At 42.5% G+C, this 72,089-nt stretch overlaps 1 protein-coding gene across 1 annotated transcript; it reads right to left on the bottom strand.

Annotated features, from left to right (window-relative positions):
• Positions 1 to 19,662: 19,662 nt before the first annotated feature.
• Positions 19,663 to 52,139, bottom strand: MXRA5 (matrix remodeling associated 5). Its single transcript, XM_006112246.5, has 7 exons — positions 51,445 to 52,139; positions 45,567 to 45,782; positions 38,166 to 38,295; positions 37,544 to 37,934; positions 27,205 to 32,265; positions 25,189 to 26,089; positions 19,663 to 22,380 (listed from the first exon to the last, which is right to left on the bottom strand). Exons 2-7 carry the CDS (start codon positions 45,770 to 45,772, stop codon positions 20,472 to 20,474), a joined length of 8,598 nt encoding a protein of 2,865 aa, XP_006112308.3. The 5' UTR covers positions 45,773 to 45,782; positions 51,445 to 52,139; the 3' UTR covers positions 19,663 to 20,471.
• Positions 52,140 to 72,089: the final 19,950 nt, after the last annotated feature.

Raw genomic sequence — 72,089 nt, 5'->3', positions numbered from 1 at the left:
GCGCCAATGGAAGGGAGCTTTGCTGAGTCAGGAAAGGATAGATTCAGGCAAGAGAATCACATCATAGTGAGCTGAAGATGGCAACAGCAGAGGATACAAAAAAATTAAGGCCCCAATCCAGCAAAGCACTTAAGCATGTGCATAAATATGAGCATGTGACTAGTCCTGTCAACTCAGTGGGGCTATTCATGTGCTTAAGTGCTTTGCTGGATCAGGGCCTAATATAATAACCTGGGAAATTCTGGCAGAAGTTCTCAGAAGTAGACTGAAGACAAAAACATAGAATTGTAAAAAGAAAAAAGTTCTATGACTGCTGAACCATGTAAGGGCTTGAGGCAGAGACTTTATTCAGTGGTCAGATTTTAGCCCCAAAAGTATTAAGGTACATTCTGATTTCTAATGGAGAAAAAGACTGTCTGCACAACTATCTGCTCCTTAACAACAACCTTAGAAAGAACGAAAAACTATATTAGAGTATGAAATGATTTGTGTAAATTCCTTTGACATAGCAGGGCAGGAACAGTTTCATAGTGGTAAGTAAAAATACTGGCCATCTAATGATATGCCAGTTTGAGCAGATACAGTAAAAGAAATCAAAACAAGTTTAAAATAAACGCTCCGCAAATTCTTTCAACTGAAAATAAATGGCTGACATGCACAGAGGAGTCCATAGTGTGTAAAATAACAAATACTTCAAAACTGCTGACAGCAGGGCTGGACTGCTAAGATGATGAATACTCAGGAAGCTATACAATATAAACTAAAACATGTTTTAAGTATCCCAGGGAGACTCGATTTGCGAGAAACCTGCTGTCATTCCAACCTCTAGCTGCCAGTGATTAGGAGCATCTCAGTGGTGGATGATGAAAAGTTCATTGGTCATTTACATTCAACCCACCCTAAAAACTGTTACCATCAAAGGATACCACCAAAATAAATAATAAAGATAATAAAAATTGACCTTAACTAAGGAGCCTGGGTCAGCATTAACTGTTTTGTTAGCATTTGGTTTACTGGTAAGATTTTAAACCAATGTCAAAAAGGCATCTATCCATTATAAAGAGAAGTATGGTGTCCGCAGTAGCTAAGATACCAAACTGAAGGTCAACATTATAAATATGACACAAGAAATCACAGCATGCACAATAAAATAAACCCAAGTTTGAAAATATCAGAAGTCATCTGTGTAGCTAGAAACAGAAAGGCTCAAATCAGTGCAATGTGATCACTGAAGATTAGGAAAGACATGTGTTGTACCAGATAAACCAACACATTATTAAACCACTGTAACTTAATAACCTGTACTCACCTTAACAGTATAAAGTGTCACAAAAATATCCCCAAATAAAAAAGATTAAATAATGATCAGAAGATACATGGAAGCTCATGCAAAGGATCTGACTCACAGAAGTGAATTAGAAGACAATCTCAAATCAAGACTCTACCAAGAAGGTGCTGTTAAAATTGTATTGCAGAAGTCTTTTCTACAGACTTTGAAATTACTGAAAGCTAGATGATAAGCAACAACACACTTTAACAAGTATTATGTTTTAAACTGTTACAATCAAATATTAACACATGATCTAAAAAAAGAATGAATTAGACCAATACTTTGGTGAGTGGATGTTACAACAGCTCTTGAAAAACCTTTTTAGTTAGAAGTCCAGAGACTGGATGTTGTAACACAGCCTCTTTATAATATTTCAGTTCCTAAAGCTTTCTATAGAAAAATATTTAGATCTTTATGAACATTATAAAAAAGAACAAAGGGGAGGCAATGAATATCAGCTAAGCATAGATCTTTTGAACTTGACAGAAATGGAATTCAGATGATCTGCTTGGACAAATAAGTTAATCTTTCAGAGAAAGATTTGAAACTGAAACTCATTAAACCTAATTTCCCCAAGAGTGAGTGCTTTCTCAAACGGAAGCCTCTTTAACGTGTCTGAAGTTTGGGCACCAAAAATGGAGGCATCCAAAGTCACCAGTAACTGTTGAAAATCTTTAAAAGTAGCCAATAGTTCTGAACAGGGCAATATGATATTTTGTTCTAGATAAAAATATTACCTTATTCATATATCAAAACTATAAACATAACTTTCCCTGAATTCAAATGGACACTCAGTTTGAGTGGCACACAGCCTGTTCCCACTCGGAATTACTTCCCTTCATTGTTTTCCTTAGAATACTACAGAAAAGAACATGCCAAAAGTAGAATTATTGGATTAGACTCTATGCTGATTTACATTTAGTGCAACCCCAGTGTTGTCAATATAAATCAATATTACAGTTTGTCCAAAGAGATCAGCTTGGAAGAAACAGGCTTTGCATTATGAAAGGAGGTGAGAAAAATTAACAAGAGACACAGACAATACTCCACATAGTCAGAGAGAAAAGAAAAAGTGCTATTCAAAAAATAAATGAGGGAGTCCAGCTCAGGAAAAAGTATATCAGAAATTAATTATAACTAATATACACTAATTCATTTGGGAGCTTTCTTTACACATTGTTTCCATTGTTTGCCACAGGGAACGTTTTATTTTAAGGCTTTGTGTTTTGGCAAATAAGGGGTCGTTAAACAATGTTAAATAATAGTTTATTATGCTTAACATTTTGATGAGGCAACATCTGCACTTATACCATCTTTCCCTGTAACCAGCCACCATTACATAAACCTCCATAATACCTGCAGTCAACAGGGATGTTGTAATCAAATTTTTATTCATTTTATTCCGATCTGTCTACCTAATCTGTCCTACTTATTTAGGTATTTAAGTATGGATTTCAGATCTTAACTGTTATTGAAAATCATCGCCTTAACACATCAGTCAGAATTCCAGCAGGTGATATTCTTTGTTCCTGTTGTTAAAGCCAGGAGAAACAAATCACTAGTGTTATGATCACCAGGCTGAAATGATCCATTATCTAATTATCCTTACCTTGCAAGAAAGATGTCCTTCTTATCCTGCTGTGTTTGCTGGTGTATATAATACTTTGTCTCAGATCAAAAGAAAAGGGACAAGTTTAGGAAAGCTCACTTTTAAAGCATCATTATTTCCTAGCAATATTCTCCTTTTTTCAATGGAAAAAGGTGGTTGGCAGTAGGACCTCAAAGATGGTGGAATTTGGCCACTATGACTATTTTACTTCATTTCCATGGCCTCAGTCTCCAGCAGGAATGTAACTGGGGAGGAAAGAGATCTATGTAATTATATAATTGGCTTCATTTTGCTGCAAGGGGGAAAGAATTTCATCTTACTGTATATGTTACAGCGTTTCTATCAAAATACATTTCTTGGGAACATTATCGTATTTCTAGGCAAATTGCACATGGACAGACATTTACAAAACAGCCAATCAATCAAGCTACCTTCTGGGTGGCTCAGGTCTTCAACTCTCTCCCTAGAGCTGCACCAGGCTTCACGCTCATATTGTTGCCAAATCAAGCTCCCACAATGCTTGTATCTGTGCCCATCTGTGCAGCTGAGGAGAGCAGGGCAGATGGCTTGTGGCCCTCTGACATCTTTTCATCCTTTTTTTAAAACATTTTTCAGCCAATTCTAATGATCAAAGAGACAGATGATGATAATAAATTAACTAATTATTTGCAAGTTTAAACAGCTCCAACAATTTAAAGACTACTTTCAGTTAGAAAAAAATCAAATCCTGCAGTTCCCATTCTGTTTGGCTTGATCTTTACTCAGGCAGTTTTCATTGAAGTTAATAGGCCAAATTAATACTGAGAGCTACCATGCATCTGTATCTTCCAGTGAGGTTAACAAGAGGTGCAGGTGGCTAGCACCTTTCATAGAATCATAGAATACTAGGACTGGAAGGGACCTCGAGAGGTCATCGAGTCCAGTCCTCTGCCCTCATGGCAGGACCAAGTACTGTCTAGACCATCCCTGATAGACATTTATCTAACCTACTCTTAAATATCTCCACAGATGGAGATTCCACAACCTCCCTGCGCAATTTATTCCACTGTTTAACCACCTTGACAGTTAGGAAATTTTTCCTAACATCCAACCTAAACCTCCCTTGCTCAGTTTAAGCCCATTGCTTCTTGTTCTATCCTCAGAGGCCAAGATGAACATGTTTTCTCCCTCCTCCTTATGACACCCTTTTAGATACCTGAAAACTGCTATCATGTCCCCCCTCAATCTTCTCTTTACCAAACTAAACAAACCCAATTCTTTCAGCCTTCCTTCATAGATCATGTTCTCTAGACCTTTAATCATTCTTGTTGCTCTTCTCTGGACCCTCTCCAATTTCTCCACATCTTTCTTGAAATGCGGTGCCCAGAACTGGACATAATACTCCAACTGAGGCCTAACCAGCCAAGAGTAGAGCGGGAGAATGACTTCTCATGTCTTGCTTACAACACATCTGTTAATGCATCCTAGAATCATGTTTGCTTTTTTTGCAACATCACACTGTTGACTCATATTTAGCTTGTGGTCCACTATAACCCCTAAATCCCTTTCTGCCATACTCCTTCCCAGACAGTCGCTTCCCATTCTGTATGCGTGAAACTGATTGTTCCTTCCAAAGTGGAGCACTTTGCATTTGTCTTTATTAAACTTCATCCTGTTTACATCAGACCATTTCTCCAATTTGTCCAGATCATTTTGAATTATGACCCTATCTTCCAAAGCAGTTGCAACCCCTCCCAGGTTTGTATCATCTGCAAACTTAATAAGCGTAATGCCACTATCTAAATCGTTGATGAAGATATTGAACAGATCTGGTCCCAAAACAGACCCCTGTGGAACCCCATTTGTTATATCTTTCCAGCAGGATTGAGAACCATTAATAACTAATCTTTGAGGATGGTTATCCAGCCAGTTATGCACCCACCTTATAGTAGACCCATCTAAGTTGTATTTGCCTAGTTTATTGATAAGAATATCATACGAGACCGTATCAAATACCTTACTAAAGTCTAGGCATACCACATCCACCGCTTCTCCCTTATCCACAAGACTTGTTATCCTAAAGAAAGCTATCAGATTGGTTTGACATGATTTGTTCTTTACAAATCCATGCTGGCTATTCCCTATCACCTTGCCACCTTCCAAGTGTTTGCAGATGATTTCCTTAATTACTTGCTCCATTATCTTCCCTGGCACAGAAGTTAAACTAACTGCTCTGTAGTTTCCTGGGTTGTTCTTATTTCCATTTTTATAGATGGACACTCTATTTGCCCTTTTCCAGTCTTCTGGAATCTCTCCTGTCTCCCATGATTTTCCAAAGATGATAGCTAGAGGCTCAGATACCTCCTCTATCAGCTCCTTGAGTATCCTAGGATGCATTTCATCAGGCCCTGGTGACTTGCAGGCATCTAACTTTTCTAAGTGATTCATACCAAATGGTAAATTTGCTTCAATAGGGATTCAATAAACACTTAGGCAGTGGTGAGTAACCTGCAGCCCACGGGCTGTATGCAGTCCATCAGGGTAACCTGATTGCAGGCCATACGACATTTCACTGACAATAACCATTCACAAGCACTACCCCCCACAGTGGAGTGGGCTAAGAAGTTTCCCCCAATCAACAGGCTGATGGTTAGGCCACTGTATGAGAATGTGGGAAACTCAAGCTCAAGTCTCTTTTTTTGCCTGATTCAGTATAGCAGCAATCAGAGATTTCCCACAACTTAGACTAGTATCCCAACTGCCTAAACATGTACACTCCCTAAACTGAAAAACTCATGGTTTGATCTAAAAATGGATAGTTCAACACAATTCTCTTTAGAGAAACCTTTGAAAGGCTTTGGTTTCATTCCAGTATGGAGTGAAATACAATTTCAAAAACTTCAAAAGTAGCTGTGAAGAAGAATTTGTCATCTGCCAGTCAATTCTGATTAGTATACATAAAAGAAAGGAATTAAATGAACATAAAATTGGATCCATTCATGAACCATTGGTACCTTTAGCAACTGCTGATAAAACAGCAGTAGTTTTGTCCTGAGATTTATAGCTTCTCTTTGCAGATATTCCATCCATACAAAATAAGGGTCCCAGTTCAGGGTAGCAATTAAGCACATGCTTAATCCATCTGTATTCAGTACATCATTGAAGCACAGGCTTAATTCCTATTGATTTCAATGTACATGCTAAGGTCTGACCTAAACAGGAATGCTTTCCTGAAATGCAGACACACTTGCACCAGCACTCATCTAGATAGTATGCTAAAAATATTAGTGTAACTCTGGTAGCATGGGAGCAGTGAATGGAAGCACAAGTTAGAAGCCTCAAGTACATACCCATGGGATCTAGGCAGGGTTATACTTAAGGCAGCTAGGCTGTGCTGACACTCACCACAGACCATGTTACTACTGTGTTTAGCATGCTAGCTTGATGCAGCTAACCTGAGTATGCCTCTGAAAGCTGGAAATCACACCTGTATCTCCTAGGAAAGACATTGCCTTACTTACAATGCCACTGCTGGAAAACACAGGCAACAGTGCGCTCTTATCAGTCAGTCTGAAACCTGGCAAGCTTGTACATGTCAGACTATTTGAGACATTGCTTTTAGCATCTTCCTTCTGGTCGCTACACAGCTCAGTGGAGGAAAAGTGGATAAAAGTTTAGTAAATGTTTTAGTCGCAAGTTAATGGGGGAAAGTGCACAAGGAAAACAAAAAGACTCAGTTAGTTTAAATAAAAAGGTCTCTGGCTAACCTTCATGAATCCTATTAAAAACATGCCAGGCAATCAAAGAGTGAAACTGAAAGTAAAGAAACCAAAATTGGCATGTTGAAAGTTAGGCCTTATTGGTGGACAAAATGACAAGCTGGGCTATTCCATCCATCACACCTTTTTGGCATTCTTTATAAAAACAATCACAATCCCCGCTGGGAAAAAATAAGTGAAAGTAAAGACAACTGCTGACTGAAAGAAGGGGCAAATGCTTCTCCAACTTGGCTATCACTCGCACCATCTCCTGAGACCCACCATAACTCCCTTCGAACGGTGTTGTCCTGATCCTGAGAAATGTCCCGACCAGACTGGACCAAGGAGAGGGATCCATGTGACATCATAAACTCTGCCAACCTGAATACATCCTGAATGCCATCTAGATATGAGACTTTATTGATCTCACTCAGCTGTCCTTTTTCTCCCCTACCTTATTTCTTCTCTTTCCTATACCTCATTTTTTCCCCTTCTAATACAAATCTGGCTTAGCTAGCCAAGACTGTATATTTTGCAACACTATGACCAGAAAGGCAGCTCAGAGCAATGCCCTAAACATCTCAATACTGGCTTATGTTTGCCACATTTGAAAGAGGCTGATAAGATTGTGTGCCAGACCTGTGTTTTTCCATCAGTTAGATTACTAGTGAAAGGCAATACCAAAGACAGAAGCTGCATTTTCTTCTTTGTTTCTTTTGTCTCTCCCCTCAAATGTGCATTTGACTTATTTTACCTCCAAGAAAACAACTGATATTCTCTGTGTGTACCAGCCAATAAAGGGGGAACACAACACTCATTTTCCTAATGACTCACGTAGCTATTTGCTAGAAAGCAGAGGAATGTTGATTTTTAACACTGGAAGGGAGTGTGGTCTTGTGACTACAGACAGCACAGCCAAACACCTACATTAGGCACATTCATTACAAAATGCAGTGTGGATAAATGTGTGAGATTGGCTATATTAGATATGAGGGCTCTTTCCCTGGATACTCTGTGTAACCTCTCAGCTTCCTTATTTTTAAATTAGGGAGAAATAATAACTACCTGACATCCAAAATATGGGTGTGAAGAGTTTTTCTAATTGTTGCGAAGAGCCCAGAATTAACGCCAGTTCAGTGGAATAGTTGAGGCTAGAGATGGTAATAGAGAGTGTTCCTTCCCCTAGTCATGAGGTAACTACTGCTACTATGTTCTTTAGTGGGAGTGATAGCTTTAAATATACTAAGTAGAAGGTTCAGCAGGGATTGGGAGCATGTTTAGTGTAATTGGACTGTAAAGAAGTTCATGAGTTTGTAGCATGTTTAATGCAGGTAGAATATTCAGAAAAGTTAGTTTCAAGTCTCTAACTAGTCTACTGAACCTGGACCAAGGCTTATCGCTTAATCCAAGTTAGTGAATTTTCATGGAAACAGCAATGGGCACCTCTTTGATCTCAGGATTATGACCATTACAAAATTTCAAGCACCTTCTTCAAAGCATGGAGGTGCTCAAACTCTTCAATTAAATGTGTGGAAAAAAATTATAACATTGGCAAAACTACCATTCCCTCCTTTCCCCAATCTTACTCTTAGAAGCATCTGAACTATTTTTAGTGAAATTTAAATAAAAAAAATCAGCTGGAGGCAGAAAGCAAGCATGGAACATTTTAGCCCAAGTAGTCAGTCTGACTAAACCACCAACTGAAAACAGAAGCTTATAATGGAAAGTGTTAGGTAATCATAGCTATAGGAATCTCTGCCAGCTTTGCATATAATGTAACTTGTATAAAAATAAAAAATATAAAGGCTGTGGTTGTTGGATTAGGCATTGTGCAGATTCATGTTTAAAATTCTTTCAAATTCAATGTCATGTTCATTTAAAATTAAGAGTCTGCATAAGAATAATATTAAAAAGGACACATGTATAAACAAAACAGTGGTAGATACCAGCAAAATGTAAAAAGTTTAGCAACATAGAATTTAATTATTCCCTTTTCATATAAGTGCATACATTTTGAGGTGTAAAGTTACAATTTAATTTAAATAATTCGTTTGACCTCTAGCAGTGTCATCAGTTCATCTACAGGCAGTCCCCGGGTTACGTACAAGACAGGGACTGTAGGTTTGTTCTTAAGTTGAATTTGTATGTAAGTTGGAACTGGTACATATTGTAGGGGAAACTCTAGCCAAACATTTCTCCAGAGCTCAGTTTTATTCTCCCACACCTCACTTCCCTCAGTCCTTTATTCTCAAGCTGAGGTGTCTGCTGAGAAAAGCCACTCCACATCTCCCTGGTCTGCTGGGGCACTAGCTTCGCGTCTCCCTGGTCTGCTGGGGGGAAGCAGCTAGTGCGGGATTACCTCACCCCGTTTGTAAGTAGGGATCCGATGTAAGTCGGATCCATGTAACCCGGGGACTGCCTGTATAACTTTCTACTGTCTTCTCCTTACAATTCAACAATCTCAGTATTCATTGGTCTGTAATAGTCTTGCACAATGATCAATGGGTTTCTTTACTGTGATTTGAAAAGGGATGTCAAAGTTAATGAATGCTTAATGTGTTTCCTAGTAACTCCCTCTGTAAATTAGAAGGCTTGCTCTGGATCATCAGTACCTAAATACTACATATCCGTGACTCTTAGACTGTGGAATCTTCATGTCTTCACTGTACAACTCCCTGGTTTTGTTTGAAATTGTTCCATTACAAGGTGTGGTAGTTTGTCTGTCAGCAGGAATTCAGTTGATATCCTTGGGCCAAAATCTTTGTTATTTGCACCCATTTATTTCCATTGAAGTCAATAGGATTGTACCAGTGTTAGTCAGCACTGAAATTGGTCACTTGCCTGTGTTCTCCATCAACAGACTTATAACAGAAAGAATTCTTTTGATTTGTCTGGAGTCTTTCATGTTGCATCTTGTAATCGTGCCTGGTAACTTTCCCACTGTAGCTTTCAGATTAGCTTAAAAGCAGAAGGAAAGGTTAAAGTGGATATGCTATGTAACTATCACAAACCAGCCAAGAATGCATGAACTTGAGGAGTCAGCATCTCACCCTTACTGTGCTAGATGTCGTTTTTGGAAATCCTGCTAACTCTTCCTGCAGAGCTCTGTATTCTTAAGAGCTATTAGCATTTGCTATCAAAACACATACAAATCTAAGATTTATTGGTATCGTTTAAAGACAAATGTTGTTAGTTGAAATCACTTTCATTAGATATTATAGGTTGAGGTGGCATGCTATCAAGATCAAGGACTGCTTTTTTAATGCCTCAATTTTAGCTTCTGCCATATTGGAAGTAGTGATTAGAGAGTCTTAAATAGTCTGAAATCTTATTCACTCAATAGAAACAGATTTGTTTAATCAACATATTTTCTGGGTTTTGCTGCCTTTAACTGGCAGAATCCTAGAAAAAGGTCTTCAGAATTAGTACTTCTGCTTGAAATGTGTGCGAGGAGAGGGGATACCATGATGCAAGACTCTGCTCCACTGAAGGATCCAGCTACATAGCCAATGAAAATGCATTAGTAGCTAGGCTGGATAGTTAAAGGAACAAGGCTGGGCGGGCTCTCTCCTTATCAGGGAAAGGCATAGAAGTCTCATCCCTGCCTCTGGCCCTTCCACAGGGCTGCCTCTCCTCTCTGTACAGCAGCTGCTGGGGGGAGGGGAGAAGACTGAGAGCAGCTTTCCCCTCTGGGAGGGGCAGCGGGGAAAGGAGTAGAACTGCTAGCAGCTCCTCCAGCTGCCCTACAGCTCCCAGCCCTGCCCTCCTACAGGGCTGCTGGTGCATGGCCTGAGAAGACTCAGTCCTATGGAAGATAGGGGGCAAGACTAGGAGTTCTGCTCCTTTCTCCACTGGGAGGGGAGGCAGTGGTGAAAGGAGCAGAAGGCTGGCCGACCATTTCCTCCTACAGCTCTGCCCTGTAGGTCTTCGTAGAGATGAAGCTGAAGGAGTGGCAGCTCTGTGGTGGTACTGGGGGCAGTACAGTGTCTTTCTGGTGCACCATATTGGTTAGAAATGTCTTGCTGGTGTGGTGGACCAGCCCAGCCTACTTGCATTCCTGCTTCTGGACTAAACAGCTAGTCATTGTGAGAAAGTGTACCAGAATCTGATCACAAGGATTCCATCTGGATCAAATTCTATTAACCTCCATTTCTGTAAGTCCTGCCTACCTCTGCAAATAATCTCTTTGAAGTCAATGACTCCGCAGAGTAATAGTATGAGGAATCTGGCCCTTAAGGATAGATTTTTGGCACCCTTTAGTCATATTGAACTTACTCAGCACTGGATTCTCCCACTTTTACTCAGACTGAATTATTCTGTGAGTGGCCTTAATTGACTTAAATTATTATTTCTTAGGACTATTTACAAAGGAAGGTGGTATACTCAATGTAAGCAAATGTGGCAAAACCTGGAATTTAACACATTGTGAAGAAATTATGTGGATTAAATTCTGCTCCTAATTTCACCCCTGCATCCTTCAATTTTATACAACTTCAGTCTTTCACAGTTCAACAAGGCCTAAATAACTTCAAACACACCCATCTGCTGTCTTCTGCAATGAGTGTAACTAAGAATAGATTTTGGACAACATATGTTGTACTGGGATGAATCAACTGGTCTTATGCCTATTCATGTGTACATGCATCTTGATTAACTTGCTTTATATTATTTCAATTAAGATGATCAAGAAAGGGACAATGACAATAGACAAACAAAAGGAACTATTTTCTGCTTCACCCTAGCCAACAAAAAGCTTGTCTTTCACCCTTTGCTGTCTGATTATATAAAAAAAGACTGTTTCTCATTTGTTTGTCTACTGGCTGAACTTCTCTTTCAGCTTCACCGACAAACTGTCTGAATCATTCTTATAAAAATGGCTTTAAAAAGTTTAGCTGGCTATGCTGCATAGTTGTTTTAAATTTTCATTTTGTTTTGAAACTACAGCATGACTCACTTCGAAGACCGCATGGCTCTTGAAACTCTGAGACAGTAATTTCTCCCCCCTCCAAAAAAAACTCTCAACCTTTAAATCTTTACAGTGCATTGTTATGATGCCATGGGTGATACTTTAAGTCACACGTACACATTCTCACCTCTGTGTTTAACCTGTTAACCTCAGCACAGCAAGAACCACTTCATAAGAGGGAAAAAAAACCACTAACAGCATGACATATAATACAAGTTCAAAGGGCCAGGTGACCCTTTGTTTCGTGTGAGTGCACTTTACAGCACTTCCTAGTGCACTCAGTAACTAGGGAAAGAGGGATTTCATTGAGACAATTGCTTTTCCCATTATTCCTTGGGCATGATTTAATTTCATGTTGAATGCATTGAGATGACTGTGGTGTTTATAGTTTCTTTTTGTCTTGAAAGTTTAAAATAATTGACTGGAATACAGACTGTTTGAGGTCAAACTTGTCAGAATGTGAGGTAAAATCTGCATAACTTCTTCCCTACTTTCAAACCTGTTGCAAATTCATATCTAAAGCACGTCTCATTTAAAGTCTATGGAATGCTTGTGTGAATTATGAAAATGGCTATATAAATATAATTTTCTTGAGTCTTCTGTTTCTCCAGAGTTGTAAAGATTAAGTGTTAAATAATCTCTTTTATGTTTGGCTTTTATGGCAGAAACCTTTCTTTCCAAATTTCGTATTAAATTCTATGACATACTATTTATCCTGAATAATAGTTCAGTTATAAATATCATTCATGTATGCTACAATTTACCATTAATTTACATTTGAACTTTGTAGGTTTTCATTTCATTTTAGTGTACTATGGGTGTATATATAAAAATATTTGATATAAGGCAGGGACAGGAGCTAGCTTCCCCCAACCAGTGATTCTACTGCTGTCTAGGGTTCCTGGTATTTACAAATTGTTCCATTGAACTTCATAGGACTCCAAGAGGGACTAAAGGGCTAGGCAGTGAATACCCCTGACAAGTTAGGGCCACATTATGCAGAACACAAAAGTGCATGCCCTACTTCAGAACATAAGAATGACCATACTGGGTCAGACCAAAGGTCCATCTCGCCCAGTATCCTGTTTTCCAACAATGGCCAATGCCAGATGCCCCAGAGACAGTGAACAGAACAGGTAATCATCAAGTGATCCCTCTCCGGTCATCCATTTCCAGCCCTTGACTAACAGAGGTTACCCTTTCCATGCTCTGCCCAACCACTACATCCCTCGCACACTTTCAAAACTCAAACTCTTTTGAGGTTTAAAATGTTGGTAAATTGTTGTTTAAGATATGTTTCCATTTGTGAACTGCCAGTTTACTTACAGAGAGGTTATTATTAAGTTATCAATCTGGAAGGGCATATTGAGTGGGGTCTAGAATCATTTCTAGGTCTGGTTCTGTTTAATATTTTCATTGATTATTTAGATACTGGTATAGAGAGTACATATAAAGTTTGCAGATGATACTAAGTTGGAGAGGGGTTGCAAGTGATAAAATAGGCCTCCATTCCCCTGGTCATTCCAGTAGTGCCTTTCTACATCATTTCTAGTTTTTATTTAGTTCTAGTTTTAATTCATCTTTCTTCAACATGGGTGAACAGATTTTCCTACAAAATATTCCAATCTTTACCAAATTGATGATGCATCTCAACTTCGGATCAGTAAATTTCTTTGGCACACACAACTGATCTACTAATTACCTTCCTCCAGTCCAATAATTCATCTTTCAGTACAACCTGTTGCCTTCTCTTTTTCAGTCAGTTCCTTGGCTATTTGACGATTCTGGTACTGATCCCCATCTTCCCTAATTTAACTAATAATTTTGAAATAACGCGTCTACACACAAAATGCATTTCAAAATACATTTTGCTATTTTGAAATAGCACATCCACACTGATTGGACGCTGAATCGCATTTAAGGCCGGCCAGAACTGGTTCCAGCAGGGAATCTGGTCAGGTGTTACCTGGTGTGGCTGCTGCCTGAGGCTATCTGAGGCTTGTGCTTCAAGGGACCCCCCCCCCTGCACAGCCAGTTCTCAGGTTTCCCTGCTTGCTTGCCTACCTTGCTAAGGGGCAGCAAAGCATGTTTTTCTCTGCATGCTCTGATTTCCCTTGGGACACCACAGCACTCGGCACCATGGAGCTGGAGCTGCCCCTGGGCACTCTCGTGCTTCTCGTGCATGTGTTACTGCAAGCCTGGCTGCACTTTCTGCAGGCTGCCTTGCAGTGTCTGCTGCAGCCCAACCCCCAGGCCATCATCCGGACCCTCCTGGGGTATGTGGAGCAGCAGCTGCAGCTCCTGGACACCAGCGTGCCCCACTGCATCTGGTGTCTGGACACCAGCAGCGACTGGTGGCACCACATTGTCCTGGAGTGCTGGGGAGACCAACAATGGACCCAGAACTTTAGGATGAAGAAGGACACCTTCATGGAGCTCCGTGAGTGGCTCGCCCCTGCTCTGCAACGATGGGACACGCACATGAAGCCTGCCATTTCCCTCCAGAAGCGTGTGGCCATCACCCAGTGGAAGCTCTCCACGCTGGATAGCTACTGATCCGTGGGGAACCAGCTTGGCGTGGGGAGATCCACCATTGGAGCAGTGCTCATGCAGGTATGGCAGTCTTCGGCCACTGCACCAGGAGAGGGGGGTACAAGAAGGGGATGGGCTGCCGTAGGGAAAAGTGGGGGGAGGTGGTGCAAGTCCCCTCCATGGGAGGGTTTGTTCTGTCCCATCCACACTAAGGACTGTCCGTGGTGGCCAGGATTGCCGGGGAGGTTGCTCCTGGGGAGTGGGGGTGTGGGACAGTAGTAGGGAAGTAGAACTCTCAGCCACCCTGGCACCTCAGTGACTCTCAGTTTTGTGTGTCCCTCTGCAGTTGGTCAAGGCAATCAATAGAGTGCTGTTCCACGGAGTCATCCACCTTGCCGATGTTGACGTGGTCATTGAGGGGTTTGGCATCCCGGGCTTCCTCAACTGCGGGGGGCTATCGACAGGACACATATCCCCATCTGTGCCCTGGAACACCAGGCCTCCCTCTATATCAACCGCAAGGGATACTTTTCTATCATCCTGCAGGCTGTGTCTGACTACCGAGGCCACTTTGTAGCCATCTATGTTGTCTGGTCCGGCAAAACACACGATGCACATATGTACTGCAGCTCATCCATTTGCCAGATGCTAAATGCCTGGACTTTCTTTCCCAACCGCCACATCAGGGTCGGGGACATAGACATGCCTGCATGCTTGGTGGGGGATGTGACCTATCCCCTACAACCCTGCCTCATGAAGCCCTACATGGGACACCTCAATCCTCCACGACAGGCATTTAATGCCAGGCTCGGCAGGGCCTGCATCATGGTGGAGGGTGCCTTCAGCCATCTGAAGGCCCAATTTAGATGCCTCCTCACTCACCTGGACTGCTCCAAGCGGAATATTATGCATGTGGTGGCAGGGGGTTGTGTGCTGAACAATTTGTGTGAGAGGTGGGGGGAGGCTTTCCTTCCAGGCTGGATGGCAGAGGCTGACCACTTGGCCAGCCTGTACACACAGCCCCGCACGGCTGCCATCTGGGAGGCCCATCAGGGGGTTGTCCGTATCCAGGAGGCCCTGTGGGAGAGCTTCCACCCGGAGGAGGACTAAAGTCTCCCTGGTGTGCCCCACTGGGGGCTTATGCCTCATTCCACCCTCATGTCCTTCCACTTACCTCTCCCTAACCCCACTTCCTGATGTACAATAAAGACACATGTACTGAAGAAAACAAACTCCCATTATTTAATAAAACTGTGGTGTGTGTGTGGGGGGGGGAGGGGGGGGAATGAAGGCAGGAGAGGGAAGGTGAAAGAGTAGGAGAGGGGAGGGGTAAACCTGGGAGATGGGAGCTGTGCCCGCCAGCTCTCCCACCAGATCTACAGGTCTTTGTGCACCCAGTAGTCCAGGGTGCAGTGCAGGCCTCACAGTATCCCCAGGTGCTGCTGCTGGTACTCCTCCTGGTTAAGGGTCAGCCTGCTGAGTACCCAGGTGTGGGAGTATGCCCTGGGTGGGGTGGTGCGCCCTGCACTCGCAACTGGTGCAGCTGTGGAGAAACAAGAGAAGTGGTCAGTTATCCCTGGGGACACAGTGGGTGAAGCCCAGCCCCTCTCTGCAAGGTGAGGACAAGAGGTCTCCGTACCATCAGAGCCGATGTGCTAGCACAGAGGCCATGTTTGGGATGTCCTGCTGTCTTTGGGAGTGGGAGATGGCCCAGGAGTGCACCCATGCCCCTGTGCTGTATGTGGTGTGGGCCTGAAGGGGGGGAGGGAAGAGGGAGATGTTCCCTGCCTCTGTGTAGAGGGGGCTGGTGGAGGGAGGCTGTCCTGCTATGTCCCACCCCAGGATCAGGAGTATGTCATGTGCCTTCATACATACACGTGTGTGGATAACAGGCCATGGCCACTGTGTGGCAGCTAGCTGGTGCCACGTGCCCAGGGGTGGCACGGCACATGCACAGTTTGCTGCGTGAGCCATGGCCAGCAAAGCCCACGCAAGCGGTCCCTGGTCTCCCTCTTCTCCTGCCCCTGTATAAGGGGACAGTGATGGCACTCACATGTTGTTACCTCCCTGGCCTCGGACGACACTGGTGACAGGTCTGCTGGGAAGGCTTGGGGGCCCTGGTTGCATGGCATGCTCCCTCCGGGCTCCTGCGGCTCCTGGCCCTCCTCCTCCTCCGTGCCCTGGTCAGGGCCCTCTGCCCCAGGGTCGATGACCACTTTGGGGGAATGGCCCATCCCACCCCCCAGGATGCAGTCCAGCGGATCAAAATAGGGGAAGATCTCTGGGTCTGCCCCTGGTTGGGAGCTGCCCCCGTGGCCCTGACATATGCATGCTGCAGCTCCTTGATTTTCATCCAAACCTGCTCCTGGGTTCAGATGTGGCCTTTGGTGGCTAGGCTTGCAGCCATCTGCCTGTAGACGGCCGCGTTCCTTCGTCTAGTGTGGAGATCATGGACACTGGCATCCCCCCAAACCTCAGTCAGGTCCATGATCTCTGCACTGGACTAGGAAGACGCCCGCCTTTTGCGACCTCTGGCAGGCACCTGGGAACTGGCAAACTGGCCCCGGGGAGCGGTGGAGGGCTGGGCTGCCAGTGGCTGGCTGGCTCATGCTGCGGCCTGGGTCAAGGGCAGCAGCAGAGTGGCTCTGGGCTGGCAGGCCTGGTGCTAGCCATAAAAGACTGTAGCCAGACTCTACCCCTTTAAGGGCTCCGGGAGTGGGAGGGAGGAGAGGAGTTTTCCTGTTTGTTCCCAGAGTGGCCACCAAGGCACCCTAGGAAGGGCTGGAGGCCCCCTATTTCAAAATAACCTCTATTCCATGTCTACGCAGTGCTTATTTTGAAATAGCAATTTCGAAATAGGTGCCATTCCTCATGGAATGAGGTTTACCAATTTCGAAATAAGCCCGCCACTATTTTGAATTAATTTTGAAATTGCAGTTGGCTTGTGTAGACGCTAGTACAGTTATTTCAAAATAACGTCTGTTATTTTGAAATAACTTTGCTGTGTAGACATACCCGTAACTGAATATCAGAGAGGTAGCCGTGTTAGTCTTAAGTATCAGAGGGGTAGCCGTGTTAGTCTGAATCTGCAAAAGCGGCAAGGAGTCCTGTGGCACCTTATAGACTAACTGAAGGTGCCACAGGACTCCTCGCCGCTTTTGAATAAACTTAAAAACCAATTAATGGTCCTGCAGCACCTTAGGATACATCTACACAGCAATGTTATTTTGGAATAATTGACATTATTCCTAAATAACATACTCTACGTCTACAATACAAGAAGTTATTTCAACATAATGTCAAAATAATGTCGATTTGGAGGACTTCTTACTCTGACTTCTCTAACCCTCATTTTACTCGGATTAAGGGAAGTCGGAGGAAGAGTGCTCTTCCTCAGACTTCCTGCTGTGTAAACAGCGCCAAATGCTGAAATAAGTTATTTTGACTTAAGCTACGTAATTGACATAGCTGAAGTCGCATAGCTTAATTTGACTTTTGCCCTGCTGAGTAGGTGTACCCTTAGAGATGAACAAAAATGGAGATGGAGACAAAGTTATTAAAAATCCTTGCTACTGGATTAGCAAAAGTGCTGGGACTTTTAGTAATCTGGGATGGAAATTATGGAATCTTCATCTACTTCCCCAGTTTAAGTAGCTCTTTACATTTGTCTGCCACCTCAGATGTGACAATGTCTGCAGCAGACACTCATTTCTATATACTGTACTGCCTTCATGCCCATGTTCCATATTATCATCCTGAGGGTACGTCTAGACTACCGCATTTTGTCGACGGAAGTTTTGTCGACAGATACTGTCGACAAAACTTCCGTCGACAAAGAGCGTCCAGACACATTGAGTTCTGTCGACAAAGCAAGCTGCTTTGTCAACAGAACTCCGTAGTCTGGACGCAATGTTACAGGCAATAACACCTTCTGTCGACAGAGTTCTGTCGACAGAAGGTGTTATGCCTCGTAAAATGAGGTATACCAGCGTCGACAAAACTACTGAGTTCTGTCGACGTTATGTCGACAGAACTCAGCGGTAGTGTAGACGCTGGTATAGTTTTGTCGACAAAAGTCCACTTTTGTCGACAAAACTAGGTAGTCTAGACACACCCTGAGTGAAAACTGATTAAAAGGATTCATTATGTTTTGGGCCACACCTAGATTGTCTTTAATCTCTTTCTAATTTACAGTGCATAGTGATCCAACTTTATCCTTCTTCATTCTGGTTCTATTTATATAACTAAAAATCTCCATTATTTATTTAATTCACTTGGCAAGAGCTAATTCACCTTGACTTTTAGCAATTTTCACTTTAGTCCTACATTGGCTAATGCCTATGATGTTTCTTTTCTTTGTTGCTCAAACCTCTTTTCCATTCCCCATAGGGTCTCTGTTAAATCCTAATAACCTTTGGGAGGGAGTTATTCATCCACATGGGTCTGGAGCCTTTCCTTACAATTTTATTCCCTGGCTTGGGATGCAAATTTCAGATTGTTTTTGTAGAGTTGATATGAGGAAATTCCAAGCTCCGCCATTTTTAAAGTCCTGAGCTTTTCAATTTAGTTGACTCCTTTAATTAAATTCAAAAGGGAAGATGTTGTGAAACTGAGTGAAATTAAAAATCATAGTTGATGACCTGGTATGAATTATCCTTCCATTCCTACTTCACAACCAACTTTGTTACGTGCTGCTGTGACAGTGGCTGTGTATTCAAAAACTGGGCACAGCATACAGAAACAACATCACATTATTAAATGATTCCATATTTGATTCTGAGCAAAGGACTTTGAACATGAAAACACACCTAAAATATATGAAGTGTGTTAGTATTACGAAACTGTAGAAGGATGGTTCAGCCCCTTAAGGAGTGGAAGTCTGGTGCTAGCCAATCCTGATTACAGAATGAAGATCGCTTGTGGCTGAATCAGGTAATTCCCTATAAAGGGCAACAGGAGACATCAGTGAAGGGAAAAGCTCTGGAAGATGCGGCAGAGTCTACAAAGATTGACAGAAGGCTCCTGCATGGAAGACCCAGAAACCATAGGACATACCTCTGTCAGGGAGGCCTGAGAGACATCCTGCCCAAGCAGAGGAGAGAATGCAAAGGCCTATGGAAGCAGGGCCTGGGTGCAGGAAGAGCTGTATGGCTTTAGGGTTGGACTGTTTAGGGAGATTTTGAGTCCCATCTGCAGATTTATTTTACGTTAATAAACCCTAGTCCCCAAAAAGTAGTTTTGACCATGGAAATGCCTAATGGGGAGTTTTATTTGAACACTCCAGGAAGGGAAAGTGAGGCAAGCTGCTATAGCCTGACCATAGGCCATGAGGGGATGCATGGGAAATTGCAAACCAGGTTTTAAAAATGATATTTCATAGGATGAAGATATGTCTAACAGTGGGGTATTATATTTTCTCATTTTACTTCATACTGATTGTGTTCCTTCAGCTAGCATTTGTCTGAATGACCTTGAAGAAATGAAAAAGTTGATTGGAAAATATTTTTATTATAAAATGTACAGTATACTGACCTTAACATTATAAAACACAGTAATGTATCAGAGTCTTGTAAAGACCAATAATTTATAAAATGAGACAGAGATCATTGTTATTCTTTCTAGTCTCATAGTCTGATTTAAAAATATATATAAAATATATAATGCTTGAATTCAATGGGATCCTTACTGGCTAGAAAAGGTTTGTTCATTACAGTAACTAATGTCAGAATGTCCTTGATTAGAAAAAGATCACTCTTATGTGCTAAATTAATCTTTGATTTGGAAGAGCTGATAGAAAAATTAATAGAAAGAGCTGATAGAAAAAATAATATAAGGCTAGGTTACGTAAAAGCACTGTAGGGATTAAGAAACTGATGTCTCTCCAACAAAATAACAATGCACTTTTATCACTATAGATCACTTATTACAGTTAATACTTCTTTGGTATTTTTAAGGTGCTTGTGAAGCCAAGGCATAGATTTGGAACATCAACAGGTATGTGTATAGTACATTAGGTCTCAGGTGCGCTGGAATGCCACAAGAAGTCACATTACATCATGTGAACAGTTTAGATATCTTCTCAAATGTGTCAGCTCCTCATTTACATATTTTTGTTGTCTCTGCTGCACGATCATGGTAATTGTGAAAACAGAGATGCATGGCTCATTAAAATGAGAATTGCAATCCAACTCTTCTGCCTTCTACACTCTTGGCTTTGCTTACAAACAGTACTTTTCTGCTGCATTTTCTTGGCAGTGACTGGGCATTTGGGTACAGTCGAAGGAGTTTGTTTGAACTTTAGAATATATGAACATAGGTAGTTTTTGAATCACTGCCCAGTATATTTTTAGCAGTGCATTTGTAGAAGCCTGCATCCCGTTGTGTAGACTGCTGGATAATTAACGACCCCTGAGGGTGAAGAAATTTGTTTCCATACAGACGGGACTGAGCTCCTGTTGTCAGGTGCGATTTGTCTGGAAGCTCCCATGTTATTTCTGCTTTAGGAATTCCAATGGCCATGCAGTTCAATTTAATTGCATTACCAGGCCTAGCATAGATGACTGGTGCTGGCTCACTGGTGATCCGGGGTGGATAGGCTATCACTATGACTGGGACATTCATAAAAGAAGTGCCATACTCTGTCATTGCCTTGCACAGGTAGGTGCCCCTGTCAAACACAGAGGCCTCACGCACAATAAGCGAGCCATTCTCTAGGAGGGAGAAGCGACCAATGGCTTGAGGGCCATCTAGTACCATCCCATTGGGCAGTGTCCAGGAAATGTGTGCCTGATGATTCACCTGAGTGACACAGTGGAGCTGCAAAGTCTCTCCGTTGATGATGCTTACCAGGTTGTTGTACTGGTTGCTGATTTCTGGCTTGAGACCCACCCTCAGGAAGACCACTCTCTCTGCATAGCCACCTGGGTTCCTGGCTGTGCAGCGGTAAGTGCCAGCATCCACTGCAGAGAGGCCGCTGATATGCAGTATCCCATTTCTCTTGTGGTAGAATCTCTGCAGATGGCTGCCTCTCTGCAGCTCAGTGCCATTGGAAAGGATCCAAGATGTGCTGGGCTCAGGGTTCCCATGGACTGAGCAGTTCAGATTGATACTATGCCCAGCTGTGGCAGTGATTCTTTCACTGACTGGGTCCCCAAAGGTGGGTTTCTCCACATGATCTATGACCAGGAGCTGCACAATCAGTCTAGCCTCTCCCCCTTCGTTCCGCCCGATGCATACTAGCTGTACTGAGTCTGTTTGTCTGACCCCCTTGATGTCCAGGGTGCCATTGCGGTGCACAGTAATTCTGTTCCCAAAATAGGGAGCAGGCAGGATCACCCCTTCTGGAAAAGCCCACAAGACCCGCGGAGCAGGGATGCCTTCAGCTTTGCAGTCAATAAGTTTCCGACTCTCCCTCACTGCAGTCTCCCTCACAGATGTGATTGTATTGGGATGGCCATTGATTTTGGGAGGCTGAACATTGATTTGGATCCAGACTGTTTTCCTGTCTTCCCCAGCACTGTTCCGGACCACACAAGTATAATTGCCACTGTCAGATCTCTGGGCCTTTTGGATGAGGAGGGTGCCATCCCCATACACTTGATATTTGTCAGAAAGAAGAGGAATCGGCCTGTTGGTGGGAGAGAGCCATATCACCCTGGGAGTAGGCTCGCCTTTGGCTTTGCAAGTCACAGTGACCACATCTCCATAGGGCACATTAATAACAGAGTAAGTTTTGTTTCTGATAGTTGCAGGCTCAGCCACCACTTTGACCCGTATTCTCATCTCATCCTTCCCAATTTGGTTCTCAGCATAACAGGTGTAATCTCCTTCCTCTCTCAGCCCCACGTCATTGAAATACAGTGTCCCATTGTTGAAGACCACATATCTCTTTGCCCGGTTTCCACTGTCATCTGACTGCATGAAGGTGTTGATCATGCTGCCATCTGGGAGGCCCCAGGAGATCTCGGGGTTTGGCAGACCGGTGGCCACACAGTCAACTTTCAAATCCCCGCCATACATAACCTTGTGGTTATTCTCATTCTTGTGTTCTATTTTGGCTGGTCTCATCATCACGTTCACTTTGAGAACCACATAGTCATCTCCAATCATATTGCGGGCCACACACAGATAGTCTCCTGCATCCTTATCTGTGACTGCATGGACAACCAAAGTTCCATTGCCAAACACTTTGATTCTGGTCTCCGAGCTAATTTGGGGAAAAAAAGAGAATGTGAGATGAGTGACAAAAATAAGTTTTCATTATTTTATTATATACTAAAACTGGCATGAAACCCCATTAAAAATAATAGTGTAGCTTCTTTTAGATATTAGAATGTCTTAGAAATTTTATCAGTTGTATACCAAAAAAGCAAATACGAGAATCATTCTGATCAGTTGCGACCAAACAATTATTCTCTGAATTTCAATTGATATATCTACCATTCAAAGATTTTCTGATTTATTTCTATGACTCTTTTACTGTGGAGTGCATCTACAGTACTCTGTAATATTCAAAATTGGTAATTTAGGGAAGATTGGAACACTATGCTCAACTCAATTACGAACGTGTATAGGACATTTCCTTGGGATTCCCACATAATGTTTTTAAACTTGGGGTATGTCTACACTTGCACCCTAGTTCGAACTAGGGATGCAAATACAGGCATTCGAAATTGCTAATAAAGCGGGGATTTAAATATCCTGTGCTTCGTTAGCATGATCTCACCGGTGTGCTATTTCGAATCACAGCTGATTCGAACCAGGAAGTGCATGCCGGGATGCGTTAGTTAGAACCAAACCCCTTGGTTCAAACTAACGTTACTCCTCAAAAACTGAGTACTAGGAAAATTCCAAGTAAGCAATTAGGATATGTCTACACTACAACGTTAATTCGAACTAACTTAGTTTGAATTAGTTAATTCAAACTAAGCTATTCGAACTAACGGATCCAGACTAAAAAACTAGTTCGAATTAGCGTTTTGCTAATTCGAACTAGCATGTCCACATTAAGTGGACCCTGAACCGGGCTTAAGGATGGCCGGAAGCAGTGCCAGCAGGGCATCAGAGGAGGACTTAGAGCGTGGAGATGCTGTCTCAGGCTAGCCGAGGGCTGTGCTTAAAGGGTCCCGACCCCCACCCCGGACAGACAGTTCTCAGGGGTGCCCCGCTTGCAAAGAAGTCCTGGCTTGGAGTGCCCGGACTACCCACACTGGGCACATCACACCACTCGGCCATCAGTCCGGCTGCACTTGCCGCAGGCTGCCATCTGGGGAAAGGGGGCAATTGAGGGGCTGCAGGAGAGCTTCCACTCCCAGAAGCCCGCAGAGCCAGCCCAGTCCTCCCCATCGGGGGCTCGTGCCCCATTCCTCCCTCACCTCCTTCCACTTACCCTTCCCTAGCCCCTCTTCTTGATGTACAAAATAAAGATAACGTATCTTCCAAAATGGAATCTGTCTTTATTGAACAAAACTGGGGGAGACTGGGAAAAGGAGGTGGGAGAGGGGAAGACAGAGGCTGGGAGAGGGGAGGGCAACTAAAATGATCAGGGGTTGGGAACAGGTCCCATATGAAGAGAGGCTAACGAGACTGGGACTTTTCAGCTTAGCAAAGAGGAGACAGAGCGGGGACAGGATAGAGATCTCTAAAAGCATGAGTGGGGTGGAGAGGGTGCATACAGAAAAGTTCTCCATAAGTTCCCATAAAGAAGGACTAGAGGACACCAAAGAAAAGGAATGGGTAGCAGGCTTCAAACTAGTAACAGAAAGTTGTTCTTCACAAAGCAAAGAGTCAACCTGTGGAACTCCTTGCTGCAGGAGGCTGTGAAGGTTAGAACTAGAACAGAGTTTAAAGGGAAGTGAGATTAAGTCATGGAGGCTGGGTCCATGGAGTGCTATTAGCCAGGGGGTAGGAGTGGTGTCCCTGCCCAAGGTTTGTGGAAGGCTGGAGAGGGATGGCACGAGACAAATGGCTTGGTCACTGTCTTCGGTCCATCCCCTCCAGGATCCCTAGGGTTGGCCGCTGTCGGCAGACAGGCTACTGGGCTAGATGGACCTTTGGTCTGACCCAGGACGGCCATTGTAAACTCAGGGCTCAGGGTCAGGGGTCTCAGTGGACCCTCTTGATTCTCTTGCACACCTGCTCCTGGGTGGCCAGGCTGGCAGCTCTCCTGCCCTAGCCGGCCACTTTCCTGTGCCTAGTGCGGAGATCGTGGACGAGGTCCACGATGTCTGCACTAGCCCAGGCGGGTGCCCGTCTCTTGCGGTTTCGGGCAAGCTCTCTGGAGCCGCCAGCCTGGTCCCGGGAAGAGGGGGAGGGCTGGGCAGCATCGGGTGGGTGGCTCGATCCGTGCCAGGTGCAGGGTCTGCTGGCTGGGTGCTGGCAGGCTTGCACCTGGCACGGGCACCGTAGCCAGCCCATGGCCCTTTAAGGGGTCCGGGGCCGGGAGGGAGGCAGAAGAGTTTCCCTGGTGTTGGCCAGAGTGGCCATCAGACAAACCTGGGGAGGGCTAGCTTCCCCCTAGTTCGAATTAAGGGGTACACACCCCTTAATTCGAACTAGCTAGTTCGAACTAGGCTTAATCCTCGTAAAATGAGGTTTTCCTAGTTCGAACTAAGCGCTCCGTTAGTTCGAATTAAATTCGAACTAACGGAGCGCTAGTGTAGCACCTATGAAAGTTAGTTCGAACTAATGTCTGTTAGTTCGAACTAACTTTGTAGTGTAGACATACCCTTAGGAACCCTTGAAATAATGTGTGATATGGGAAAGACATATAGCATATGTTGCCTGTTTCTCTACCACTATGGCAGTGTAACTGTAACAGCCAGAATTGACAGCTAATCATTTAAATAGAACTTCCTTCATTTGATTAGTGTCATTATTTTGTTTATTAGCATCTTTTGCTTTGGACGCTTCTATAAAATCAAGTTAAAAACAACATTCTTCTTTATTTCAATGGGCTTTGCATCAGCCTCATTGGAAGAGTAATTTATACAGGCTACAACGAATAGTGATCTACCTGTGCAGAGAGTCAATCATCCTTTTTGAAGGCAGCCTCCATAATATCTGCGGCCAGGGATCCCCAGAAGCACTGCAATCCAGATGTAGGGTGCTGCCGTAGGTTACATCTGTTCTCTTGGGAGAGCTCCAAGTGATCTTGGCATTTGACAATTGCTTCTTCACATCAAGCTGAACTGTTCTCCTGGCTGCCCCCACCATGTTAGCTGCAATGCACTCATAGTTTCCACTGTCCTTGGGGGAAATGTTCCGTATGTAAAGGGTTCCATTGGGGAAGACAAATAAGTTCCCATTGACAAACTGGGAAGGTCGGATCTGGGTGCCATCAAAGAGCACCCAGCGAATGCTAGGGGGGGGAGCTGCTTTGGCAGTGCAGTGAATGTGGATGTTGTGACCAAAGGGCAAGGAAATGTTCTCCTGTTTTTCCTGCTGGATGATTGGGGGTAAAGCTGCAATGTGAAGTCTCACGGCTATGCTGTCCGCCCCTGCAGCATTGCTAGCTATGCACTTGTACACTCCTCGGTCTGAAAAAGTTGCCTCCTTGATAGACAAAGTTCTATTTTCATGGAGCATTATCCTGCTTTCAGTGGTGGATACTATCTGCAATATCTTCCTGTCAGGTAAAATCCATGAAATATGTGGGCTTGGGATACCATTAGCCTGGCATTCCATTGCCACGCTGTCTCCAAAATAAACAGTGGTGTCTCGATAGCGGGAAACTAACATTTTGGGCTGCTGGGCTGTCACTGTCAAGAGGACAATCATTTTATCAACACCATACAGGTTCTGAGCAGTGCACAAATACTGCCCACGATCCTGAAATTGAACATTTCGGATAATAAATGTGCCATTTTTCAAGACTTCAAACCGTTGTATCCTTGTGTTTGCTGTCATCAGAACTCCTGAGAGGACAGGACAAAAGAAAGAAAATTGGAGGGTTTGTTCATAAGACATACAACATTACACTGACACACATTTATGGAAACTTCTCTATTTACTGCATGTGAACATTATAAAGTAGAATCTAGAAGTCAACATGAATAATGGGAAGAACAGACTCCCCACTTACGAATGATCTACATGAGCAAAATTGAGAAATGCCTTCTGATATACTCCTATGGCTTTAGTTGAAGAATTTGGCCCTTCAATTTTTTTTGTCCAAACTAATCATCCAAAAAGTCCAAGACTTAAAAACAGTGGGAAAAAGTTTCCATAGTGCAATATACTCAGAATGCTTTGGAGAGTCAATTAACCTTTCACATGATTTTCAGGAACATTTTACTGATACAACACCAAAGCCCACTCCTACTTAATCAAGGCCCTTATGCTCCTCTAGCATAAATTCCAATCTAAGAGAATATGCGCACTTGGATGCCTGGCTCTCTTAGGACATGTCTATGCTACAAAATTATTTTGAAATAACTTATTTTGAAATAAATCCCAAAATACTTATTTCAAAATAAACTTATTGCCCCAGGAAAGCAGGAATACAGATTTTGAAATAACCAACCTGTTTTGAAATAATAGTGTTATTATTATTATAAAATAAAGGGAGTTATTTTTAAATAACTCCCTAGTGTAGACCACGGCTTAAAGACTAAGTGATTTCTTTTGATACAATTTCCCTTCCTCCAGCCTCACATTTTCCATTTTTTTAGTGTGGATAATTTAATGTTAAAAAGTATAGTGCACTGACAGCCTGATCCAAAGGGCAATGGAGGTAAATTCTCTCTACTGACTTAGGATCAGGTCCTTAGAGTATCTATTAGCAAAGGACATAAAAGTCATTTTTATTTCAGAGTAGCAGACAGTGGATATTTTTCTCATATCCATGTGCAGAAATGGATAGCCTTAAAAGATTAATATATCTCAGTGGTCCAAACTATTAACATGTATAAAAGTGTTACATAGTGTTTTGAATCATTACTGTGCAATACTATTGTATTTTTAATATGGAAGTGACTATATGTGTCCCCTTTTACAGCTATATGGGAGAGTAAATGTTTAACTAACTTACCTGTGGAGACTTTTGTCCAAGAAACCAAAGGCTTGGGTTCTCCTACTGCATCACATGGGATAACAGCATCTGTTTCAGCAAGGACGGATAAGCTGTGAGGACCTTTCATGGTAATTTTCGGCCTTTCACCATGTGCCCTGAATTTAGATGAAGACTGAATTACTCTAGAATTATTTGGCATAAGTCCTCCCAACTTAGGCACAAATGGAACTTTTTGATTATTATTAAGGACACTTCTGAAAGAGTGAATGTTAGAGGATATTTGAGGTCTGATGCTTTGAGAGATGAATGATGGAAGAGTGCTCTTCATAGTAGTTGAGGTTGGTGGTGTGGTACTTGAGGTGTGGAACAATGGAGCTACTGGAACAGCTGTGACCTTTAGAATTGTGCCTTGCATTGTATTGACTTGGATAGCTTTCTTCTCATTTGTATTTACTGGGTCAAGTGGACTAGGCACAAGTGGTTTAGGATTCACTCCTGAGTGTGAAAATGTCCTGGTTCTATTAAAGACGAAGGGGATTCCAGAGCTGGGGTAATATGGAATTCCTTGATTTTGTAGTCTCCCACCTGTACCTCTGTTATCAGGAATATAATTATTGCCAAAAACTCTGGAGTTAACATTGTATCTGATTTGTCCCTGATTGCCAAATCTGCTTGGAGCAAGTGGGTTAGGTCTGTGCAGTGGAGTGGCTGTTGTAGTAGTTGGCTTTGTCGGAGCAGCATACGTTTTTCTATCCTGTGTTGTTTGTGCAGCATAGGCTGTTATTTCTGGTTTGTTGGTATAGTGAAGAGGTTGGTGAGTTATAAAATGATTAAATGAACCTTGCATTATGAGATATGGTGGCCTCCTTGTTCCCCTCATCGGAATATGCTTTGGAAGTGCTAACGCTGGTTGCTGGTTAAAGATTGGCACCATTCCAGCTGACTGATGAGGAAAGATTGGATTTAGCAATAAACTATTGTTAGATCTAATACCAATTGTCTCCTTAAATTGTTCTTGTCTGTGTTGTGCATTAATCCTGTTTTGGTTTGAATAAGAAGTGGAAAATACATTTTGTTTTGTGCTGAGTGTGATTGTTGTACTGTCAACTTCAACTTCTTTGGTCTCTGGAAATCTTACTTGACTGATCGTAGTATTTTCCTTAATAGGAGAATGAGTAGACAAATGTAAAGTGCTTGAAACTGATGGGGAAGGACTGGTAGGTTTTGTAAATGAAACAAAGTCAATGCTTGTAACAGGAGATTCAGGTTTTTCAGTCGTGTATACAGCAATTTGATCATGATTGAATGTATGAGAGGTAGTTTCCTTTTTGTCCCAGAAAGATGATAATGATTTTGTCCAGTTTTGTACAGGAACAGTAATTGGTTTATTGGTTTCTGTACGTGAGAAAGGTTGAAACCTTGTTGTGCTGAAGGGAAAAGATACAGTTGCAATTTTTCTTTGCTGAGGTGGTGTTGTTATAGGAGCTTTTTTTAAAGATTCTGAAAGGTTCTGAAATTCATCTGAAATTGACAGGTCTGTAAAACTTTCCACTGTGCTAACAGCAGACTTTGAGTGCAGCACTGTGGGAGGTATTGGCTGAGATACTCTTGAGCTGATTCCATTCTCTCCAACTTTTGAATCAAGAGGATGGGCTTCTTCTTGAAATTCTGGAGTCACTGAATAACCAGAGCTAAATAGGCTATTGATATACTCAGCGGAGAGTGGTGTGTTTGTTTTTTCTGCCTGACTTTTTCTGCCTGGAACTTCATAATTTGTTTTAATTACATTTTGTTCAGATACGTTAACCAATATATGATACTGTGCTGTTGTCTTTTGTTTTGGTATGTGAGACAAGTGCAGCTCTGTAGCAGAGACTTTATTAAGTCCACCATGTGATGATGCAGTTGCGATAGATGCAGTCGCAGGAAGTCTGGGGGTTTCAGCAACATTAGAAAGTGTTACATGCTTTGTTTCAGGTAAAGAAACAGTAGGCCTAAGTGAAAAGGCTACCTCTGTGTCTCTTACTTTGGTCATCCTCTCTACAACATTTGCCTCTGTAATCAATGAAGCAATCATCTCTAAATGATTATGTTTCTTTGCATTTTGTACTTTAGCCTCAGTTTTAAGATCACCCTCAACAATAATTCCAGGATAACTTCTAGTAGCACCTTCTATTTTAGATGTTTTTTCAAGAACAGGCATCTTCTCTGTGGTAAAAGCAGGAGAAGGAATAGGTTTTGACCTTTGTCGAAATCTATTTGGTCTTAATCTCCTTCTCCCAAAAGGTCTTCTTCTGGGATTCTGGGTAAGGAGTGCATTAGAGGTAGTAGTCTTTCTAAACGGGGTTGTAACTTTAGCCATAGTGGTCAGGTTGCCAAACAAAACAGCACTTGATATATGCTCTGCTTTTTTAAGAGGGGCAATGGTAGTTGTCAGAGGAAATGTGGAGTCTGATTTTGGCACAGGCATGTGTTCACTTGCAGCTCCCTCAGAACTCCCATAGTTGCTACTAAACACAGTTACCTGAGTCTCTAGACCCTTGTCAGTCTGTGTTTCCTCCTTGGCATTGCCTGTAATTTTAGTCTGATCTGTAGGTACCTCTTCGTGGTGATGCTTTACAATATTGTTTTCTCCAGTAACAAAATCCTTAAATGAAGAAACAGCAAAAGAAATAGTAGCAGTGGCTATTAAATCTATATAGTTGACCTTCTCACCCTGTGAAGGTGTGGAATTTACGGAATCTGCATCCACTTCATTGTGCTGTGAATCTGTCTCCAAGGTGGTAGGGAGATTTACAACAGTCTGAGGTTCTTCAAGGCCAGTTTCATCTACTGGCAGTTCAGGTGAAGCAGAAGATTCCTCTGTGGTATATGGTGTTGTTGTAGTTGCATTTTCCACTGTGTACAAACTGCTTTGAGTATTGGGCAAGCTAGTTGTTATTTGTTCATCTAGAGGCTCTTCAGTGACAGCATTAATGTTTTCTTCTGTTACTGGTGAGTAATTAGTCTTTACTTCAACATGTTCCTGATCATGTGCGTGTAAAATTGGAGAGACTGGAGTAAAGTATGTAGTGCCCACAAAAGATGGTTCTACAGTGTATATAATTTCAGGTATTCCTAAAGTCTGGATTTCTATAGAGGGTTCAGTTTCTGTGCCCATTAATGTGGCCTGAGCAGAAGTGGTTTGATCTGCGCTATAATCTTGTGCTATAATGGTAGGGGAAATAGTGATTGACAACATTTTATCTTCACGCAAGTGTGATACATCTGCAGAAGACTCTTCCCCATTGGCTGCAGTATCTAGACTAGGCTTCTGAGAAGGAATGGCCATAGGAGAAGGAGCTGCAGTGGTTTTCTGAACAACTGATGGCAATGTAGTCATTAAAGAGCCTGCTGTTGGTTTAGGAAGATTTTTCCCACGTACCTTTGCCAAAATATTAGCCCAGTGTTGTGGATTAATCTGTTTGTTTGACATATTTATTCTCCTTCGAGACTCAAATACCCTACGGCCTTCTGCAACATTGCTGTCTTGGGTTTCATCTGTACCTTTCCATAACTTCATTTTTCTCCTGCCTTTCTTGATTTTTTTAACCTGAACCTCAGGCACAAGGTCATTTTTTTGTTTAATAGATGTTTCCCGGTCCTTCAGACGATTCTTTTTGTGCCGGGGCTCAGCTGGGACTTCGGCTCCCGATCCCCCTTCATCTTCTATCACCCCCCCTCTTCTTTTTCCGGAGGTTTTCAAACCTGGACGCTTCCTCATTTTTATCCTTTTGGAAGATCTGTCAGATACCATCTTATTTATGGATACTTTAACAGCCAACTGATCTGATCCCTGCTGATTGACAGCCACGCATCTGTAATACCCACTGTCACTGACATGACTCTTTGGAATTAACAAAGTGCCATTGTGTGACACGAACCCTTTGGATGAGTTTGACAAAACATTAAGTACATGGCTGCTTGGGAGGATCCAGCTCAGCTGTGCATCTGGTATGGCAACTGCACTGCAGGGCAAAACTATTGGCTCCCCTGCATATTTTTCAACTCTCATTACAGCGGAGTCAGTGGGCTGAATGACTGGAGGCTGCACTAAAACTCGGTGGACCATTCTGTCTATATCATCTCTCACCTGGGCAACACAGTGGTACAAACCAGAATCAGTATAACCCATTTTTTTTATCATTAGCTGGCCACTGCTGAGGATGGAAAACCTGCTGTCTTTCTGATTAAATGGAGCTGTCAGCTTATTCCCATCTGGTAACACCCACTGGATGATAGGACTCTCTGATGCTTTCACATTGCATCTCAGCTGACAGTCTGAGCCTTCAATAACACTCTGTGCCATTTCTGAATTCAGAGGTTGCTCTATCATCACCCAGCTGCGTCTGTGTTGTCGTATGTCTTTCATCTGAATTGTCTGAGAAAACTGGGTAAAAAAGGACAGCACCACTTTTTTCCCTGTGCTTTGGCGTCTGTTTAGTTGAATGTTGATCAGCGGTTGCATAACCCAGGCAGGTTCAGAAAGTATTTGAGCTTTGACACCTGTGTAATAAAGGGCATCATCATCTGAATCTTGACGGTACTCATAACTTATTTTGGACTCTTTGCTGAGGACAAATTCTCTTTGTAATTTAACAGGCACTTCACTGTAATAAGCTATAAGTTTCCATAACTTTTCATAGTTTTCTCGTTTCATTGGGCATTCAAAATCAAGTGAAACTGTGGTATTGATATCAATTTCCTGAGCATTGATTTGGTTCCATTGAATTTCGGCAGAGTCTGTCGGTTTCTTAATTTCACAGTTTAAATACACTATGTTCCCATGTTCATCAGTCATGTTGAGAGTGATGTTCCATGGTGACAGCTGAAACGCCTCCTTAGGAAGTTCATAAATATCCCCATCTTCCTCCTCATCAATGCTGTCATCCTGCTTAAATGGGGATTGTATAGTAGGTTTCTTACAGGCAAAATCTTTCAGGTTTTGAATATCTTGTTTCTGCAGTTGTTTGGGGCTACCACATTTAGGGCAGAGCTGACCTCCTTCATAATCTTTGTCCTTCTTGCACTTTAATACACCTGGAAGAATAAAAAAAAGATACATTCTAGAGAACAATACAGAACTCTGACATGGAATTCTAGCATTTCTCAGAGAGCTAAATGAATAGTTTAAGAACACACGTATTTTCAGCCAAATTTTCAAGAGTGGCTACTAATTCTGGATGCCTTAGTTTTTCGACTTCAGGCAACAAAGGGCCTGATTTTCAAAGTTGCTCAGCAACCACAGTCAGTGGTACTTTAACAATTTTTAGAGTTGGGGTGCTGAGCTGCGCCCTCCCTACCTTATCATGTCCGGAGACCTCAGTGCCCCAGGCTGGGGCACATCGGGGGGCGGCTGCCGAGCACCAGGCATAGAGCCAATGGTCGGAGTCCCAGGGCATGCAACAGAGCTGCCAGGACCCCAGGAAACAGCACAGTCCCTGGTGGCAAAGACTCTGGGGCTGACAGTGGAGTCTGTGGGATTGGCAGCTAGGACTCCCCAGAGGCAAGAGAGCAAGCAGCTGGGAGCAATTTACACTTCACCATTTCAAAAACCAGTTGGTCAGGGTACAGACTTAGCTCCCCCGTTCTACTTCACTGTAGTCTCAAGAGAATAAATGTTACAACTAGTCATAAACTTTCCGATGGAACCGTCTTCTGTTGGAAAATGCCATTTAATCAAAACCAAAATTTGGCATAGAAATGTGTTGATTTTACATAGATTGTATTTTAAAAAATTGAAGAATGGCATTTTGATCACGTCAAAACGCTGTTAACTTTTACAGAATGGGAAGTTTTGATATTGCTTTTTAGATGGATTTTGTTTAGAAATGTATTTTAGTGTAGATTGCAAAATATAATTTCAAATTAAAAAGTCAAAATCAAAATAAAACATTTTGATTTTATTGAAACATTTTTCCACAAAAATTTTGTTTTGTGGCAAATTTCTTTTTTTTTTAATTTTGATTTGGAATGAAATGAAACTTTAAAATTAGAGAATTTCTCATAACATGGAAATTATAGTCCCTGTATAACTCCCAAAAATACAGTTCTAGACAGAACTGTGTGATTAATAGATTTTATTTCCATATGATTGGCAATTCCCAAAAATCACAGAGGAGAAAAATACAGACTACTGAAACTTAAAATTTGTGATGAATCAAAATGTAAGAAAAAAATCAAATTAACAGATTTTTGGGACGGTTGAGTGAAACATTTTGTTTCAATATTTTATTGTAATGTTAACCATTTAAAAACCTTTTGGCATTTTAAAAATAAAATGAAAGGAACATTTTAACAAAAAATCATTTTGAAAAAAATCAATAGCTTTCATTTTGAAAATGACAAAATTAAACTTTTTTTTTTACTTTGATGAAACTAACACAAATATGCAACATGTGTCAGTATTGCTGAGTCTTTTGAGGAATGTTTTGTACAAAAATTTTCACTCTATTTTAGTTTATGGAATAACAAAAATTTGAAAAACAAGATTTTATAAAGTTTGGAATTTCATGTCTCCAAAGTAAATATTTGTTACAGCATAGTAACTATGAAATTAGATTCTGTTCTTTTGTAAGTTGATGACAACAATGGGAGCATACAAATGGATATGGTTAACATCTGTAGCAAGTTTACTCTAAGCTTTCAACATTATCACTGTGATTTATGTGACTATTACAACAATCAAAGCCAAATTGTGAAAAATATCCAACATAGTTGAATGCTTACTTGGTTATTACCTGTTTTCAGAAATTTTATTAGATTTGCAAATGACATCTTTAAAACAAGTTTTAAAATGTTTTTGCAAGTCTTGTGAAGGTCTTCGGTCACAAACTCTTAAAAATATGGATACAGTTTACGTGAAAAATATACCATACATTCTTCATTCATCAAATGTTCTAACAGATTAATTATAATTAGCCTGAAATAGAATAATCAGAGATGCAGAGTAAAATGTTATGCATAATTACTAAGGGAAAACTACACTTAAAAAAATTATGCAGCTCCCTGCAGTGTGAGGAATTGGGGTTTGTGATCTACATAACCTTTTTATGTTTATTCCTCAATAATAATGCTGGATTTATGCAAAGCTTCCTGCTCCATCTACCATAATCCATATGAACTGACACCTATATTTTCAAGCTATTTACCAACAGCAAAAATGGTTTCATCAGCTTTCCCTTCCTTTGGCGGAAGCTAATGATCTCCACAATTTACATGAAAGAAAAGAGAAAAATATCAAACAGAAAAGAAAATGAGGCTGTCAAAGTGATGAAAGGGAATGTAATGAAAAAAGACCTCCTTCCCCTCTTTTTTACTTATTTACTCAGTTTGACAGCTATTTTATGTACGGCTTTTTCAGCATTTCATTAATTTTAAAAATAAATAAGGCACCTTCAGTCTCAGAATTTATTCAGTCCAGAATTAGTTATTGTTCCACACACAAAAAAAGCATCCTCAAATCTCAAATGATCCCTTTAACAAATATTTATGCCCATTCCTGGCACGCACAGAACTCCTAATTAAATCAGTGTAGGAGCTGTATAAAATTAATTAAATATAAAAATTACATCTATTTGACAATCACAATGATGACTTTCTCACTACATCTAAAAGCAATCCCCGGCACTAATATTCTGGTCAGCAAATCAAAACTAATCCAATAAAACAGTGGCAAACTATTACTGTGTAAGAAAAGAGCACTGTTGAACCTAATTAGTACATGTGCAGAGGAAAGCTCATATCTGACCAATCTAAAATAATTTGACAAATCTAGTGATATGTTAAAGACAATTTATCAGACTATTAGAAGGAAAACTATCTAAATAAAGCTAAAGATAAATGTTGACAACTGTTTTAGTTCTATCAGGTACCCTTCCCCCAAAAGTCCAAAATAATAAAGTTCTACAACACAAAGATCTGTAACTATGTGACCCTCCCCCCAAAAATGTAACAAGCTGCACACTGTCTGAGCAGATTTACACCGCCAGAATCTTCCTATGATTGATTCCATCTGCTCAGCTTGCTCCCAAGTGCTATAAATCTTTTAATTCACCTCAATAACAGCAGCCCTCACATGTTGTCACTAACCCTGCACGCACAAGAATGTACGCCCCCCTTCGGTTGCATCAATTTCCCTGAGAAAATAATTCCCTTCTTGATGTGCTATCAGCTTCCACAACTCTTGCATCCTCCTGTGCGTCCTCTGCCTATTATTTTCCAAGCTGGTATAGACTGGTACAATTCTGATCCCTCAGTTATATGAGTCCCTGACCTGGCTGACCCTTCTCAGTTCTGCAACCTTCTTGATCCTCCTCATAAATCTTCCAGCTTCTGTTCTTTTCTGCTTCTCTAAGATGAAGGTTGCCAGGATGTGGCCATCCTCCCAATTTATTCTGAGAAATGGCCTTTAATTTCCTCTGTGTTAACCTTAGTTGAATTCACTGAAACAAAGCCAGCTCTTGTACCATGGATATATCTTATTTCTCCATTAATAATGTGCTCTACCAACTTTTTATTACAATTGCAATTTTTAGGAATCATGCTTTTTAACTCAAATGCTACTATGATTCTCTTATGTATGAACAGAGAATTTTTGCAGGAGATTCATAATTACCTTTCCACCACATTACTTTTTGGAGTGTTTCCCGTTGGCAAGACAGTCGAAAAACAGAGCTGTCCTTAGGGACAAGCAGTACAAGCAAGAGAATAACAAAGGGTATGTCTACACTACAGCACTATTTCAAATTAACTTAATTCAAAATAACACATCTATACACAAAAACTATTTCGAAATAGCGTTTTGCTATTTTGAAATAGCACGTCCACAGTGAGTGGACCCTGACCCGAAGTTAAGGCTGGCCGGAACCAGTGCCAGCAGGGCATCAGGTTAGGACTTAGTGTGTGGGGCTGCTACCTGAGGCTAACTGAGTTCCGTGCTTAAATGACCCTATACCCACCCCGGACAGACAGTTCTCAGGGTTTCCTGCTTGTTTGTCTACCTCGATGAGGGACAGCAAAACAGTCCTGTCTTGGAGTGCCCGAACTTGAGACACCACAGCACTCGGCCACATGGAGCCAGAGCTGCCCCTGGGCATGGCGGTGAGTCTTGTGGGGTCGTTGCCATTAGCCCGGCTGCATTTTCTGCCATCCAGGAGGTCCATCGGGGAGGGCTGTCAGGATACAGGAGTTCCTGAGGGACAGCGTCCACCCCGAGGAGCCCTCAGAGCCTCCCCGGTCCTCCCTACCGGGGGCTTGTACCCCATTCCTCCCTCACGTCCTTCTACTTATCCCTCCCTACCCCTCCTTCCTGATGTCAAATAAAGGACACATATGTTCAAAAATAGAAACTGGGTTTATTGAACAAAACTGGTGGGGGGAGGGGATGAACCTCTGGGGAGACTGGGAAAAGGAGGTGGGAGAGGGACAGCGAGAGAGTGAGAGAGGGGAGGGGGAAACCTGGGAGGAGGGAGCTGAAAGGGGGAAGCAAGGAGAAGAAGGGGGAGGGGAAGCTCAGGGCCCAGCGTTGAGGGTCTTGCCGGACCAACTTGATTTTCATGCAAACCTGCTCCTGGGTTCGTATGTGGCCTTTGGTGGCCAGGCTAGCAGCTATCCTGCCATAGACGGCTGCATTCCTCTGTCTAGTGCGGAGATGCCCCAATGGACATTGGGGGCACACCCCAAAACCTGAATAAGGTCTATGATCTCCACCCTGGGTCAGGAAGGTGCCCGCCTTCTCCAGCCCCTGTCATGCTCCTGGGAGCTGGCAGACTGCTCCTGGGGAGCAGTAGAGGGCTGGCTGCCGGTGACTTGCTGGCTCATGTTTTAGGGCCACTGGGTCAGGGGCCCCGGAGGCTATGCTGGCTCTGGGCTGGCAGGCTTGGAGCTGGCAGAGGCACTGTGGCCAGGGTCTACCCCTTTAATGGCTCCGGGGTTGGCAGAGAGGAGAGGAAGTTTTCCTGGTTTTGCGCTGAGTGGCCACCAGGGCTCCCTGGGAAGGGCTGGAGCCCCCCTATTTCGAATTAAGTGTCTACACAGCACTTAATTTGAAATAACTATTTTGAATTTGGTGTTACTCCTTGTAGAATGAGGTTTACCAAATTCAAATTAAGGGCTCCGTTATTTCGAATTCAATTCAAAATAGTGGTTTGCATGTATAGACGCTATTAAAGTTAATTAGAAATAATGGCTGTTATTTTGAATTAACTTTGTAGTGTAGACATACCCAAAGGGTGTTGTATGCCTAGCAGAAGAAGGATATATTACTGGAATATTTTCACTACTATAACGAATAGAATAATCATTGATCTTTTCCCACCTCCAGACTTCTTCTCCCATTCCAGGAGCCATTTCAAGCTGCAGTCACAGGACCAGGGATTGCCATGAAGGTAAAGATTCTCCAGGAGTGGCATTCCTTGAAACATCCCTGCAGGCAGTGTCTGAATGCTATTTTCAGACAGATATAGGTGTTTTACTGTTGACAGTCTGAAATAATCCAGGAATGTAAATGTTGAAAATGTGTTGGGATGAATCTGCTGGAGTAAGTTTCCTTCCAAATGAAGCAATCTCAGAGAAGTTAATCCATTAAAAGCATTTGGGTGGATGAATTCAATTCTGTTGTGGTCCATGTGCAGTCTCATTAAATTTGAAAGTCCTTGGAGAGTTTGCCTTGTTAGAACTTTTAGCTTGTTGTAGCTAATTTTGAATACCTAAAAGAGAAATACCTAATAGTGAAACAGAGAGCAGAGTGACAGAATAACCATTAATAAGCCATTAATTGACATTATTCATGGCATTATTGTTATTCAAAAGCTTTCAATATAACTGGAACAAAATGGATAACCTATCAGAGAATTAACAAAGTGTTAAATAAATCTAGTTATTTAAGTATTTTTACCATTGTATAACTTGTAATGTATTATATTTAGAAACATCATTACCTGTAGAGATATGAGATCTTTTAAAGCTCCATTGGGTATATTTTGGATGTCATTTCCATGAATCATGAGCAATTCCAGTTTTGTAAGTCCTGCAAATGAGTTTTCAGATATGGACTGTATGCTATTAAACCTGGAGGGGAACCACAACATATACAGTTATATTTCATGTATGACAGATTCTCATGGATTTCAAAGGCTTGACTTTCTAGGAGACATTGGATGAATCCTAAAATGTTCAGTTGAAGGACCAAATGTTCCAGTAAATATTTGATACAGTCAAGTGCACTTAGCCATATATATGTCAGGTTTTTAATTAGTCATAATTTAAAGTAAAAGCGAATGGGAATTTAAATTCTAAGAAATGTCAGTATATTTTTCCATGAAATTCTCATTAAGGGAATGGTATACGTTATTGGCATGTTGCCAGTCTACGATAGTATGGAGACTGGCAAACTAACAGCATTGCCACTAGCAGTGTTGCCAACAAAGGAACTAATAGTTGGATAAAGCTGTGTGAAGAGGACGATTTAAAAATAGACATTTGCCAAGCAGCTCCTCAATCAGAACACCACAATTACTACCTGCACTGCTTGTCCTGATGCACAAATATCCAATATTGACATGAGTACCAGGAATTCTACATTAGGCTTCCAAGTTTTGAAGTTGGATTTTTTTTCATACTTTCTACTGCTGTGATGCATTATTTTGCAGATAGAATAGAATATCACAAGCACAGAGGAAATACATTGAAATGCTGAGATGTATGATGCATTTGCTGATGATTTCAGGCTTTTAAAGGAGTTTATTTTGTTCTTTTATAGGTGGCAAATTAATTAGTGGTATCTTTTATTTCTTGATTTCAAAATCAGCCATTTCCATTTCTATTTGAAAAGTAATGTTTTCTTCCTAAATCTACTGCCCTTTAATGACATTTATGAAAAAAACTTTTCAGTCTGAAAAAAAATGCAACAGAATAAGTTTTAGTTTTTGAAGAACTCAGAAATGTACACAGTATTCCGGGCATGGTCTCACCTGTGCAATGTAAAAAAGGGTGAAGGTCTCACTAATCTATGCTATGATACTTTGTTCCTGTAGCCAAAATACACATTAGCTGTTTTTGCCATCATACAATATTCTCATATTCAACATGTCGCTTACTCTGCTTCTTATTTTCACTATTGTATTCTGGTTAATACCCTCGCAGGACAGCATCACCATGGCAAAGAACAAGACAGTAACAGCAAAGAGAAGCAGAGGCAGCTCATGGATGCTGTCCTGATCCAGAATGCCCTTCCTGCAAAACATGGCCCTGCAGTTCCATAATTAGGAACTCAGGCTATGTCTAGACTGCAAGCCTCTTTCGAAAGATACTTTCGAAAGAGCCTCTTTCGAAAGAGAGCGTCTAGATTGCACGCAGAATTTCGAAAAAGCAAGCCGCTTTTTCGAAAGAAAGCACCCAGTGAGTCGGGATGCTCTCTTTCTAAAAAGCCTGTTTGCTTTCAAGAACGCCTTCTTTCGAAAGAGCACTTTCGAAAGAAGGCGTTCTTCCTCGTGGAATTAGGTTTACCACCGTCGAAAGAAAAGCCGCATTCTTTCGATTTAATTTCAAAAGAACGCGGCTGCAGTCTAGACGCAGGTGAAGTTTTTTCGAAAAAAGGCTACTTTTTTAGAAAAAAAACCTGAGTCTGGACACAGCCTCAGACATGCCCTTTACCCCCTCTAAAAAGTTGGGAGCTAGGATCAGCAGCAACTCCTAACCTCTGGATCCCAGCAGCAGTACTCTCAGAGACTCCCAATACTCAATTAGATTCAGCCTTTGGGCATCAAGCACATTTCACCTGACATTCCAGCTCTTCTAAGCCCTGTAACAGCCCTGAGAATTTAAAGCTGTAGCAGACACAGATTCAACCCAGAATCCATGTAGACAAGAGGAGTCAGAGGCAGAATGTATACATGTTTCTATCTTGATACACTTCCTGCCTCCCCCAAAACCTAAGCACTTTGAGTTTTGTTTAGTCTGCTGCAGTAATTAAAAGTGTGTATATAGCTGGTCACATGTGAAGATTGATTAGTTAAATGTTTTTCCATATACAAAGATATAATTATTACAGTGTTTTCATTAAAACTTAATTTTATTGTTCTTTCATAATAAAACTGTCCATGACTCATGCTTGCATCCAACATAAAAATCATTTAAATAAAGCTGAAATAATTCATAGCATTTTACAGTAACACATAGGAATGCAGAACTTCAACTGCCCACACACACAGGTTCTCCCTCTCCCCCCCCAAAAAAATCTTCATCCCTACATCCGTCACAGGCTAACATGTTCAGGCAGGAGGCTCAATACATATACAATAGGGATCCCTGACAACATGCTCCCTGCATGTTGTGGAACTCTGAGAAACTCCCTGAAGGCTGTTCAAATTTCTGAGCAAGTCTCCACGCCTCAGCCTTCCACCCTTTAATAAAGCTTTCTCCCTTTCGCTCACAAACGCAACATGTTCCTAGAATGGCTGAAACAGTTTTTTCCTGCTGCTTCCAAACTGTTCCATAAACAGCCCCACCAGCTTTTGAAATGGCTAGATGCACACTCAGCTACCATTCTGCAGCTACTCAGGCAATAACCTGTGAATAAGCTCAGTCATTGAATAAAACCTGTCAAACCCCCACACCATTAATGTGCTCCTGGGGTGAAGAGTGCTTTCTCTATTACTTTAAATATTACTGCCTTCTGAAAGACCCCTAGCATCATGGACATTTCCAGGACACACTACAATTATATCTGTAAATCTGTTGTAGTTGTCTACTGGTCCTTGGCATACTATGGAGAAATATCCCTTTCTGTTTACAAATTCTGTGTCCTGGGGAGGGTGGGGAATGATAAGCATATGGGTTTCATCTTTTGCTCCAATACACTTTGGGAACCCCATACATGAAAAACCTTCCATAATCTTCTTAGTATTAGAGGGGTAGCCGTGTTAGTCTGATTCTGCAAAAGTGGCGAGGAGTCCTGTGGCACCTTATAGACTAACTGAAGTGTTGGAGCATAAACTTTTGTGGGCAAAGAAAGTGGGTCTTTGCCCATGAAAGCTTATGCTCCAACACTTCAGTTAGTCTATAAAGTGCCACAGGACTCCTCGCCGCTTTTGCAATCTTCTTAGTGTTACCCAGTTTCATGTCTTAATTGAACAGTACATTACCATATCCATACCAGACCTTTAAGTGAATGGCCCCAACAACTGATCTTCCTAAGCTACATTGGCTGGCTACAGGCCAAGAACTTTCTTGGGTGGCCAGCTTCCAGACGGCAAAAGTGACTCTTTTCTCCACAGATATGAGGCATCACATGTTGGTATACAGTCACTGAATATTTGGGGTCAGTTCTCCGCAGATCTAAAAAAGGTGGCTCTTCTCATCCGGAATCTCTCTGGCCACAGCTGATCATTCTGATTCTGCAAAAATATCCTCTCCCATGCATCCACGCTGGTTTCCCAAGCCCAGAGACAGCACTGAATGATGTATAGGTGATCCAGGCCAGGGCCTCTTGTTCCAATAGCTTAGCATCCTCCTTTTCTTCCATCTTGTTGCAATGGCTGCACAGTGTTATCCTGCTGACAGAGGAGCAGCTGCTGCTGCTGCTGTCAAATATTCCCCTGGTCCCACAACTCACTGGTGTGACAGGAGAAGTCTACTGCCAAATCTGTCCAACTCTGAGTGCTGTAATACAGCCCGACCAGCCTGGGCATATTCATGCATGTCATCATAGTAATACAGCGCATTGTTGGCTCCATGTAGCTGACAGGAATTTGGAAATGGCACAAACCAGACCAGAAAAGTAGCATGGGATGGAGACAGTGGAAATATGATTTTAAAAAAACCAAAAAACAAGAAAAACTGAACCCATCTAATGCCTCACAGTTCACAGCAGAAATAATCCCCGAATGCATGCTCAGCAGCAAAGCCAAGGGATAGCCCAGGATATCACCCTCTGTTGGCAGCAAATTGCAGACACGTGTTCATCTGATGTGCCATGAAAATGGAATAGGTACTGTGTGTACATGGCTAATGGCAAGACTTGCATATTACAAGTTACATGACACATAAAAAGCTTCAAATTAACCCCTGTGTAAACAAACGGTGCTTTCATCCTAATTCCCACCTCTGCACAATGAAAAGCCTGCACATAATTGCCACTGAAAAATAGTAGGTCAGATAATCAGCAGATCTAAATTAGCACAACTATGCTAATTTCTAAAGGTCAGTTGAGTTCCTGGCACAATAATCATAATTAATATCTCAAGTGGTGCAAATTACAGTTTTTGAAGTTTACTGAATTTTGAAAATTGAAAAAATAGTTTCAAGTTTAATTAAATATTTTGTTTTGACAAAATGAAAACATTTAATTTTAATGTTGACCATTTAAAATGTTTTATTGGATTTTTTTTAAAAAAAATCAACTTAAATGACTTTTACAATGAAAAGTCATTTCAAGTAGAAAAATTTAAACATTCTGTTTTCCAAATATAAAAATGAAATATTTTGATTGTTTCACTTTTTTTCTGACTGAAATAAACTGTCAAAATTGATAGGAATTCACAAAATGAGTTGGTATAGTTAAATTTGCATTTTTTGCTGAAAATGTTTCAACCAAAACCGTTCACCTAAGTCTAAAACCAACATAAATAAACATCGTGTTTTGCAATTTATAACTAAGACCACTCAAGGATTCATAAAAAAGACTAATGTCAATAAGGACTGAGACAATCGTATCTAAAAGCTTGGCTAATGCTTGTCTTCACTATTCTGGCCCAAGAGAATGAATATTATTCACAAAATAAAGGGTAAACAAACCAAATAATAGCATATTTCCCCTCTCTGCAGTAAAACCTGCGGTAGCGACCTAAACCTGAACTCCTACCAAATCATTTTGACTGGGAGGTAAGGGTATGTGCCCCCACAGGGTGCAGAATGGTTCTTGAGTCTGGAGAAAAAAAGGCAGGGAGTATTGCCAAGGAGATGTCTAATCCTTTATTCTTTAGGAGGGGAATTTCACATATGAATAATGCCCTCCATAAGCAGATCTTTATGACAAGATCTCCTATAGTTATTGTAAGTGGAATTGGTAGTGATGCCTACAAGGTAGAGCCCTACCAAATTCACAGCCATGTAAAATGTATCACAGATTGTGAAATCTGGTGTCCTTCCATGAAATCTGCCCTATCGTGTTTTTACTCTATACTATTCAGATTTCATGGGGTGAGAACAGTGTTTCTGAAAGTGGGGGTCCTGATTCAAAAGGGAGTTGCAGGGTGATTGGAAGTTTATTTAGGAGGGTCAAGTCTTCTGCACTGCCTTTAGAGCCAGGCAGCTGGATAGCAGTGGTTGTAATGTTGAGAATGTGCCCAGCTCTGAAGGCAACTCTTACTTATGTACTGCTGCTTCCAGAGCTGGATGGCCAGAAAGTAGCAACTGCTGACTAAGACCCTAGCTCTACAGACAGCAGCACAGACTTAAGGGTGGAAACATCATACCATGCCATCTTTACTTCAGTGCCTCTGCTGGTGGCAGTTCTGACTTCAGTGCAGGATTTCTGGCCAGCAGCTACTGTTCTCCGGTAGTGAAGCCAATGCTGCTGCCAACAGCTATGTAGAAATAAAGGTGGCAATACCACAACACCCATACATAACTCCTTTTTGGCACAGGACCAGTGTTCCCTTTAAGCTGTGTGACAGCACAGGTGACTAATCAGCTCAGCCCAGTCAGAGGCTCTTGGCTCCATGCAGGGAGTTGACTTACTGGGCAGGGCTGATTAGAGGGAACATTGGTCTGGACCCCTACAATTACAACATTATGACATTTCAAATTTAAATAGCTAAAATAATGAAAATCCTATGCTCATGAAATTGACCAAAATGGACCATATGTTTGATAGGCCACTACGTATACATAATGTTGCTTTAAAATGTCCATCCAAAATGCTATTTTCAAGTTCTTATAATTTTGCCAGATTTAAATTGTTTGGGCTGAAATTTTCCACATCTGGTGTTTGCATCAGACTGAATTATTTTGTAAATTTTCAGTGGAAAAATAAGTATGCAATCATGTAATTAAATATAGTATCATGCTACATACATACAAGGAGGGAAATTAACTTTTCACAGATAGCCTTAACTCTGGAATTTCCTAAATTTTGAGTACTTGACTTTGCAACTTTATTGTTCTTTTTTCACAGATTTTTGAGTGTCATCTTATTTAATAGTGAATATTCAATAATCGTTACATTTTCCAACCAAAGGTCCACCAGAAATGTTAAGGCCAACTGGAACAGTGCACACATGGCAAGACACAATTTGACCTCTCTTCATTTCCATCTGTTTGGCCATAGCTTTGAAACAACAGGACGAAATTACTCCCTGTAGTACCATATCTGTTTAATCTAATTTAAGATTAATTTCCCACATTATTTGTGCAAATAATGTATTTGATAAATGGGGACCATTAAAAATTATAGTGATAGCAGCTGGTCTGAAATAATCACAGAGCATATCTGGGCCAGCACTACAGTCCTTAGCACCACTGGAGCAATGAAAAGGAATACAGCCAGTCCCTGAGTTATGAACGGTCGATTTACGTCCGTTCTCATTTACGACCAAACCTCCCATTAAGCGGTTGTAAAGGCAGTCCCTGAGTTACGAACGTGACCTGCGCTTATGAACAGCACGGTCTGAATGTAACTCAATGGGGTCCAACTTACGAACATTTCAACTTACGGCCAAGTTTTTGGTCCGTAACCCGTTCGTAATTTGGGGACCGGCTGTAATAAAGCTGTTTTAACTAGGCACCTCTTTTGTACTGTAGGAGTTATACATTATTCTGTGAATAGACACACTGATTTCAAAATAGGCAGTGGACAGACTAAAAAAGCTAAAAAAATATAGTAGGATGTAGTATTGAAATTAAATCGTCTTCTAACATGAATATTATTTGATATACAGAAATACTCTAAGGTGGGAGGATATTCTTTTTTACAACCTCAATAGAACAATTATATTAACATCCAAACTATTACTCATTAATTATAGACATTTTCTGGTTTCTAGTATGGTTCTAAATTTATTTTGAAAAACAGATTTATGACCATTACAAATATCAATTTCCCATTGGGTACAATATTTCTCTAAAACACATCTTATTCCAGATAGAATATAACACATATATAACTGGACACCATATTCATGGAAAAATCTTAATCCTAATCCTAAAATATCAATAATCATCTACAAATACAATTCTGCTCATCAGACATACACAATGCTCTCACCATGCAGCATGTGTGCTGAGCTGTATAAATTATACACAGAGAATATAAAACCATTCAGTAAAATTGCAATACAAACCCCAAATTGATTCTTTCCACATGTTTAGAGATTCTTGCTGGCACTGCTGCCAAGGATCGAAATGTGCAGTGAACTTCAGTGGGAACATAACAGGCACATGGGCGTGGACATGCAAAAGTGATTTGTGGAAGTCCCAGGGACACAATCAGCACCACGGATAGTGCCCCCAAATTTCCCCTCTTTCGCATCTTGTCAGTTGTCTTCATTTCGCTGAACCTGTTCAATTTGTAAAAGAAAATGTTTCATCTTTGCAAAAACATTTGTAGAGCATAATTGCTTAAATGATGGCTTCTGTAGGAGCTACTTTTAAGGCTTCCTGACTGATCTACAAAAATGGAAGATATAGGGAAAACTTTGTACAGGTTGAACCTTTACAATCCGAGACTCTCTGGTCCAGCAACATCATAGTCCGGCAGGATCACAGATATTGCTGGACTACGGAGCCCCAGTTGGACTGTTTCAGAAGAGCAGCCCAGGCTGGGTTGGCAGTGGGGAGTGCAGCCCCAGCAGGACTGGCAGGATGGGGAGCATACAGCTGGGTGTGCAGCCCAGACCGGCACCATGGGGGACACACCCGCAGCAGGACTGGAGGCAGCAGAGCCGGCCCCTGTCTGGGGCTAGCACGGTGGGGGTCAAAGCCCCGGCCAGGGCTGCCATGGGGGAGCTGCAGGCAGCAGCAAGTGGCAGAGAGCTCAGCCCCAGCTAGGAGCAAAGCCTACAGCTGGGTAGGGAATCTTGACATCCCTTGATATGGCAAACTCCATTGTTCAGGACCACTCAGGTCCTGAGGGTGCCGGATCAGGGAGGTCCGACATGTACAAATTTATTTCTAAGCACTCTGACAGGTAATTTAGGCAAAAATCTATAAAATATTATGCAAAAAGAGTTTTTCTTTCACGTTATTTGTATTTGAGTGCCAACTTTTCCCTCATTTCTATTTTACCATAATTATACTATTTTTTTATATTTCCCTGTGGTGAAATATTTTATACTTTTAGTTGACACATTACTTATGGGAGAAGACATTTGCTAGCACATTAGGGCAGAGAATTAGGAGTCATATCCGGGACTGCCATACTTTACTTCTCACTTGCTGCCTGATGTTGCTATGCAATGCCATTTAAGCTAAAACTTTCAACAACAGCTATGGTAATGACTTCTAAAATCAAGCTAATTATTTTGACACTTGAACATGGATGGTCTAACATCTCAATTAAATATCTCAAATCTGAAAATCTGGCATTGATGTCTATAAAAGTTACAACATTTCCAAACTTGGGTTCCAGAAGTTTAAATTCATAGTTAGGCACTACAGTAAGGATCCATATTTTACAAAGATGCTCAGGACCTGTAGCTATCACTGATTTTGAGGATTTAGCAGGTTAGAAAATCAGATAATTTGCTTGGGTGGCTAATTGTCATTTGAAGAGACTAGCTTCAGGCAAACAAGTTGAAAATTGTAGTTCCAGTTGTTAGACCTTTATGATGTGCTTTGAGTTCTTCAGATGAAAAGTGCCACAGAAAGGCAGCTTATTATTAATTGTGATGTTATGATTATATAATGTAGTGTAAGAATGAAAGACATTCACTCAAGTTTATGATGGTTTGTGGATTTCAGTTGTATTAAAATCTCATGCACTATTGCCTACATCAAGATATTACCTATTGTATAAAAGTACAATTTCTTAAATCTGAAAACTAATTTTTTTCAATCAACATCATACAAAAACCATTATATTTCAAAGGAGAGACTCGTCAATCTGAAGAGGTTTCTCAACTGTCTGTCAAGTTAATAAGACAGTTACTACAGGTATTTGCTATAAAATACTTCATGAGGTGTGTAAGAACAATACACTTATTCAGATGATCCTTTTAGTGACAGCTGTCATATTAAAATACCTTACACGTTTCATTTTCTTTTGAAGAGCACTAATCCTGCATTTCCTTTTACATAATTCTTTCATGAGTCAAGCAGAAGTTACATCATCGCCACAATCAAAAGGAAGGACCTACACCTCAGATCTAAAAGGATATTTAGGCATCCAACTCCCATTAAGAGTCAGTGTAAACTGATACAGGATTAATTTCTTTAAGAGGAGTTACATTTATGAGAGACGCAGATTTAAAACTCATTTCTGATGCTTTCATCATTAACCACTTCTGTTAGTAATAATGATATTTTACTTTTTAGTTATTCCCCAAATAGTCACTGAAACTTACAACATCCCTGTTAACCAGAGAAGCATTATTCTCATTTTGCAGATGGATTATGAGACTTGTTGAACATCACAGAATAAATCAGTAGGAGAGTAAAGAATGGAACTCCAGGAGTTCTGATTTCTTGTACACCACTGTAATCACTAGACTATATTTCTCAGATTGTGGAAAAGACCATACCTCTGTAGAGCAGTGGTCACCAACCAGTCCATCAAGATCTGCTGGTAGATCTTGGAGCCTGTGACAGGTGATCCTGACTGATTTGTCCAAGAGGTTATCAAGCCCAGCACTTCAGCTGCCCCCCCACCCAGACTGCCGCATATCTGCCCTTTGTCTTGGAGCTGTCCACTCAGGAGTCTCCTGCTTTCTGTGCAGGGCAGGGGTTGATATCAAGATGGCTCCTCTCCCACCCTGTATCCTTTCTCCAGAAAGCAGAGAGAGGGTACAACAGGACTTGAGATGGAGTTTGGTGGCTGCTTTTGGGAGTGGTGCAGGGTCATGACCAGGGCAGGGGTGAGCCTGCCTTATGCCCACTGCACCACAGCCAGGAGCCACCTGAGGTAAGCAGTTTCCAGCTGGTGCCTACATCCCAAAACCCTCCCCGTGTCATGAACCTCCTCCTGCACCCTAAGCCCCTGCCTTAGCCCCAAGCACCCCTGCATCCAAACACCCTCCCAGAGCCTGCACCTACAACCCCCTCTGGCACTCTAACTGCCTGCCCCAGGCTCAGCTCAGAGCCCTTCTCACACTCCAAATTCCTTAATCCAAGACCAGCGCCAAAACCCCAGCACTCTGCCCCAGACTGGTGAAAGTGAAGGAGGGTGGGAAGGGAGGGAGAATGAAGTGAGCAGGGGTGGGGCCTCGGAGAAGGGGCACAAAGGAGGCATGGCAGGGTATTTGGGTCTGAGGTAGTTCTTGGATGGCACTTAAATTCAAAAAATGATCTTGTGCTTAAAAAGGTTGGGGACCACTGCTGTAGCAAACAAGGAGCAATTTCCCTTTTCCACCAGGGGCTGCAGCCACATAACATGCGAGAAAACAGAAGTAGGAACTGTAAACACAAGTGGCTGCGTCTAGACTGGCAAGTTTTTCCAAAAACTTGCCAGCTGTCTACACTGGCCACTTGATTTTATGTAAAAGCACTGACGTTCTACTGTCCGAAATCAGTGCTTCTTGCACAAATGCTTTGACATTCCCGTTCGGGCAAAAGCCCTTTTCCGGAAATGTTTTTGCGAACAAGGGCCAGTGTAGACAGATAAAAACTGTTTTGCGCAAAAAAGCCCCGATGGCAAAAATGGCGATCGGGGCTTTCTTGTGCAAAACCGCATCTAGATTGGCACGGACACTTTTCCACAAAAAGTGCTTTTGCGGAAAAGTGTCCGTGCCAATCTAGACGCTCTTTTCCACAAATGCTTTTAACGGAAAAACTTTTCCATTAAAAGCATTTGCGGAAAATCATGCCAGTCTAGACGTAGTCAAGTGAGTTTGGAGCTGCCAGCTACCACTAGGAGTCATCAGTGGGAAAGTGATATCCAGGGAAGCCAAGAAATAGCACCGGGTGGGTCCACAGCATGTCATGTGGACCAAGGATCCAGGTAGATAGCCATTATTTGCAGGAGAGACACAACCAAATAACTAGGAATTGTGTGCAGGGGAACTGTCCATCTGGCAGTACATTTATGTTTACTGTGGTTGGTCCTGCCCATGAGGGCAGGGGACTGAACTTGATGACCTCTGGAGGTCCCTTCCAGTTCTAGGATTCTATAGGGGAGCTGAGAAGGAGGCAGCAGAGCAATGTATGCAACTCAGCAGAACAGCCGGGAACTGAATGGCATGTGCAGGGGAGAAGAGAATCAGGGGGCAACACACATATTCAGGGGAGAGAGTTGTATGGGAGTGTTGTAGATGGAAAAAGGATGGGAAGGAGACAGCACATGCAGAGGGAAAGAAGAATCAAATACCAATAAAGAAACATACCAGGAAGGGATAGACAGAATACACAGGAGGGAAGAGGAAATATAGAACCTCCAAAAAGTGTTCTCTTCCCCTGCCTCTCAGATTCAATGGAGTTAAATACAGCAGTTGCCACAGCACTATTGCATGACTGGCAAGCTGGAGGGGAACGGGTTCATGGTACAAAGCACGAAAGCCCGCCCTCAAGAGCAGACACATACATATCCTTGCTGCCCAAGAGTACACGCAAAGCAGATAAGTGGGTGCGATCTGGGATGCAGGGGGAGAGCTGTGGAAAGCCACCAGCCAGCTCTCCTCTTAATTCTTTGCCGAATGACCTACCCAGAGTTTAAGGTCCCACCTCCTGCCAGGGCTGGCCCTACTTCCCATAGGCAAGGCTACAGGGGCGGCGGGCATCATGGGCAGCGGGAGGGGAACTTTGCCTTCCCAAACCGCCAGCCTGGCCCCACCCAGACTCCGCCCCAGCACGCCGACTGTAGGCAGACTGGGGGCGGAGTGTTGCTGCCCCAGAGCAGCTGGCCTCCGGGTGCTCTGGGGCGACGGAAGCTGGGGCTGTGCGCTTTTAGCCTCCTGCCTTCCCGGTGCTTCGGGCCGGAGGAGGCTCCAGTGCCGCCCACCCTCTCCGTGCTCCAGGACTGGGGAGGCTGCAGCCATGTGCGGGGGAGGGCTTGGCTAGCACGGGGTAAAGGGGCTTACTTCACCCGGCCCTTCCTTCACCCACTGCCCCTGCATGGCTCAGTGCATTCGGAGTTTGCTTTCGGTGTGAGGTAGCAGGTTCAGCGTGCCTCGGACTGGCACAAACCATGGGGATGTTTGCAATTCGCTGTTTTCAGCTGTTTATAGCCGAGTGAGCCCTAACGGGCCTCAGTTTGCTGCCCAGTAGCAGAAAGCGTTGTCACCCCCGCTGTGTGGAGGGGTTCACTAGCTACACCCGAGGATTAGTGACAGCATCGCTGATGCTTCCACAGGGCGCTGAAAGGCTGAGAAAGGGAGAGTGCGGCTCTGAGATCTCCGCTGAGCCAGGGGAAGGGGAGCGACCCGCTCCTACAAACTGCGCTGAAGGCGACACACCCTCCTCCCCTGCCGCGAGCGCTGTGGGTTCAAAGGGCGTTTGGTCTGAGGAGGGACTGCAAGCCCTCAGGAAGGGCAGCGAGGAGGGGAGGGGGAAGGCGACCTTTCCAGCAGCGGGAACTTGCTGGGGAGGCTGGTGCATGAGGAATCCCCGAAAGCCTGGGGCGGGAGGAGGGCTTCCCTTCAGAGCCGGGCTTGGGCAGATGCTTCGCATTAGGGCACAATTCCCCCTGCTTCCCCGAGCGGGACTCGCAGCAGCCGGCCAGGGCGCACTGCGCAACAGAAAGAAATGAAACACGCCCCACGTGCGTGGAGCTGAAGCCCCCTCCCGGACCCGCGCTCAAGCAGCATTTCCCCTCGACTGGCCCAGGCTTCAATACCCGAAAGCGGGCTCCCCCCCCCCCCCCCGGGCACGCACACACACACACACCCCAAAAGGGTTGAACTAGCTAGCGCGCGTGTGTGGCTTAACCAGGCACTTTCCCGAGCGCCCCTCCAGGGGGCTCTTCTGCAGGGTCCCACACGTGGGCAGTTAAAATGCAAGGAGAGGCAGGCAGCAAAGGGGGGGGGGGGGACGCAGAGAAAGCAAAATAGCATTTGATGCGTCAACCATTACCTGCAGTTTGGCAGAGGGGAGGAGGGGGCTCACACAATCCCGCCCGCAGCGCCCATCCTCCTCAGTCGCTGCCAGAGGCTAGAAGCTTGTCTACAGTATGCCCAGGAGGGAGGCTGTTTCAGACGCGGAGTGCTCCGGCTCTGTGCCTGTCATTGGGTAGCACCTGGGACTCCAAAAGTTCATGCCAGCCCAAAGCAACCTGGCTCGGCTCTGGGCTATAATCCCTCATGCCTTCTCATCGCCCGCAAGCCAGGCTGCCAGAGTCCAGGCTCCACAGAAAAGAACGAGCCCCCGACATTCATCCACCTTTTGTTGGTCTCAAAAAAAAAACAAACCCCACCAAAAACAAAAAAAACCCCAACAACAAATCCCGAGATCACTTGTTGCAAAGCAAAGGGGCCGTGCAAATCATGCAGGCGCTGCAGGCGGCATTTCACAGCCCCGGAGCTCTTTCCTGCCCGGGACTGCGGGCGGGGGTGTCTCTCGCAGCGGTTGGCTCAGCCTCAGGCAGTCGCTCACATCGGGCAGCAAAGCCAGGAGGAAAGGAGGGGCGCACAGCACTCCGGGCACGGCACGCAGTTCTCCTGCTCCCGCCTGCGTCCTGCCTGCTCGGGTGTGCTCGGGGCCAGGACGGAGGAGCTGCTCAGCTCTTCGCTTTTGGTGGGCGGCTCTTTGGAGGGGAGCTAATGGGGAGGGAGCTAAGCGAGGGTGCTGGAGACGGAGTTTTGCTGAGGTGTAATTTACGTACATTGAGAGCTGGCGCTGGCTAGGGCTGGGAGCTGAGTAGGGAGGTTGTTTAAAAGCGAGACAGGAGCGAATTGCAGAGGAGAGGGGCATAGGCCAGGGATGTTAGCAGCCAGCCGGCTACTGTTTAAATGCTTATCAGCTAACGGTCTGGTAAACCTCAACACCCCCCCCCTTCCCACCCCCAGCACTGCATTTTAAATTCAGACCCGCAGGCTGGCTCAGTCCCAGGATGGCTCAGTCTGATACAGAGGCAGCAGGTCAGGGTGGCAGGGGGCTCCCCTGGAGTGGGGTCAGAGCACACTGGCTGGCGACTCCGGCCCCAGGGGGAGCTTTTTGGTAACCATGTACCCGTTAAAAGTTGTTGCAGCTACACAATTACTTACACAATATCTAACTCCCCTAGAGATAGTCACAAAATTCATTGCACCAGAATCCCCATGCAACAAGCCAGGGAGGTCTTTTCACCAGAGAAGGGTCAGGAGCCCCTCCAAAAAATTCCTACAAGCACAGCATGGGGATGTGGGTGAAGATAGCCCTGGGGGAGGCAAGTGTCCTGTCCTGCCTTTTCCATCCAGGGCCTGTCCCATAGGAGCCAAGATGCATCCCTACCAGCATCATGGGAAGGGAGAAGGGCACACTGCCCCTGGCTCCCCCGGCCCTGGAGCACCAAGGAGGAGGGAAGGCATGTGGGTCGAACCTCCCCGGTCCTGGAGCATGTGGTGGGCGAGCACTCCAGGACAGCAACACTCTACCCGCGTACTCCTACAGTGTTCTGGAGGGTATGTGTGAGAAGAATGAGTAGAACCAGGCTGGAAGGTCTTCTCCCACCTTTATACCAGCCGCCTCTGACAGGTAGTGTGCCAACTCCCAGGTGAAGCTCTTAAATATAACACAACAGTAATGTAAAATGCAAGTTCTAAAGAGGTGATGGTGCCCCTGGGGCAGAGTCAGTATTTTGTTTACAAACAGAAGCAGGGGGATTAAGGTAAAAAGGCTGAGGATTAAAAGAAGATTCTGAAATGTAGCCTGTAAAAGGGCGAGGAAAGAAGGACTCAGAAAAAAATGCAGCGAAGGAAATTCTGCCCTTACTGCACTTCCCTGTGGTCATATGGGAAGTCCATGGGAGGAACAGGGTAGAACACAGATCTTTCAGGGCTAGCTCCTTATCCAGCAAAACAAGTCTACTTTTCTGTTGCATGCTGCCAAAAAAGAGGACTCTGATAGAAGTGATGTGACCAGTTCTCTGAAACTCTAGTGTAAAGTCCCAGGAAGTTGGGATAGATGTCATGGTTGATGGCAGGGCCATCCTAAGGTAGGCGCAGAGCCTCAGTCTCTGACCCCTGTGGAAAATCCCTGGATACATTTTTTGTTACTCTCTAAGGTTGCATCTACACTGCACCCTTAGCTTGAAATAATCTATGCAATTTAAGCTATGCAAACTGCATAGCTTATATCGAGTTAATTTTGAAATAGAGTGCTATTCCGAAACGTCCTTTAATCCTTGTGGAACGAGGTTTAGAGACATCAGAATAGGATGCCCATTATTTCAAAAGCTATTTCAAAATAACAGGCACACTGTCAAAACATAGGAAATGGTATTTCAGGATACCGGAAGTATTCTGAAGTAGCGCTTCTGTCTAGATGCACCCAAAGGTGCTGCAGGACTATTTGTCGTTTTGTAAGTTTTTTCTATTACAGACTAACATGGCTCTGAAACTCTTCATCCAAAAAATATGCCTTGGCATTGGAAAAGTTTTAGAAAAGTGCAAAAAATATTAGGGCTATGAAACAGCTGCCATATGAAGAGAGATTAGTAAGACTGGGACTTTTCATCTTGGAAAAGAGATGACTAAGGGGGAACATGATAGAGGTCTATAAAACCATGACTGTTGTGGAGAAAGTGAATAAAGTAGAGTTATTTACTTCTTCCCATAACACAAGGACTAGGGCTCACCAAATAAAATTAATAGTAGCAGGTTTAAAACAAAAGGAAGTACTTCTTCCCACAATGTACAGTCAACCCATGTGTGACGGGGCACGCCGCCCCCTCCCCACCGCCGCCAGCCCGCCCCGCACTGAACCCGCGGTCGCCCTGACCCTCCTGGGAACCACCCGGGGAGCAGGGACGAACTGCGGTGCCTGCTCCGCCGTCACGGCCCAGCTGACGAGCAGCGCAGCGGGGGTGTGGCTGGCGGAGGGGTGGGAACGCGCGGAGGGGGAGGAGCCAATGGACGCGGTGCCTGACGTCATCAGGGCCAGACGCCGGCACAGCCTTTTTGAAAGGGCCCCGTGGAGCCAGAGAGGGGAGAGGAGAGCGGAGGGAAGCAGAGAGGAGCAGAGAGTGAGAGTGAGAGGGAGAGGTGGAGGAGGCAGGAATGAGCGGAGGAGGGCGAGGAGAGACTGGCGCAGCACAGGAAGGGTGGGTGAGGGTAGCACGGGCCCGTGGGGGCCACGGGAGCAGTAGATAGGGGGTAGAAAGAAGCCCAGGGCGGGTGAACCCGGCGGGCTGGTGTGCTTCGGACAAGCGCCTCATCAGCGAGGCAGGTTTCCGCTCACCTGTCCTTAGGGCCCTGGGCTGGGGTCCGGGAGAGAGGGTGCGCCCGGACCCCCCTACCCCGCCTCGGGGTGCTATCACCGAGGGGCTGACCGGAGAACCTGAGATAACAGGGAGAAGGACTGGACTCGCCTGTTACACCATGGAACTCCTTGCCAGAAGATGTTGTGAAGGCCAAGACAATAACAGGGTTCAAAAAAATAACTAGATACATTCTTGGAGGTTAGGTCCCTCAGTGGCTATTAGCCAGGATGGGTAGGAATGGTATCCCTACCCTCTGTTTGTCAGAAGCTGGGAATGGGTGACAGGGGGTGGATCACTTGATGATTACCTGTTCAGTTCAATCCCTCTGGGTCACTTGACATTGGCTACTGTTGGAAGACAGGATACTGGGCTAGATGGACCTTTGGTCTGACCCAGTATGGCCATTCTTATGTTCTATGTAATAGGAGTGATTGAAGGAGCCACTACATCACAATATTCTATAGCTCAGGGTCAAAGTAATCACCTGAGAGTTGGCAAATCCCTTCTCCTTGCCAGACAGAATAGGGATTTGAACCACAAGTCTCCTACGTGCAGGTGCTTCTTCACTTGCACTGTGTCTCTACTTGATGCACCAGCACTGGTATGCCCTCCACTACCTGTGCACTCTATTCTCTTCTAGTCCCTCTCTAGATCAGGGCTACTCAACTTGGAAGCTCCAGGGACCACAACTGAAGTATGATTGCATATACATGCAAATATATATGCAAATAGCTTCTTTCATACTGAAAGGCGTGAATACAAAAATTAAGGCAAGATTTCACAACACGCAAGCCCCATTTATGTCAGTTCTGCTGATATTAATTAAATGCAATATTTACTGGATTTCTACCCATATGACAGCACTTTTAATGAGTAATGACAGTCCAGGAATTTAACTACTAAAACACATATCAACAGAAAACCATTATATTGATTACTTTTTTGTTTTGGCTCCCACCCGTGGACTGTACGTTGAGTCCCGTGTAAACCCAAACTGCACTGCAGGCCACGAACAAATGGTCCATAGGCTGCATGCGGTCCACGGACCACATGTTGAGTAGCCCCTGCCCAAGATAATACCCCTACTGATTTGGACCCACTGTTCCCTAGCAGGATTTGCATGTCCTTCCTCCAGCTCATGCAAAGGATGATTAGTGGGTGTCTTCTGCCTCAGTGCTTAATTTGTAATGAAAGAGGAGCTCGGGCTCAAGCAATTTGTTTACTTTCATAGCTGATGTGGCAAATTCAGAGGCACTGGCACTATGAACTAGCAAGTCTAGACATGCCAGTGCTCAGCCTTCACAAGCTCATGCACAAATAAAGTACTTATCTGCCTCCTCCCACATGTTCCATTCTCTTTCTCCTCTCCCTTCACCAAATGCAGCCAGCAGCATAGAAATTGGACTCTTCCTTCTGGCTCCTCTTGCTGTGGGTTTTCTCTTTTTAGCTGCTTATGCAAGCCTCTCCTCTCTGAAGCTGTTAAGCCAGGAGTGGACAAAATATGGCCCACAGGCCGAATCCAGCCCACCAAGCCATTTGATCTGGCTCACAGCCTACCCTGCTGCTACCCCACCTCCAGGCCAATCAAGACTTGATTGGGAGAGTTCGCAAAGTCATTCACTGTTCAAAGTGGCTAGTTGCTCCCTCCCCCAACCAGGGGCATGCAGCACCTAGAAGGAGCCACCCGCTGTTTTGAACAGTGAGGGTACGTCTACACAGCAACATTATTTCAAAATAACTAGTGTTATTTTGAAATAACTTTGTCCATATCTACACAGCAGGCAGTTATTTTGAAATAATGTCAAAATACTTTCGAGCTGGAGGACTTCTTACTTCAACTCCTGTAACCGTCATTGTAGGAGGAGTAAGAGAAGTCAGAGGAAGAGTGCTCTATTTCAAAATAAGTGCTGTGTAGACACTTCCAATTTCAAAATAATCTGTTTTGAAATAAGTTACGCAGTTGATAGCTCAATTTGTGTAGCTTATTTCAAGTTTAGCCCTGCTGTGTGGAAGCATCCTCAATGACTTTGCACATTCCCCTGGCCACAGGTCTTGATTGGGCTGGGGACAGGAGAGCACACAAAGTCTCCTTCCTCACCCGGGATATATGGCACCTGGAAGGAACCGCCCCTTCCACCTGAGGTTCTGTCCATTTGCAGGGCCGAGTCAGCCCATGACTATGAACAAAAGTTTGTGAAGCGGTCCCCCTGAAAAAGTTATTGCCCACCCCTGTTCTAAGCAGCCCTGTGGAGGGGAGAGAGTTGACTCTGCCCCTGTGCAAACATCAGAGCTGTTGGAGCTAGAAGTGCCCTTCTCTTTCTTGCTTTCTTCTAGAAGCTCATAGTTCAGAAGAGTTATGCTGACCCCTGACTGAGGTTGGTGGAAAATGTCCCTATCTTTTTGTCTCTAGAAGTTATACCTATGGTTTAACACTAGAAACCAATTCCTGAATTTGGATCATTAACAATAGATTGAAATTAGGTATGCATGAAGCAGTGATAGAACGACTGTAAGATCCAATACTGCAGAACTATTGTTTAATGGATCCTAGTCCCAAAATGTATTCTTCTAGAGTTAGCAGATTTAACTCCAGTTTTGACCATTTGGTTTACTCTAAGAAGTAGATTTCTGCTAATGAATCAGATGTTGCTTTCTTACCAGTAGAAGAATGTGGGATTTTAGAAAATGTGATAGACAATGATGGACTATATGCGGCAGAAAAAAAGAGATTACACTCTTGAAAGAACACCTGTTCTCCATTCTCCTCCATCTCAGTGTATTTGTGTTATGCTGACTCTGATGCCATTGGCAGTGTAGTTCTTGAGCATTTATGCTAATTAGAGTAAGTAATGCATTGATAGGGAGCAATGCAAAGGATACAGTATGGAAAACAAATGGTAGGCTGACACTCACTGAGATGTGAAAACCATAGACAGTGGAAGGAAGAAAGTTAAAGTCTGAGTGAAAGTCAGTATATGATGTGAAGGATGAGGATGTGGATGAATGAAAGTTTCTAAGGCCTGGCCAACAGTTGAATTTAGGTTTACTTCAGCTGCACAAGGTCAATTTTCTAATTGATGCCTGTTGTGTCAACCTTGACGTTGATTTCAGTACTCCTGCTTTTCACAAGGAGTAACACTATTCCCAAACTAGCATGGTCAAATTTATGCTAGTGTAGATGCAGTGTTTCTGGAAAGTCAACACTTTGGGCTTCCAGGAGGTCTCCCGCAGCTTCCCACTCCGATCGCTCTCTCCAGAACTTGCACTTCTACTGCTCTCCCACTGAGCTCAAAAAGCCCTGGGAATAGTAGAATGGCTTGTACCATGTGGCCAGCGTTGCGAATCCATTCCGAGTGAACAGCACACTGCAGCACATGTGGAGAGAACATCGAGTAATCCCAACAACAGTGTGATGATTTTGGGGATTTCTGCTCCCATGGGCTCCAGTTCCCAGGGGTACAGAAGAGTGCCTGTATACAGTGTTCAGGAGACCTCACTGAGATGTGGGGAGATGAATCCATACCTTAATGAGCCATCTACATTCCAGGACTACATATAAATAAAACAAGTTACATTTAGAATATACCCAGGCACAGTATTACTGATTTCTCTTCCACCAGGAAGCTGACTTGTCAGGCTCCATAATTCTGGTACCATTCACGATTGGGACACTGATGTTGGAAAAAAGGGCAATAGCACTAATTAAAAAAAATCATTGCTGATAATGCAGAATCAGGAGGTAAATTTTTCCTATAGAATCCATGATGGTGGGAAAGAAAGTCCAGGGTATAATGGGATACTCTGAGGAGTCAATGGTTTTATAGAAGTTGATCAAAATCACTTAGTTGGTTGGGAATTTTTAATAAAGTGGATGATATATGAATAAAATGATCAAAACGAAATATTTCAATTGACTTCAGTTGAATTTCTTTACTGTTTGTTGGTTTGCGATTTTTTTTCAGATTTTTTACCTTTCACTTACAATGCAATGCTAACATTTTTCAAAATATCAAAAATTCTCATGGGACAGAAAAAAACATTTTTCATACAGTTCTATCTGGAATTTGCTGGTGTTTGGAGTAATGCTGAGAACTATGTGATTGAAACTCAAAGACAATTTCACTAAATAAACTGAGTGCAGTTCCAGTGTGAAAGTGGGGCAAAACTGACAGAGAAATAAAAAAGTATCTGCATAGCACTTGGGGGACACTGAATTGTGTGCTTGAAATCCAGTGCAAAAAATTAATGCAAGTCTGTGAAAACAAACTCTATGATTAACAACTTTTTGATGGGCATGAAATATATTATGCTCTCTATTCCAGTCAGCACTTGACCTATTAGTCAATTAGTGCTTCAGGAAAGAGAAAAAAATAACTATTTTTATTTTCAGAGGTTACAGGACTGTTCAACTTTATATTAGCTTCTTATGTTTATGTGTATTTTTTTTTAGGAAGAACACCTGCAAAATTATTTTGTACATTTCCACACAAAACACAAGCAGAAATTGGACAAAAAGAAGGGTGAATATTTTCCATATTTTCAACATGTTGGGGCAGATAGGTTACTATATATTATGACCTGTTGCATCTTGTTAAATTTAACATAATCAAGATAATGCAATTTTATACATAGTTGCAGAACATGGATAACTGAATGAAATGTTCATTGTCAGCATATTAGAAATCAAAACCCTTATTCTATTTACTGAATATATAGTATACATTCATAACATATCTTTAGCATACAGTTTCTTTTTAATAAAATATGTTCGTTGTGTTTATAGTTCTGAGACCCTTGTTTCCTACCAACTATCAAAAAATATAATATAGTGCAGTAGATGTTCCCTTTACGTAGTGTACATACATACTGTTCGTGTTTTCAACATGTTTTATTATATATATATATAAGCCCTGGTGGTACTCCCATTGAATCCAGATGCAGGGATTTTGTCCTACATCTGTAATTGTTTCCACTATAAACCCCTACTTCAGAACTCAATCATTAACATTTGGCTCCAGGACATAATTTGGCATATAAGGTCACAGTCTAGTAACATTTCTTGGTATTTCATTTGAATTTTCAGTGAAAATAATTTTTGCTCTTGTAAATTATAGATGTGCCCAAAGAGTTTTACTGATGGTTTTAGAATGGTAAAACTTAACTATGTCTTCATCTGGCAAAGGGAAATTTGGTGGAGAATAAGCCATGGTTTGCAGGCCCTTTTAGAGAATGACAGAGGCCTAGGCCACTTTGAGTTTAGAGGCCTCAGCCCAGCCCCAGGCCCCAGATGTATCTAACTTCTCATCCACAGAGTCATACTAAAACCAAAAGAATATATGAAAATTAACACTTGAGACACTTATTTATTAACAATTAAGTCATTATACCAATAGCATGTATATTAAAAATGTAACTTTAATTGCAAGCAAAGCTCTTTACTTTAGGAATGTTTTTCTGGCTTTGTTGTGTGAAAACTCATTTATAATTGAAGAAAAATCTAATTTATGTGCAATATCACTGTTAGGCTGTGTCTACACTGCACCCCCTTTCCGGAAAAGGGATGAAGATGAGACAAGTCAGCATTGCAAATGAAGTGGGGGATTTAAATATTCCCCGCTTCATTTGTATAAACATGGCTGCCGCTTTCTTCTGGCTCGGGGATTTGCCGGAAAAAAGCGTCAGTCTAGATGGGGATTTTTCAGAAAATAAAGCCTTTTCTGAAAGGTCCCTTATTCCTGATTTTAAGAGGATACTTCAATTACAAGATTAGTTTTGTTGATCATTTTTAGCAGCTTCATCCACATGAATGACATTAAAATGCATTCAAATTTGGATGTATACTTCTTAATTGACTTAAGCACAGTGCAAGCCTGTGCTGTGAAAGTAAGAGATTCAAGCTCACTTGAAGCCTTTTTCACAGAGTCCAAATGCTGTGCAGCTGGTTTAACACCATCAGTTCATGCTAACCATCTCATTGTCAACATGCCATGAAGGGAAACAGGTAGATGCTGCTTCAGAATGTCCCTTTTTTGAGGACTGCTACTGAAGAGTTTGTACAATTGCTGGATTACTCCAAAGTATGCGATTGTTTCCTTACATGATTCAGCTCAATCAATGCTGATAAGATTTAGTGTGTGGTTGCCACAATGGGAGAAAATACAGTTTGGATTTTGCTCAAGGACTGCTTGTACTCTGTTGTACTTCCCAGCAATGTTGGAAGCATTGTCATAGGTTTTGCCAATGCAGACTTGAAAATTTAATTTGAAGCCTTCCAGAATTTCTAATACCTGAGTGGCGATTTCTTATCCAGTTTTTGTATGAGAAATTATTGAACAAAATGAATCATTCTACAACTGAAACCTTTGAACTTCCTGCAATTTTAACATATTGAACAACCAAGCTGTCTGTTCTTTATGAGAACATTCTGGAGTTGCATCAATAAGAATTGAAAAGTACTTAGCATGTTGTATCTCTTCAAGAATTGTTGTTTGTACAAATGTCCCACACAGCTCAATAAACTCATTTTATATTCTGGTAGACAGACAATGGACTTGGATGCATTTTTCACTCTCTTGTGATTCACAAACATGCTTAACATTGCCTGATAAAAGTGGGTCATTTATCTAAGAAGCTCAAGTATATCAAGAAAGTTTCCATTTATAGGGTCATCGATATATTGATTGGAACCAAACAAAATCAATCCCTATTCAGAAAGAAAAAAATGACATTCAATAAGCACTCACGGTGTTTTTCAGTTATCAGTTTCTATGCTTATTTCACTAAGGAGTCAGTTTTCAATTGAACTGTCAACTAGTGCTGCTCTACTAGTGATTTCCATGTAACATACTTATCTTTATGTGAAACTGAAGTTTCATGTGCAGGTATTCAGTCTTTCAACTTCCTCCAACCTCTGCTGATGCTCCAACCAGATGGATCAGACAGTACTGATGCATTTGAAGTATTTCTATTAAAAATGGAACAAGGGACACAGTACAGAGCCTACTTTTCCATGCACCATCAGAGCCAGTCTCTTGTGTAGATCTCTCAATTTGGAAGAGTTTTTGTCAGCAGATGTGTGGGAAAAGCATGATTTTCAGCATCTTTCTGTATATTATTTGGAATCTGAAAACAACTAACTTTAAGAAACAACTTCATTTGAGCAACATTGTTCTTATCAAGAAGTCTAATATCAGGTTCTGATGCCATTGTTGTTACACTGGCTACATCTAGACTGGCCCCTATTATGAAATAGCCATGCTAATTTCCAACTTTGGAATAGGGAAATCCGCGGGGGATTTAAATATCCCCCGCGGGATTTAAAAAAACATGTCAGACGCTTTTTTTCCGGATTGGGGAAAAGCCGGAAAAAAGCTTCTAGACTGGCATGATCCTCCGGAATAAAGCCCTTTTCCGGAGGATCTCTTATTCCTACTTTCAAAGGGCCAGTCTAGACGTAGCCAGTGTGTCCTGTGCTAGTCATAAGTTCTTGCTCTTGCTGTGCAGCATCTCCGAGGTCCTAATTTTCAGCCAACAGTCTCTAACTCAAGCATAGATTCTGCATCTATCACTAGTGTTAGCATTTCTGTGTCTTAATTAATGACCTCCTCATTTTGAGACAGTGGCATTGAAATGTCATTTGTGGTACAAAGTTTTCATCATCAGAACTGGAAGTGTCACTGTCAGTATGGTCACCGTCTAATGGCTGAGGCATCTTTTTGTTATTGGCTTTAAACTCTTAACTGCTGCTTCTCTCTGTTGCTTTAGCCGTCTCTTAACTGCACCACTATCAAATCTTTGCTTCATTTTTATAAAGGGGTTCTTTTAAAACAAGTAACATGCAATAAATGAATTTGCTAAGGGCTATTGGTTATCCAAAATTCTGATGTTACATACTTCACAATTAATATTATATAATAACAGTGTGGGTGTGTTATTTACTATCTTATTAGCCTTATTTCAAAGTCTTGAAATTTTATCTGCTAACATGTTCCCGTTATTAAATTCCTCTAATAACTGGTGGCTTATTATGAATATGTACACAGGACAGTTGTCATATTAGATATAAAGTTTATTAAATAAGTAGAATTAAAGGTTTATTATCACAACCATTCCCTGGGTTAGGTGACGATTGACTTTCAGCAGCATTCCCTGTAAGCTGAGGACTTGGGTGGCTGCCCAGCAGAGATCCAGGTGCCACCCAGCTGATTAGCAGAGCTCTGCTCTCAGTGGACAGCATGTGTTTCTATTGGTGGTGCACATCTGCACATTCCTTGGTGCACATAACAAAATGTATTCTACATGGGTGGAAAAGTTAGAGGGAACATAGACCTTCAGTGAAAATTAAGTAAAAAATTCTGTAGCAGATTTACAGAAAGCAGAGGCATTTATATCAGTGAGAGACACATGGAAATTTGACAGAAAAAATACATGTTTAAGACAAGATTCAGAAGGAAATTTCTTTGCAGAAATATCAACAGGGAAGAGAAAAGAAATCAATTATTTTAAAACAAAAGAATCACCTGAGAGTTTATGAAGTCATTCTTTGAGCATTAGCTGGAGATTTAAAATATCTAAGTTGGATATAGTGGAATGTGAGATTGCATGCAGCTTTTTCCAAGATATATTTACCCCATGTGTTATCACTTCTACATGGCTTTTAGGACATTTGGTTTTTTTTGTGGGGAGGAGGGCAGTAGTGCCGAAAGACTAATCTTAAGAAAAAGAGTGTAGTATGCAATCTGGATTTTATTAGATGCAAATTACTATTATTTCATTACATCACACTCCTAAAATATGTGCAGTATAAATGTGCATGTTGTATGTATAGCATAGGTGTGTATATATAGGATATGTGCAGTACAGTAATAACAATCAGTCTCAATTTCTCTACATTTTTCTATGTTTGTAGGAATATATTTTACAGTGAACTCTTAGTGTACATGTTCATAAATGAAGCCCTGAAGTACCTAGCTGTTCTGTATGCCCATACAGCCCTTTCAGTGGATCATCAAGGATTAAAATGTTTCATAAAAACAAGTGAGGCAGATGAACATGTTGAATTATTGTTTCCTCTGCCATTCTATGAAAGTGTAAATATTTTGTAAATATACACATGACAGTAAAGTTAATTTTATATTCTGCATAATTTTTACCATTTGCTTGTGGTGATATGTTTCTCTGAGCAAGAGGTCACTTCTGGTTCAAGTCTATACTCAAGTATTAGAGCTACACTTACAGTAATTGAGATTTCTAAGCCACTGAGGTTTCTGTGCTCCCCAAAATGAGGGGTACATATGCATTCCCCATTTAGTTATCTGTGAAAGGATGCCATGCTTCTTGTTGCACTGGGTTTCCATTTCTAGATTTATCACCATCTCAGTAACAAGACTTTGTGAAAATTATATTTCAGAAGTAGTAATGTCGACTCTCTGCTGTTTCCAGCAATTAAGTTCCATCACGAGAGTCTAGCCTCATTATTTTAAAAAAGGAGCTCACCTGAATAGAAGAAAGGTCATCTAATCTACCCCCTGCCAAGATACAAGCTTTGTTGTGGCTAAACCATCCAAGACAGATGACTATACAGACTTCTTTTGAAAAACTCTAGTGAAAGAGTTTCATGATCTCCCTTAGGCAGTCTGTTCCATTGTCCTACTGTTCTTACCCTTAGGAAGTTTTTCCTGAGATTTAATCTAAATTTTCTCTGCTGTAGTTTGAACTCATTACCTTTTGTCCTGCCCTCTGTGGCAAGAGAGAAGAACTTTTTTCCCTCTTGTTTTCAGGCAGCCTTTCAAATATCTGAAGATTGCTATCATGTCCCCCCACAATTTTTTTTCCAAACTAAACATGCCCAGTTCTTTAAGTCTTTGCTCATATGGCTTGTATTCCATCCCTTTGATCATCTTTGTCACTCACCTCTGGATTCTTTTGAGTTTCATTATATACATTCTATATTCTAGTGACCAAAATTGGACACGGCACTCAATGGCAGAGTTAGAGTTAGTGGGATCCTGTGCTCAGCTTCATTTTTGCTCCCTCTTCCCCTGGGGACCTAGCCAAGAAAAAGCAGATTCACTCTTCCTGTCTCTTCCATTTTTCATTCTTTTTCTTCATCCTCTTCATCTAAGTAATAAGAAGTAAATGAAAATAAAGTAAGGTACTTTGATTGTTTTTGTAGCCTAACTTTTCCTTTTTCCCACAAACCACCTGAAAATTGGTGAGGGTCTCGGTGGACCATTTAATAATCTTTCCAAATATTGTTTGTACCATGAGCTAACTAACCTTTTGTCAGTCCACCTGAATGGAGTTCTTGGAGTACAGTTTGAGAGCTTCTGATCTAGATGAAAGCTTATATTTGCATTAAGCTAACATGAAAAATGTGTAAAAATAAAATGTATAGATGACACATGAATGGGAAAAAATAAGTTAATTTTCTCTGAAGAACCATATGCAATTTGCAAATAAAAATATTCAGATAGCTTTCTTTCAACACTTTTTCTTCACAAAATTATCAATTAAGTCATTGTAAAGAATATTTTGTAAAGACATTTTCAATTGTCAATATTGCTGAACTTGTCAAATGTTCTTGACTCATCATATTTTGTAAATAATTTTAACTAATTTCAATACAGAAACAGAATATTCACAAGAAGCATTTGTGACAGGAATTGTTAAAAATATTTTCAGAATGGTTTCTACATTTGGAAAGGTTGCCTGCAAACCGTCATGTACAAGTCTATACAAATCAGCTGGTAATCTCGAAGCACAGATCTCATCATTTTCAATAAAATGAATAAAATGTTTCACTGCATATTAAAAAAAGATTTGTGTCTATATTGTCTCGGTAGAATTCACATAATTTCTTACTGCAGTGGCTTTTAGCATATTCCTCCATATTTCTGTCAAAAACATGCAAAATCAATCAATAGTTTTCTTTAGAGGTTTACCTGTACTCTGCAATTGCACTATTATTGTGTCACAAATAACACTGATGATCTTCTCTTTCCCTTTTAAATTGATTTCATTGTCTCTAGTTTCATCAAAAAATAACTTTCTGGTTTTTTTTATGCTTCTCATCAGATATATCAGAGGAACCTATATTTGCTGTTAATGTTAGTGCCTTTGCTTTTATAAACCTATAGTCATTTTGATTTTTCATGATAAAACTTGTAACTGAGGCTAATAATTGTATAAACTTTTTGCAATGATTTGATGACTGCAAAAATTCTTTGAAGTAAATGGTTCCAAAAATCAGTAAAAACAGCAATATCATACTTATCAAACTTTTCTGCTAAGGATTTTCCTTCCATTTTTGCAAGCAGTTTTTCAGAATTTGATGTGGCTATGTCTTATAAGGTTTTCTTTATAACATCGTAGCTCATTTTCAAAGCCCAAACAGCATCTGCATGAGCAGACCACCTGGTGTCATAAATTCTTTTGACTGTCAAATGTTCTCCATTTGCCTGCTCTAAGCATGCTTGTAGCATACTCCACCGATGTGTGAAAACCAAAAAAAGCATACGTTTTGAATGAAGTAAAAAAAAAAGTAGCTCTTTCACAAGATGTGGCTGTAGCATTGAAGAATAAATTTAAGGAATGGCTAGAACATAGTATGAATAAAGCAGAGGTATTTGCATTGTTCAGTCTTGCCTGTAGACCTGAATATTTTCCTGACATATTTGTGGCATAATCAAAGCTCTGCCTACAACAATTTTTGATGTCCAAACCTAAATTAGCAATGATTTCCAAAAGTGTTGTGTCTAAGCATTCAAAAGTGTGGGATTTTAGAGTGACAAAACAAAGAAATCGCTCTACAACTTCACCATTGCTGGTTACATATCTTAAAATTAATATTACTTGGTCTACATGACTCATATCTGGTGTTAAATCAACTATTATTCAATAACGCTTGACATCCTTTACCTCATCAGTGAATTGGTTTGTGAGCTGCTCTGCCATTGTGGTAATGAATTCACTGTTTTGGGCTTTAAAAAGTTGGTCTTCCCTGAGCCACAATACTGATAATTTCTCAAATGTTTATTGAGAAAATTGTCAAATTCACTAAGATATTCAAGGCAGGTTAAAAAATTACCTTTTTGATTTGACACTGATGACTCATCATGTCCTCTTAGTCATAGTCCCAAAGAAAACAGCAGTTTCAGCATGGCAACAACACATCTCAGCATTTTCCTCCAATAAAAACACTCCTTGTCAAACTGGGCCAGTAATGCAGAATCAGTTCTTCCGGATAATTTACATCTTTGAACAAACTTACACAAAGCATTAATATGAGCTTTGGAAGTTTCATGATCAGCAATATCTCTTGCAACATTTCTTCAGTTAGAGTGCCCATCAACAAATGTTTGTTTTCCTTTACTGCCTGCTACCTGGGCTATTATTTTCAGTGGCCATAGTCTCTTGGTCTGGGCAAAGGGTGGAAACAGGTGAATGAATCAGTACAGCTGATCACTGGAAATATTAAGGACGGAGAAGGTAGAAGTAGTTTGGGGGGGAGGAACTCATTAATTTGTCACTAACTGTATGGAGCAACAAAGTTTTCCAGCTTTAAATCAGAGAATTTGCATTTGTTAGCTACACTGTTTAATCTGGCAAATGAATCAATCTGTTAAATATCTTGCCCAAGGCAGTGGAAGAACTAGAATTAGAAGTGAAAGACATAGCGTCTAACCCAATTTTCACTTCACAAGTCAATAATGGAAACACCTGAAAATTAATTTGATCAGACTGAAGAAATAAAATAACTGACCATTATCAATATATATAAGTGATAGTCATGTAAACATCACCCTATGCTGGAAGCCTACTGACTGCCATTCTTACCTAAATGCCTCTAGCTTTCATCCAGGATACATCACAGGATCCATCGTTCACAGCCAAGCCCTAAAACACAACCAGATTTGCCCCAATCCCACAGACAGAGACAAATGCCTAAAAGATCTTTATCAGGCATTCTTAAAACTTAAATACTCACCTGGGGAAGAGAGGAGACAGATTGTCAGAGCCAGACAAGTATCCAGAAGTCAACTAAGACAGACACAACAAGGAAAATAACAGAACACCACTAGTCATCACCGACAGCCCCCAGCTCTCTCACAGACCTTGGAAGACAGGCCAATCCTCGCCAAATCATTTCCAGCATCCACACACCACACCTCACATACACTCACACAGGAACCTACACCTGCAACAAACCCCATTGCAAACTGTCCACACATCTATACAAGCAACATCATCAAGGACCTAGCCACAACATCATGAGGTCATACAACTGCACATCCTCTAATGTGATATATGCCAGCAATGCCCCTCTGCCATGTATATTGGCCAAATTGGACAGTCCCTGTGACAAAGGATAAATGGACACAAATCAGACATCAGAAATGGTAACGCACATAAACCTGTAGGAGAACATTTTAACTTACCTGGGCATTCATTAATGGATTTCAAAGTAGCCATTCTTTTACAAAGGACTTTCACACACACATCTTATTATAGAGACTGTAGAGTTGGACTTTAATAAGGATATTAACTTGTTGGTGCATTACAATGTCAATTTCCCCTGCCTTTAACAAAAAAGCTATGAATGGGACATAGCCAGCCCACTTAATTAGCTTCATTAAAACTGGTACTTATTGACAGGTACTTCTTTTGCTGTTATAGATATCTCAGGGGGTACGTCTACACTACAGCGCTAGTTCGAACTAACTTAGTTCGAATTAGTTAATTCGAACTAAGCTAGTTCGAACTAACGCATCTAGAACTAAAAACTAGTTCGAACTAGCGTTTTGCTAGTTCGAACTAGTAAGTCCACATTGAGTGGACTCTGAACAGGGCTTAATGATGGCCGGAAGCAGTGCCGGCAGGGCATAAAAGGAGGACTTAGAGCGTGGAGATACTGTCTCAGGCTAGCCGAGGGCTGCGCTTAAAGGGTCCCGACCCCCACCCCGGACACACAGTTCTAAGGGGTGCCCCGCTTGCAAAGAAGTTCTGGCTTGGAGTGCCCTGAGTGCCCACACTGGGCACATCACACCACTCGGCCATCAGCCCGGCTGCACTTGCCGCAGGCTGCCATCTGGGGAGAGGGAGTAATTGGGGGGCTGCAGGAGAGCTTCCACCCCCAGAAGCCCGCAGAGCCAGCCCAGTCCTCCCCATCGGGGGCTCGTGCCCCATTCCTCCCTCACCTTCTTCCACTTGCCCTTCCCTAGCCCCCCTTCTTATTGATGTACAAAATAAAGCTAATGTTTCTTCCAACATTGACTCTGTCTTTATTGAAAAAAACTGGGGGAGACTGGGAAAAGGAGGTGGGAGAGGGGAAGAGAAAGGCTGGGAGAGGGGAGGGCAACTAACATGATCAGGGGTTGGGAACAGGTCCCAGATGAAGAGAGGCTACAGAGACTGGGACTGTTCAGCTTAGAAAAGAGGAGACGGAGGGGGGACAGGATAGAGGTCTCTAAAAGCAGGGGTTGGGTGGAGAGGGTGCATTCAGAAAAGTTCTTCATGAGTTCCCATAAAGAAGGACTAGAGGACACCAAAGGAAAGGAATGGGTAGCAGGCTTGAAACTAGTCAGAGAAAGTTGTTGTTCTTGACAAAGCAAATAGTTAACCTGTGGAACTCCTTGCTGCAGGAGGCTGTGAAGGCTAGAACTAGAACAGAGTTTAAAGGGAAGTGAGATCAAGTGATGGAGGTTGGGTCCATGGAGTCCTATTAGCCAGAGGGTAGGAGTGGTGTCCCTGCCCAAAGTTTGTGGAAGGCTGGAGAGGGATGGCACGAGACAAATGGCTTGGTCATTGTCTTCGGTCCATCCCCTCCAGGGTCCCTAGGGTTGGCCGCTGTTGGCAGAGAGGCTACTGGGCTAGATGGACCTTTGGTCTGACCCAGTACGGCCATTGTAAGCTCAGGGCTCAGGGTCGGGGGTCTCAGTGGACCCCCTTGATTTTCATGCACACCTGCTCCTGGGTGGCCAGGCTGGCAGCTCTCCTGCCCTAGACGGCCACTTTCCTGTGCCTAGTGCGGAGATCGTGGACGAGGTCCACGATGTCCGCACTAGCCCAGGAAGGTGCCCGCCTCTTGCGGTCCAGGGCAAGCTCCCGGGAGCCGCCAGCCTGGTCCCGGCAAGAGGGGGTGGGCTGGGAGGCATCGGGTGGGTGGCTCTGTGCCGTGCCAGGTGCAGGGTCTGCTAGCTGGGTGCTGGCAGGCTTGCACCTGGCACGGGCACCGTAGCCAGCCCGTGCCCCTTTAAGGGGTCCGGGGCCGGGAGGGGGGCATAGAGTTTCCCTGGTGTTGGCCAGAGTGGCCACCAGGGAAACCTGGGGAGGGCTAGCCTCCCACTAGTTCGAACTAAAGGGCTACACAGCCCTTAGTTCGAACTAGCTAGTTCGAACTAGGCGTTAGTCCTCGTAAAATGAGGTTTTCCTAGTTCGAACTAAGCGCTCCGCTAGTTCGATTCAAATTCGAACTAGCGGAGCGCTAGTGTAGCGCATAGGAAAGTTAGTTCGAACTAACGTCCGTTAGTTCGAACTAACTTTCTAGTGTAGACATACCCTGATTCTGTTATTTCCATTCCACTCATCTAATGAAGTGGGTCTTACCCACAAAAGCTTGATACTATTTATTTTTGTTTGTCTCTAAGGTGCCACAGGACTATTTATTATTTTTAAAGCTACAGACTAACATGTCTCCCCGCAGAGACTATTTCCATTTACTGCAGACTGGTGAGAGACAATCAGTACTATTCAGCAGTAAAAACTCTTTTTGTTAAACAACCATTCTGCCTGGTTTTGGAAATTTCATTCTTTCAGTCTTGCAAATTCCAAAGTGGCGAAATAAATGTTTTAATGAGTTGTCAATTCATGTTATTTGTTGTGGTTATTATTCAAAGGTATAATAAGTGTATACCTTTGGTGTATAATAAGTGAGACAGTTTGTGACACACCAAGTATGAAAGCAAGTAGGGAAAAAATTCACAGGTAGCTAAGGTTTAGAAAAAAATGAAAATATTTCTGAGGTGTTTGGTTTCCTACAGGGATCTTATTAAAATAACAGAAACCCAGGATAATTGCTGCCCATGCTCCCTTCCTACCTCCTGTGTCTAGAATACCAAACAAAATAAAACCAAACCAAATAACAGAAACATCTAGAATGACTCAATATCCTGATACTAGGGGCTTTGTCTTATATAGATTATATATAACTATTCTCTTCTTCTCACTTGCTATCTGGTCACCTCGCCTGAATGCCAAACAGCGGACAACTGGCTGTTGCTGAAACATGAGACTTTCAGCTCCCTTTTAAAGTTCTCAGTCTAGCTAGGATAAGATGCACCTGAATGAGACACTCCTGGTGGGAGTCTGAGAACCCTAGCTAGATTTATTAGCTAGATTTTAATCCCCAAAATCCATTTTACTGTTTGACCTCATGAGACCTTCTTGTGGGGCCATTGAAAGATTAGGGTGTAGTGTGACTGTGGGACCTTATCTGAGGGGGAAATCAATAAAATAACCTGTACACAGTGTGTGTGTGTGCGTGCGTGCATAAAATATGTTGATAAACAATGAATCATTAAACCTTGGTTCTATCTCCACTTCTCTGAGCAGTAATTTCTTTAGGAACACATTGCTAAAAGTATTTTACAATCACATTAGTCTTCCAGGTATTGTGAAGTTCAGAAATTGTTTGTGGCAAACAATTGGCTTTGTGCAACATTGCAAATTTATTCCAAGCAGAAAGCAAATAGGCTCTTTACATGTTAAATTTCAGTATCATCTGTTTTGAAGCACTGTGCATCTATAGCCTCCTTCTCTCTCCCTTCAGCATATTTATTTATTGATATTATTTTGCCTCTTCAATTGCAGAATTCTCTCTTTGTTAAGGGGTATGCAGTATTGCTATAGTCATATCTTTCAAGGATAGTTGCTATAGTCATATCTTTCAAGGAAGGTTGCACCTTCCTAGACTGGGACTTTCTGATCCACCAACATCTGTGGTCCTGCAGGACCATGGATATTGCTGGATGAGAGAGACCCAGGACAAGAGGGCCAGCAGCTGGGAACCCCAGGCATATAGATGCTGGTGGTAGCAGGGCTGGAGCTGTGGCTGCCAGGCTGGCAGTGAGGCCAAGTTGTGGCAGCCCAGAATGGCAGCAGGGTAGGGGGCAGCCTAGCTGGGGCCACAATAGCAGAGCTGGGGCTACGACAACTTTGGATTGGAGCTGTGTGCTGGCCCAGCAGTGGGGGCGGGACTGTAGCAGCCTTTCCAGCAGCAAGGCCAGGCTACAGCAGCCCAGCAGGGGAAGTCTGTCCAAGG

Source organism: Pelodiscus sinensis, chromosome 1 (genome assembly GCF_052426305.1).
Source record: "Pelodiscus sinensis isolate ZL-2025 chromosome 1, ASM5242630v1, whole genome shotgun sequence".
NCBI lineage: Eukaryota > Metazoa > Chordata > Testudines > Trionychidae > Pelodiscus > Pelodiscus sinensis.
This window is presented reverse-complemented; position numbering and strand designations above follow the sequence as displayed.

Excerpts from the sequence above, each read along its gene's own strand:
- MXRA5 (XM_006112246.5), bottom strand. The coding sequence starts at position 45,772 with ATGAAGACAACTGACAAGATGCGAAAGAGGGGAAATTTGGGGGCACTA. Across the intron at positions 37,935-38,165 it reads AAGATCTCATATCTCTACAG|GTATTCAAAATTAGCTACAA; the intron begins GTAATGATGTTT and ends TTTCTCTTTTAG. Across the intron at positions 22,381-25,188 it reads ATGATTGACTCTCTGCACAG|CTCGGAGACCAGAATCAAAG; the intron begins GTAGATCACTAT and ends TCCCCAAATTAG.